Consider the following 72,089-nt stretch of genomic DNA (forward strand, 5'->3'; position numbering starts at 1 on the left):
GCACATTTTTCCCAAAACCTTTTATTTTCTAAGCAAACTATAAAGTCAGTCTTACTTCCCTAGATTTTCCCTGGAAATCTTAAAGTTTGATGAATCCAAGCTTTTAAAAATTTGAAACATAGCCACTGCTTTCCCAGGATTTATTTTATTTCCTAGGAGACTTTAGGTGGAATGAGAAATCACGGAAAGTGAGGCAGTCCAGCTCACCTCCTCTCTAATACAGCTGGAAAACATAGTATTTTTATTCTTCTAACATTTATACTTGAGTTATGCACAGAAAAGCATCATTGGCTTCCTTCATGACTGACTGGTGAGCCTGCTATTTAAAGGGGTTTGGGGTAATTTAAAATACTCCTCATCTTGCTTCCTTCTTTCTTTCAGAGGGCTGAATGTTATGGTTACAGGGTACTAGTTGAGCAAATAGCATTTAGTGGTTCCAGATTTTCTTTGGTAAACTCTTACATGCAAAAAATTAGCAGTGTGACATTCTTTAATGAAGAGGAATGTATTGTTTATTCTCTTTTCAAGTTTGCCTGGAAGATAACATCACTCTCCTGCTTCATAAGGCTGGCTTGTCAGAAGGTTCCCTGTTGCAGGAGATTAAACAGGCAAAGCATATAGACAGTAAGGTGTCTATCAGAAGTTTGTCTCATCCTCCACCCATCATTCCTTCCAATCTCTACCAGTTGATTTGGAATTATTTCTTAACTGCTTCCAGACTACCTTCCAGAATATTCACATTGGCTCCAGGAGATATGGGTTAGACTGTGGGCAAGAACTTTTGAGTTGCAAAGAAGATGCAGTGGAAGATGTAAAACCTAAGCAAATGAGAATTAGACTTACAGGGATCTATTTTTTCCATGAGACAAAATTAGTTTGCATTGCCATAAACAGGAATCATTTGCATTGCTATGGATCTCTAAGGACCCATTTAATCAATTCATCAAATAAAGTATTAAGAGAAAACTGCCTATGGAGTTTTGATAGGCAAAACAAAGCCCTGAAATATTTCCTTCTCTTGTCCCAAAATACTAGAGATTTTATGCATAAAAATACACTTTGGAGTATAGTTATTACCTCCAGAAGTTCCTTGCTACAAACTATCACTGTCAAATAGAAAAAAATATGATACATCAGCATACATAGCTTTATCAGATTTCCTGCTGACAGTGATCAGGTCCTGAAAGAATGCCGCCCAGCCCAGTCTGACTATCCCAAAAACCTCTTCACAGACAGCAAACATTAAAAACCAGCAGATGTAGTGCCGTGGTTGAACACGTGCTTCCCATGTACAAGGTCCTGGGATCAATCCCCTGTACCTCCAAAATAAAAAATAAATTAAGAAGTCTTTTTCCTCTGTATACTCAGAGCTTTAGAATGATTTGACTACCTATACTCAAAAATTTGGAATAACTCAGCCACACCATGGGATGTAACTGGAAGAAGTCTTGGCTATCAAGATTTGAGGCAGTCCACAACAGAGTATAAGCTAAAGAAGATGGTAATTTAATAGGAGCAATGTGTCAAAATCCTTAACCAAACAAAGATAAATACAGGGCTATATCAGCAATATGAGTGGGCATAATTGCTTATGAGTTAGCTAGCATGCTGGCATAGCATTTTTAGTATCATAAAGTAAGAATTATAAGACTTCATAAAGAAAAAAAAATTTCGTGGGTTCTAAGTTACATTTTTCATATGAACATTGATCAACACAGGACAAATCTAATCCTCAAACAATGTAAGAGCAAGTACAGAATGGGGGCTCATATGGTGGTTTCATGTACAGATCCTTGAGATCATTTATCTCCAATATTTGTAAAATAACAGTTCCCACAAAGAATTACCAACACTCTGACTGAAAAGAGATCCACATCTAGTCACCCAAAGAGATGTGTGTAAATTCCCATGGAACAATTTTTTCACTATGAAAAAGACTGAACAAAGTAGTTTGATTGACTGTAAATTTTTATAACATCATGACTCTTAAGTCCATCCTCTGCCCAGTAATTAATGGAAATTTTTCAATTTGTCATATGCAATGAAAAACAGTGTCATTGATTAAAAAATTCATATTATATTACTTAGAATGATTGAGCTTCATAGCAGCCTTCATTCAAAGAAAGAAAATTGCAATTTGTTTGGCTATTTTATATTAAATATAAAAAGAAGAATATCAGAGGAAACAGTTGGCAGTTTCCTCATGGCAGTGACTCAATGGACAAAACTGCAGAAAATGAAGTAAAACAGACATTTCCTTACAATGTCCTTTTCACTTGTAAAATGACTTTGTCCTTTCCATATCAAGTTTCAGTGTATTCTGATTTTGGATGAAATTATGAGTTATGTTTTTGATATTAAGAACCTCATACTTTGAACTTTAGGCTATAGAAGTTCATATTTTATCTAAGCCCCTTAAGTATACTTGAGCCCAAACCATTTACCTGTTTCAATTTAGACATTCATCACAATCCTCTGTAATAACAGGATATTATTCAGATTCTTTAGAGCTGAAATATAAAAGGTTAATGAAAATCACTATTTGTTTCCATAATATTTTGTGGAATTTAATTTTCTTTCATTTTAAGTTTTAGAAGAATAATAAAACCTTAATCCAGTTTTTGTAACTCTTTCCCCCAATTTTTTTTGAGGTACCAGGGAATGAACCCAGGACCTTGTATGTGGGAGCCAGGCACTGAGATACATCTGCTCCCTTCCCCCATTTAAAAAAAAACCTCGTTTTTAGTCTCTTCATCATCAGATTCTTTACTGCATCTATAAATGGAAAATGCAAATTGAATGTTTATGTATGTTCTTATATATATATATATATATATATATATATATCACATAATTCTTAAAATAATGGTCTTAGGCAACTAAAACATGAACTGGCTAGAATCACAGGGCTCAACAGAGGTTCACAATCATGTGGGCAGGCTCCTGCTACTCCAGTGTTTTAAAAGGCACACATCAAGCTCAAGTTGAGAATGTGCAAACTTCTGGTGAAAATACTGGCTCCACCTGTAGGCTCCACATCTTCCCAAGCACGGCAGAAATGAGAGCTCCTCCTGTGGGCCAAAACAAAAGGATTAAAGTTGGCATCCTCTCAATATTGTTTACCTTTTAATCAACACAAAATATCTATTCTACTAAAATCAGAAGGAGAATTCAAGTCCATCCAACATCAGATAAAGTTTCCAAATATCTGAGAGTTTGAGAGAGAATTAAGCAGGCAACAAATTTTGGTGCTGTTTAGTTTCCTCAGGTTTTTCCCTCTGAGACCCTCTTGCCTCAGACTCCAACACTTGCCTCGTTACAAATTAGGTCTTTTTTATTTGGTTTAAAGGTCCATCCTGAATTCCCAGGCATCCAGTTCTGCTGCGATTCACCATAGATACCATTCATCTCTCTCTTTAATGATGATTAAGAAAACCATCGCTTCCCACAAATCGCAATCTAATTTTCAGTTTTCGCCATTCTCTTTCTTGCACACGTGTGTGGACACACGCATTTTCCCTCAAGTGAATCATACTGAGGTAATGAAGACATGTGGCAGGACCGTCTCTCAGGCTCGCCCCATCTGCTACTTCCCGGAGAAGCTCTGGTCAGTCAGAGGGTCAGCAGCTGCTGCCCTGGTGGTCATTACCAGGGCTTGGTGGTTTCCCCCTGCTGTTCTCAGGCAGGCAGAGCTTCAACAGCTGTCTCACTGCAGCAGCTTTTGTCAACATACTGTGTTTCCCATGTGCATCCAGCCTCTTCAGCTGTTTCTTGAGTTGACTCCTGAAGTACCACGTCAACACCACTGTTACTGGACGCTCACAGTGTCACATCTGTTCCAGGGAGAATTACACTGGTGCAAACCTCTTCTGAGAAAGGGTCTGTTTGATGCAATTGATCTTACAGTTCTCTGAGGCCATAACACTTTCCAAAATTTCCACAAAGTTCCCCTCACAGCAGAGGACAGAGGATATGACCTCTGAGGTTTTGAGGCTTAACATGAAGCCGCACAGACTTAGGAAATTTTGCAAGCACAAGTTTCTTTGATATCTCGCAATTCAGCTTAAAAATCCATGTGATTTTTGAAATTTATTTCATAATACACTTACGTTTGTTTTAATGAAAGCTGTTGCTCTCCTCAACCCAATCGTTCAAACTTGAGTAAAATGTACATTCAGAAATGTGTCCCATTTATCCCATTGTCTCGCCTGCCTGGGAAACCTTTGTGTTTCACTCCCAGGAGGATGATAATGTGATGATAACGATGATGATGAAGACAATAACTATAATGATCACAAAAAGAGCTAATTTTTACCGACTGATTACTATATGACAGGAATTGTGCAGAATCTGTGTAACTCTTGCAACTCTTGTAAGGTCAGTACAGTTATTTTCCTCATTTTGTAGATGAGTTAAATGAGACAAAAAGGAATTAAATAACTTGCCACGTGGTACCTTTTAGCTAGAAAGTTGAGGATTTCTAATATGAACCCCCACAGTGGTAGAAATTATTAATTTCTTATTCTTAATTAAGAAGAAGGACTAACAGTTTCCTGCCATGAATCTCAGAGGGCTAGGTAAGAAATTCAGAAGGACTCTTGAACCAATTAACAGAGACCCAACAGTAACTAAGCAACCAGAGTGTTACCAAGAGGGCTACGTAGGGACAAACGTTGAGATGCTAAATGATGCCACCATTAGCTTGTCTCTTAGATTCTTTGTCAACTCTTAGATATTTTGGCCTCTTATCGAATGTGAGATGGAAGTTATTTCATGAATGAATTATTTTACCTGTAGAGCAGATATTCTATAATTGGTTAAAATAAGAGCTATCTACTCCAGAGTGCACATGCCCCAGAAAAGATTATCACCACACTTCTGGACAGCCGCTCTGCTCCTTCTTTATGTCCTAAGGCAGGACTCAGGTCCTAACCTCTCTTAAGTCTCAGGCACAGCCTTTTCACTTACGGTTGTTCCCACCACTTTTATCAGGCCCCCGGAGGCAGAGGATGGGCTTCACTCACTAAGGAACTTGGCTAAAACTGAGGTACGTCTTTATAGTATCTCTTCATGGAGCACTGGGGAACTATGCAAATCAGGTTTCTGGAATATTCCTGGCTACTCTGTGATTCCCCAAGCTATATATACAAACTAGTTCTAATGGGATAACTGGATTATATCCACATTAGGTTAATCATAAAAGGCCTTCCTCTCAAAGCTCTCCTTTCTTCTTTACCTGGTCAAAATTTTCCTTACTGGCTCATTTTATAGATGTACTTTCTGCATCCTAACAGGTCTTTACAAGAAGTAGTCATCTGAGCAGCATGCCAGGTCTTTTGTAAATCTCTAGTTGAAGCCATAAGCCACTACTCAAGACCTTATATGAGGGTCAACCAGGTAATTTAGATTTTAAATTTAGTACCAGAAATATTTCATCTCATAAGAAGAGCTTTGTATACTTCTTCTTTCAGGAAATGGAAGCTATGTAAGAACATGTTTTCCCTTTTTGTTAGTTGTCAGAAACTTTGAGCTCAATTCAATGTCCAAAAGAAGTAATAAGTGTGCCTCAGGTGCTGGTAGCATGTGTTTGAGTACTGCAATTTGCTTCAGCAGTTCTTAAGTATGGCTGCTCATAAATCTCCCATTTAAAATCTTCTGGCCTAGATTTAAAGTGGGACCTAGATACTGGCATATTTCAAATGCTCCCAGACGTGATTCAAATGTGTAGGGAGAATTAAGGATCACTTCAATGGATGCTCTAAATTTGCATTGTTTTGTTTTAATACCAATTGTCTTGTTTGTATTCTAACTGATGCTAACTTTTGAAAGAAAGGAGTCATAGGACATAAATAAATGAACCATCATCAATGTTATAATATTGAATAAGGATACATCTAATCAGTGCTTCTCAATTTTGGCTGCCCAGCAGAATGACCTGAGAAGCTCCTAGAAATCCCAATGCCCAGAGCATTCTCCAGACTAATTAAATCATGATCTCTCAGGAGATTGAACCTACATTTTTGAAAGTTCCTGAGGTGATTCAAATATGCAGCCAAGATCGAAAATTACTGATCCATTCTCATCAACTAGTAAACAAGACAAGTTTATGTTTCCTTTCTTAACTCCACTTTTTGTGGTGCTCTCCTCCACTTTCTCAAGATCTGTATTATGTTTCTGGACACTTGAAACCTGCCCCAAGGGCACTCACTCACCTCACCCAGGATCTCCTACTTTCTCAATAAGTATGTTCCACACCCCCAGAAACTGTTTCTTCTTCAAGTCTTTCAACATTTGACTAGCTTGGTAGAAGAACACTCAGATACAGAGAAATCCTGCTTGTTCTAATAAATATATACCACCATATATTCTAATATTCTATTCTCCTTCTTCAATTTTCTCTTATTCTTTCCTCGTTTAGCTGACTAAGTTTCAATTTGATTGATCAATTTTGCTACTCAATGCATTTGTTGACTTATTTACCAATTGTTTACCCAAACTTTCGGGTAGGTTTTAGCTGGTAACCAAATTATCAATATTGCTTGATACCGAAAAACTAGTATTGACCCAATTATATAAGATTTCTTCAAATTTTCTAAAGTGGTTACAAAACATCTGTCTTGAACAATTTATTGCTCTTCGAATACTATCAGGTATATTTCAGTGGTCTGCCATTGCTCTTACAGAAATGGAGAAGGGATTAGTGGTTGCCAGGGCCTGAGGAGGAACTGGTAACAACAGCGAAAGGGGTATGGCTATAAAAGGACAGCATCAGGGATCTTCATGGGAGTGGAACTGCTTTCAGTCTTGACCATACCAATGTCAATAGCAGATTGTAATGTTGTACCACAATTTTGCAAGATGTTACCATCGAGGGAAACTGGGTAAAGGGCAAAGAGGATATCTATTATTTCTCACAGATGCATATGAATCCACGATTATCTCAAAATCGAAAGTTAAAAAATAATCATTATTACGGCTTAGAGATCCCTGCATGGCCTAGCCCCAGCCTACTCCCTCCCCCCAGTGTCCCTTGGGCTCCTCTCTCCCATCACTCTCTATTCTCTCACCATGTGCCCTCTGCTTCAAGGAACTTGCACATGTTCTCTCTGTCCTCAGTAGTGGTACTAATGTTAACAACACACTCCCCACTCTAATTCTGTGTCGTCCTTCAATCCTCCCTTCCTCAAGGAAGTGAGCCATTTCTCCATACCTAGCTGGGCCAGAAGGATGACCAGCATCAGCCACACATGACCTAGAGTTAGCCCTACTTGAGACAACATGAGACCAGGTTTGGAGGCCAGATCGTCAGTCCAGACTCATGACTTCCTCTTGGTGAGTTTTCCCTCAGAATCCCATGTGTCCATTCCTCACAGCTAGTCTCAATTAAGGTTATCTTTTTCTAGATCCTTTTTAATATAACATTGTTATTGAGATACAGTTCGTATACCATAAAATCCACTCGCTTAAATGTATAACAATGGATTTTAGTGTAGTCACAGAGTTGTGCAGCCATCAGTTTTAAACACTTTTACCTCCAAATAAAGAATTCCTGTACTTTTTAGCAGTCATTCCTAACTTATACGATACTCTCAACCCTAGGCAATCACTAATCTGCTTTTTACTTCTACAGATTTGCCTGTACTGAATATTTCATTAAAATGGAATCATATTATTTATGATCTTTTGTGAGTGGTTACTTTCATTTAGAATGTTTTTGGGGTTCATCCATGCTGTAGCAGTTATGAGTACATCACTTTTTTATGGCCAAGTCCATTATAAGGATTTATCAAATACTTTATCCAATCATCAGTTGGTAGGCATTTTGGTTGTTTCCACCTTTTGCCTATTATGAATAACGTGGCTATGAACATTCTTGCACAAGTTTTTGTATGGGCATATGTTTTTATTTCTCTTTGGCATATTCCTAGGAATGGAGTTGTTGGGTCATATGGTAATTTTGTGCTTAATCATTTGAGGAACTTTCAGACTCTTTTCATGAGAACAGCACCATTTCATAATCTCACCAGCAGGGTATGAAGTTTACAATTTCTCCACATCCTTACCAAAACTTGTTACTACCTGTCTTTTTTATTTCTAGTCATTCTAGTGGGTATGAAGTGGTATGCGTTGTGGTTTTGAATTGCATTTCCCTGATGGTTAATGATGTTGAGCAGCTTTTCATGATCTTATCAGCCTTCTGCATATCATCTTTGAAGAACTGTCTATTGAGATACTTGGTCTATTTTTTTTTCAGTCTTTTCTTTATAGAGTTGCAAAAGTTCTTTATATGTGCTGGAAACAAGTCTCTTATCAGATACATATTTGCAAACATTTTCTCCCATTATATCTTTTTCACTTTCCTAGTAATATACTTTGAAACACAAGACTTTCTGATTTTGATTAATTCCAATTTCTTTTTCTTTTGTTGCTTTTGCATTTGACTTTGTCTAACTAAAGGGCACAAAAACACTCCTATATTTTCTTCTATGAGTTTTATAGGTTTACCTCTTACATTTAGGTCCATGATTCATTTTCAGCTGAATTTTGCCTATGCCATGAGGAGATATTCCATCTTCATTCTTTTGAATGTGGATAACCACTTCTCCCATGGCCATTTGTGGAAATGAGTATGCTCTCTGTTGTATTGTCTTAACACCCATGTAAAAATCAAGTAACCATCATAAATGTAAGAGTTTATTTCTGAACTCTCAATTCTATTCAGTTGATCTTTATGTGTTTCCTTATACCAGTACCACATGGTCCTCATTGATGTAGATTTGTAGTAAGTTTTGAAACAGAGGTTGAATCCTACAATTTTATTCTGCTTTCAAGACTGTTTTAGCTATTCTTGGCCCCTTGAAAATTTCCGTATAAATATTCAGCTTGTCATTTCTGCAAAAAGCCAGCTTGAATTTTGATAAGAATTGCACTGAATTTGTAGATCAACTTGGGTATTATTGTTATCTTAACAATACTAAATCTTCTGATCTATGAGCATGAGGTATTGTCCCAATGTTTGTTTTTTTTAAGGAGGTACCAGGGATTGAACCTGGGACCTCATACATGGGAAGTAGGAGCTCAACCACTGAGTTACATCAGCTCCCTTCCAATTTATTTTATTCTTCTTTAATTTTGTTCAGCAATGCTTTTTGCTTTCACAGTATAAATTTTCCACTTTTTGTTAAACTTATTTGTAAATATTTTATATACCATTCTTTACTACTATGAATTTCTTTTGCATATTTAGATGCATCCCATAAGTTTTGGTAAGTTGTGTTTTCAATTCATCCATTTCAAAATATTTTCTAATTTCTCTTTTGATTTGTGACTCATTTGGTTGTTTAGGTGTGTGTTTTTTACTTTACACATATTTGTGCATTTCCCAAGTTTCTTTCTGTTATTGATTTCTAATGTCATTCTATTGTGGTTGGAGAATGTACTTCACATAATCTCAATTTTTTTAACATTAGCTAAGGCTTCTTTTATGGCCTCGAGTACAGTTTACCCTGAAGAATATTTCATGTGCACTTGAGAACAATGCATATTCTGTTACTGTTGGGTGGAGGTTCTATAGTGCATTTCAAGTTTATTTGATTAATAGTATTGGTTAATTCTTCAATTTCCTTATTGATCTTCTGTCTAGGCATTTTATCCATTACTGAAATGGGATATTGAAGTCACCATTATTTTACAATTGTCTGTTTCTCCCTTCAGTAATGTCAGTTTTTGCTCCATGTTTTTGGAACTCTGATGTTTGATGCATATGTATTTATATCTTCTTCATGGATTGACTCCTTTATCATTATAATCTAATTAATTAGAAAGGTTTTAAAGCTGTGACTCTCAGAAGGAAAAGGTTGAACCTCTTGATCCTTTTCTTTCCATGAGCTTTCTTAGGTTTGTATTCAAATTTGTCCCTCCTCTTCCTCAGTAATCTTCATGCCATGTACCAAGAGTATGAGGAAAAGTGGTCTTTAGCAAGCCAAAAAAAATTTATATTTTTACCTTTCCCACCGAGCAATGAGTATCTACTCTCATTATGCCTACTTAACCAAAAAGTTACATTCTCCTCAGAACAAAGAAATTTAAGGAGTAACTTGAGATTTCCACCACTAGCCATAGAACTGACAGGCCATAATTAAAGTGTGGAATTTTTTCATGTCCAATAACCTCAGTCTAAACCAAATAATACTAGTTGAATAAACAGATATTGATAGCAATAATTGATTTTGACACATTAATACACTTGAATATTTTGGGAGAATATTGACAATCCTTTTAGTGAATATTTAATTTGAAAGGAGCTTAAAGATGAGCCATTTCAAGAATGAATGGAATCCACAATATCTTTCAGGATATACTGACCTGAAGAAAGAAGACGTTATACCTCTATTCCCACACTGTCTGCTCCCTCCATTCCTCCTTACTCTTCTAGGTAAAATCAGACCACAACTAATATCAAGGTTAGTCTTGAAAAGGAAAAAAAAATGTTCCATAACTAATACCTGAGAAGAAAATGGAACTCTCATCCATTTCTCTTGCAGGTAGTATGGGACTTACAGATTAATCATGTATTTAATATACTCAATTATTTTTAAAGCTTCTTCTTGCTGGATCAATTCCTTTCCATCATTACTTTCCCTTCTGGAGTCACATCTTAGGATTCCATACCTTGGACTGAGCTGAAGCTCCAGAACAAGATGGTTACAAGATGTGCTACACCTGAGTTCTGCGTGGGGATCATCTCCAGAACCACTTATTTCAGTTTTTATTTAAAGTTATTGCTTTGGGAAAGAAAAGAATAGTTCTATTCAGAGGGGAACTGACATGCAAGATTATCAGCACTAAATCTGTGTTTCACAACCATTGTACCTAACCTTCTGAGAATGTAATATGGACCTTTGTTTAGGAATTGTTTCACTACTTTCTCAATGCTGAGACACAGTGCAAATTCCCAGAAAGCTTATAGTATGCATCAGCAGCAATATACTTCATCCCCAGGATTATTGTTATATGGTTATGTTTCTTAGCATCTGGAAAAGAGGAATTGGAAACCATAAAAGAAAGCAATGTATCTTAAAATATTAAACAAGCGACATAATAGGTAGTATATATTTTTATTATTTAAATTCATTCACCACTAAAAATGTCAATTTTCCCCAATTAAAAAAAAGTAAGAAAGTAAAGTTCTCAGTTTTTATGCAACCACTTAAAATCATCGATAAAGAATGAAACTTCCAAGTTAAATTGTTAAAAGGGAAAGAGAGACTGAGAACACAAGCCAGAGACACCTGCTGTGTAATTCCTGTTGTGATGCTCAGAATTTGGCTAAAATTATTCCAATGGTAACTCCTTTCCAAAGGATCGTGAGTCTTGTTATACTTCTCTGAGATAGTAAGTATTGCTTTGATTTCTATTCTTATGCCAAAGTTTTCTACCTGATCCTAAAATTGTTAGATATTATAATAATTTCAGTCAAATTCAATGATGGGCATATCCAAAAACAAAAGACTTGTGAAAATTCTGATTATAAATATACAGAAACAGTAATAATGTCATCAGTAAGTGTTGTCTCCTAATAAAAAAGCAAAAGAAATCATGAACTTAAAAATATGCAAATAATTTTACTATCTATAAAGAGGCTTGCTGTGAGGAAGGTACTGAAAAAAGTAACATCTCTTTTGGAAGCATTGCAAACTACAGACAAACTACAAATTACTTCCAAGGGAAATAGCTAGCAAAACAGTTCAGTCTATCTAAAAAATTTCTCCAATTAGTGTTTTTAGGATTATTCTGGCATTTGATAGGTTGTAGTTTTTACTGCTTCCATTTCTTTCAGCACTAAAATACTATACCATATATCCTAAATTGCCTCTCCCAATAAGTTTTGATTATTTATATTTTGAGACAATCAACAAGTGACAAAAAAGTAAATGTTACTGAAAATTAAATTACAAAAAGCTGCTGTGGAGGACCTAAATTATCTGCCACTCACGTATCTGCAACTAGGAGGAACTAATTTATTGTCTACATTAACAATAATGACTTTACAAATTGACTGTCTACTTTAACAGTACTTTATATTCCAGTAAACCCTTGCTCAGGAAGATGAAGTTGGTAATAACTTAATTGTTTCTTCAAGAAATTTTCCAGAAATCCATTTATCTCAATAACAGACTACTCATCTAGCTCTCTTCAGAATAAATACCCCTTTTCAGAACATTGGACTAGTCAACTCAGCTCATCAACAGACTAATTATTCTTCAAGACTTGCTTTGAAATCCCCACCTCACTGTGTCTACCAAACTATTTTATTATAAACTTTGTTCAACGCAATCAATCCACCATACCCCACATTGAAAGGTGGGCCTTAAGGCAGAACCCTGAAATCTCAATAACATCTCACCCTCCCTCTTTCAAGGAATTACAAGGCTATCAAGACAGAGGTCATCATTTCTAAGGTAATAAATAAACTGGGCTTTGCTTTATCAGTAGGTTATTTTGGTAGTCTCTTCAGGTATTCATGGAATCAGTAGTTGACAACATAAACTTTCAAATAACCTTACTTTATATTATAAAATGAATGTCATTATGTGTACCCATTATTCTCATTTATGCACTACATTTATAATGATAATAACTCCCTAAAAAACTTTTATTGGACTGAGTAGACAAATCTAACATAGAAGCTTAAAAAATAAATACTACATAAAAAAGGTAATCTTTATAGGACATAAATTATGCCATAAAACTGTTGTACTTTCCGCATGGTTTCAGTCTTGGGTTGTTTCATCTAGTCTTCTAGCTTCTATTATAACTATATTACGATATCCACCAAATGGTTTTAAGAAATCTGCTGTGAGGTTTTCCTTCTAAGTTTCATTTTATAATTTGCCTAACATTATTCACTTACTAGAGTGAGCAAAAGTCCTTGTCCTCATAGAAAGTGCACAGAGGTCTAGAAAGAAATAAAACAAAATAGAGTTACTTTGGCTAAGAGAGTTAAAATGGAGTCATGAGGCCATTAAGAAGGTTACTCTCAAGTAGGCCTTAGTCAGATATCACAAAAAGCTAAAGTATGCAAAGCCTCAAGCAACGGTGTTCCCCAAAACCCTAAGGACATTTGGATACCATAAACAAACCACAAGATAAAGAAATCAGTCATCTAACCTGAACTACATTTGGAGAACTCCTAATATCTACCAACCACAAGCAATTTATATAATCTTCTTTAAAGGGGTTCTTTAAAAACCCTTGCCCAGGGAAGCGGCCTTGGCCCAATGGATAGAGTGTCCACCCACCACATGGGAGGTCCCTGGTTCAAAGCCCAGGCCTCCTTGACCCGTGTGGAGCTGGCCCATGCGCACTGCTGATGTGCGCAAGGAGTGCCCTGCCATGCAGGGGTGTCCCCGATGTAGGGGAGCCCCATGCGCAAGGACAGTGCCCCATAAAGGAGAGCTGCCCAGTGTGAAAGAAAGTGCAGCCTGCCCAAGAATTGCACCACACACATGGAGAGCTGACACAACAAGATGATGCAACGAAAAAAAACACAGATTCCCAGTGATGCTGATAAGGATAGAAGCAGTCACAGAAAAACACACAGTGAATGGACACAGAGAACAGACAACTGGGGGAGGGAGGAGGGAGGGAGGAGGGAGGGGGGAGGGGAGAAAAATAAATAAAAAATAAATCTTTAAAAAAAAAACAAAAAAAACCTTGCCTGGAAGTGCCAGGATAGAACATAATTTGGGTTGCTACCTGAATCTGTGCTCCACAAATTGCAATTCTAAGATCCCAAATAAACACATTTGTTACCTTATGCTTTGTTTGTTATTTATCAGTTGGCATTATATGGTGTCAGAAATGGTATCTGAAGCAACCACTGACCTTACTCTGGAGCTACCATTGAACTTAAGCATGGTATGGGCAAGAGCCCCTCTCATTCTGTCACATTACCTATGGTTCCAGGTGAGTCTGCTCGTTCCAAATTTCTCTCTTTTTAAATATTTAAAAAATAATCACTTTTTTTTATTTTTGAAGAAGCTTTAGATTACATAAATTTTACTTAAAAAAATATAAGGGATTCCCATATCCCCCCTCTGTCCCCTCCCACACTTTCCCACATTAATAACATCCTTGATTAGTTGGTATATTTGTTACAGTTGATGAATCTATATTGCAACATTGCTACTAACCATGGGCTACAGCTTACATTATGGTTTACATTTTGTCCTGCACAATTTTGTAAGTTATGAAATACACAATGGCCTGTATCCTCCACTGGTCATGCAGGACAAATCCAATGTCTCAAAAATGCCCTGATATTATACCTATTCTTCCCAAAATTCCCTCTTTTTGGTTGGGGTTCTGGTTGTCCCCTGAGTATCTTCTGGTAAAGGACATTTGAGCTTTGGTTCTTTGGTTTGGGCAGTTGGTAGCAGTCCTTTTTCATTTGCCCTTTTTGGTATACAAGAAAAATTTCCTTGACTGGTGAGTACTTGAATGGGACTTTAAAAAGTTCCAACTTCGGTTTTGAATTCTTTTTTAGAGGAGAGATATCTCCCTAACAATCAATTTGACATAAATATATTTTCTGACTGTGAGTAATCAGTTATGTTGATGGGCATGGGATGGGCACTTAAATGCTATTAGAGCAACCACCACCTTTTTATGAGAAGCTTTGTCTTCTGAAGAACAAGAGTCATATGAAAAGGTAAGGTGACGTGGATGGGCTAGATTAAGACAATGTCACCCACCACACTTAAGACAATTTCTGTGCAAACTAGGGATACCTTTTTTAAACTCCTTATTCTCACCCTTACCCTCCTTTTCTTGTTCTTTGCTATTTATCATCCTTTTTCTTAGCCATACAAAAAGCTGTTTGACCTAAAAAATCTATCAATTTGTTGGGTCTGTGCTAATTCAAACTCCAAAGAAGAGCCCAATTTATTAGCTGCACCCATAGGCACTTTATTTAGGTGGTTAAATCTTAGATCTTGGGGAGACTGGATAGTCACTATGTCTCTTCCATTGTTTCATCTCCCGAAAAACATCTGCAACTATCTCCCAGGTCACACTAATGCGCCCAACCCTTGATCTTGGAGCTTACACTTATCAAACTTATTTCTGAAATAGCCAAGCTAAGCCTAATTATAATTAATGCCTGAGTCACCCCCTGCAAACCTTCTTGTTTTTCCAATGTGACCCCTCCCTAGGTCAAACTTAGCAAATAAATTCACTACCGTCCCCCCCCCCCCCGGGTGTGGGACATGACTCCCAGGGATGATCCTCTTTGGTGGTGAGGGATTAATATTAAATGTTGATCAACGATGCTTTTGGAGAAAGATCTTCATCAAAAGGGGGAAATGTTTCCCCCAGCATGGGACATGACTCCTGGGGATGAGCCTCCCTGGTTCCGAGGGACTACAACCAAGTACCAACTGATGATGTAACTAGAAAATGACCTTGAATAAAAGGGTCAACTCAGACCAGCAGAATATCTCAATCTACATATAATACCAGGAGTTAAAAATGCTTTTTGACCTGAATAAAAGGGGGAAATGGAAAGGACAAATGAGTTTATATGGCTATGAGTCTCCAAAAAGAGCCAGGAGGTTATCAGAAGGGTTGCCCTTATGCACACCTCAGCAGAGTCCCAGAGACAGATAAAGTAGATACAACCCCGGGTACTGGTTCTCCTGAGGGCTACAGAGACCCACAAGTTCTATGGTCATGGCAGATGGAGTTCAGTGCCATGTCAGTTGGCCCTACTTTGGAGTTTGTGTTTCTGTGTGATGGAGTTGGACTCAGATGTGATCTTTGTTCACAAACCTCTCCTGTTACCTTTACTGGAACTGTAGTTGGTGCTGGGGTTTAATATATATCCAGGGGACCTGAATCTCTGGACTGACGATGTGATAGCCAGGCCCTGAGCCTCAACAGACTTCAGCTCCTACACTCTGGTTTATTGGACTTACCCCACTCAGCTAACATGAGTTGAAGAAGGTCAACCACCACACCAGGAAGCCAAGAGTGCCTACAACTGAAAGTAGGAGGATTGCATCCAGCATCCATGTGGAATCTAAGCCCCCTCTTGATATAGATGTGGAGTGGACACAACCATTCCAAGGTCCACAGGATGGAGGAATAGAGTATGGATTAGAGTGGATTTACTGATATTCTATTCATGAACTATTGTGATTAGTAATCAAAGAAAATGTGGCGTTGGTGTGGAGAAAGTGGCCATGGTGGCTGCGGGGGGTTGGGAATGGGAGGAAGAGATGAGATGTGGGGCATTTTCGGGACTTGGAGTTGTCCTGGTTTGTGCTGCAGGGACAGTTACCAGACATTGTATGTCCTCCCATGGCCCACTGGGTGGAAAGTGGGAGAGTGTGGGCTATGATCTGGACCATGAGGTGCAGCGATGCTCAGAGATGTGTTCACCAAATGCAATGAATGTCTCATGATGATGGAGGAGATTGTTGTTATGGGGGAAGGAGTGGGGTGAGGGGGTGGGGGTATATGGGGACCTCATATTTTTTAAACGTAATATTAAAAAATAAAGACAAAAAAAGGGGGGGAATGTAAAAAGAAATAAAACAAAATAGAGTTACTATTGCTAAAGAAATTGAAAATGGAGTCAAGCGGTCATTCTCGAGGTTACCCTTATGCAGGACTCAGTCAGATATCACAAAATGCCAAAGTATACAAAGCCTCAAGCAACAATGTTCTTAAAAACCATAAGGACATCAGAATACCATAACAAACTACAAGATAAAGAAATCAGTAAGCTATGGAAACCAAAGGACATTTGGAGCACCCCAAATATGTACCAACCACAAACAACACATAATCTTCTTTTTCTTTAACAACCCTTGCCTGGAGGTGTCAAGAGGGGACACAATTTGGGTTGCTACCTGAATATGTGCTCCCTGAACTGCAACCTAACACCCTAAATAAACCTTTGTTGCCTTGCAACTTAGACTATTTCTTGGTTGACAAAGACATTGCACTTACCCCATAACATAATTCATAGCTCAGTAAAAATTTTAGAGATTTTCTGATGTAACATAATAGCATGCAAATTGCAATTTATGTATTCATGTATGGAAGACTGATGGAGCAGGTCTATTCTTGGCTCTAGAATTTGAGGGACTAATAAATAACTCCCCTTTTTTCACCCAAGTTCTAAACTATTTCAGAAATAGATGAAGACAAAGGAATTTAAAAATAACAACTTTACTACTGATAAAGCTCTTGGAGGATGGGGCTTTAAGTCTATTAGCTCAGGAAACTTTACTGGCAATAGAGATAAATGATGCACCTCTCATTTTCAGGGCCTAGCCCTATAAACTTTCTAAGATGGGAGCAGCTGATCCTAAAAAGCATGAGGAGAAAGGGATTGAGTGATGTTCCTTCTGAATTTTATGAAGTTTTTTCTCCCAATCTTGCCAATCAGATGAGTTACTTTACCTCCCCTAGTAAGGCCTAAGTGAGGAGGTAGAGAAGACTGCAGGGTTTATTGCCAATAGACAAACTCCCTGTGCAGTCATAAAGCCAAGAGAAAAGAGACTGTCCCCAAACAAACATACATATAGGATGATTTGAGGAGTGACAATAGGCAACTACTTCTTGCTGTTTTTCTACAAATTATCTCTCCTGCTGTTTGAAGAAGATACCTCAAATCCCTGTCCTCATACATAGATTAAAAATAAGTTAGGGAAGCAAACTTGGCCCAGTGGTTAGGGCGTCCGTCTACCACATGGGAAGTCTGCGGTTCAAACCCCAGGCCTCCTTGACCCATGTGGAGCTGGCCCACACGCAGCGCTGATGCACGCAAGTAGTGCCCTGCCATGCAGGGGTGCCCCCTGCATAGGAGAGCCCCACACGCAAGGAGTGAGCCCTGTAAGGAGAGCCACCCAGCGCAAAAGAAAGTTCAACCTGCCCAGGAATGGTGCCGCACACACAGAGAGCTGACGCAGCAAGATGATGCAACAAAAAGAGACACAGATTCCCATGCCGCTCACAACAACAGAAGTGGACAAAAAAGAAGACACAGCAAATAGACACAGAGAACAGACAACCGGGGTGGGGGTAGGGGGTGAAGGGGAGAGAAATAAATAAATAAATCTTTTTAAAAAAAGTTAATATGCTCTGGAAATTTTCTGTTCACAAGAAAATATGTATTAAAAGCTAATTTCGTGAAGGCTGAAATCTTATACAAATGTAAAAAAAAAGAATTTATTTCAGTCATTAATTATTGAGAGAACCAGTAAGATGTTATAACTGGTTCAAATGAGAAGTCAAACCATCCAAGCATTTATATAGGCAATCAGGAATGCTGAAATGAATTTACAAATAGAGGCAAAATTGGTCAACATCCACTAAGTAATAATAAATTGCATCTCCACTGATAAAATTCATTTGCATCTCTACAGGCAAAAGTTATTTTCATTAATATCCATTTTCTGTTGCTTAGAGCTGTAAATCAGCTTAAAGACACTGACAGGCATAGATAATCCAGAAGGATAAACAGTATATCCAGTAATTTTCCTGTATATTTCAAAGCCTTTCACAATATTCTTTGACATATCCCATTTCTGAGAAAAAATAGTGAAGAGATATCTCTTAATCTATAGTCATATTAGCATATACTATTTCACAGTCCAAAAAAGGAGATGTGGGGCAGGGGGGAAGTACTTTCATTATTTTTCATAAACTACCATAATCCCTCTCTAGCTCCCATTTAGCCTAGTAAGAGCAGTAATTTTAGGATTAGATACAAACCATTTAGGATTGTGCCTGTCTTCTCACTCTGTCAGTGTTGAAATTCCAGGCAGAATTTACTGGGCATAAATTCTGTCAGTGAAGAGCATCTCAGGGCCTTTGGTCTTTGTCCTCCATTCATGCTATATTCACATTCCTATGGATTCAGAAATGACTATCCATTCCTACTGGTATCATCTGAGGTAAATTACCTGGCCTGGGGGCAGTAGGAGACTTCTCACTCTCTTCTCCCAATGGCAATCCTAGGAGAAGTTATATGACTCCTCCTCTGGTGTCCTTCAAAGTTATTGCTGATCCCATTAACTTTGTTCCCCGATTCCTCCAGGGTTTTGCTCTTGTAACCCAAAATCAAACATTTTGGACTTAAAAACATGTATCTATCTAAAAGCCCACTTATTGCCAGTCAAAAGGCTTGGCATTCAATATACTTTTCTTGCTTTATTTTCCAATTACTACTTTTTTGTTTTGTTTAGCCTTTTATTTTTCTTGTTATTTCCAATTACTACTTAAAAACTCAAGTGAGAAGCCCTGACTACAACACTTGAAAAGCTGCCCAATGTAATGGATACTTCTGTCATAAAAGAAGGTTTATGTACAAGGAAGTACATGACCTTATCATATGTACAAGTTTGCATCCAAATTATATATCCCATTTCCAAATCTTCAAATATTACTCATTTTTTATTCTTCATAGAATCTGACCTCAAAATATTTAGAACATGACCAATAAATGTATCAGATATTGAAAAAATTATAGAGGGAATAAATACTATGCTAATTTTTCAAAAACTTGCAGTAAAAGCCTATGCCCTTGTTAACTCTTGCAACGAGTATAATGGAGACAAATTAGGTCTGCAAACATGAAAGGGGAATTTTATCAATTCTGATTAAAAATCAGCTGTATTATTCTACATTATCCTCAGAAAAGAAAATAATTTTATTCCTATGTCAAAAATATTATTTCTAAGCTAGATTCATTTTTTTAGTAGTTTATGTTTGGAAACTTACCTGACTGCGGTCACCCCTCGGGCTGAAGCGTGGTTTGCTGGCCTGGCAGGGGAGCGGCCGCGGTAGGCCAAGCTGCTGCCCCCATAATAGGGTGGCTGGTCGGACTCACCGCCACCCCTGAAGGGAACTCGGCATGGGCGCAGAGTGCCCTCGTGTCTCCCCTTCTCGGCAGCCATGCTTCCGCGGCCGCCCCTCCTCCCGGATGGCGCCACACGATGCCTTGTGGGGCGGCACCCTTCTTCTTCTTTCTCCCTGCGCAGGCGCAGGGCGGAGAAATCCAGTCTGCCCTTTTCCCCTCCCCCGACAGCAGCAACAGCCAGGCGTGGGCGGAGAAATCCAGTCTGCCCTTTTCCCCTCCCCCGACAGCAGCAACAGCCAGGCGTGGGCGGAAAAATCCAGTCTGCCCTTTTCCCTCCCCGGACAGCAGCAACAGCCAGGCGTGGGCGGGAAACTCAAGTCTGCCCTCCACCCCAGCAACAGCAGCCACCAATCCCTAAACCCTGCCCCTTCCCCCAGCAACAGCGACAGCCAATCCCTAACCACCACCCCTTCCCCGTCCAGTACCGCCCACTGACCTTTTGCCAGCAACCAATCAGAACAGGGCGTGGCTTCGACCAATCAGCCTTCCCCAGCCCCTATAAAACTGTTGCCTCTCTCTCAATAAAGTGGACTTGCGTGTTTACCTTGTCTCCGCGGTAGTTCTTCTGCCGTGCGCCCTCCAGTCCTGAGAGCCCCCGACAAGGCCCTGGCCTCCCTTGTCCCCAGTTCGTCGCCTGCTTCTCCGGGCGACCCCTTCGTCGCCGGCTTCGTAGGGCGACCCCGTCAGCCGAACCGCGCAACCCCTGTGAGACCGACCCCTCGTCTGCTGCCGGACCAACCCCTCATCCCAAGTGGGACCGACCCTTCGTCCCAAGCGGGACCGACCCCTCGTCCAGAGCTGGACCGACCCCTCGTCCGCAGCCAGACCCCACCTCTACCGACCGAGCAAGCCGCCGCACCTGACTTAACTATGTTGATGTTAGTAGACCAAGCTTTGATTCTTAATATTAACTAGCAGCTATTTCTGACAATGGTAACCTCTATGAAGTATAAAAACTTCTCAGATTTCGAATAGCCATTATGTCTAAGGCAGTTTGGGTAAAACAGTTAAGGTAAAACAGGATGATGAAGTTTACAGTTTAAGGGAAGCAACAGCTGTTGGATATCTTGGGAAGGGAACTGAGTACAAAATACAAACTTCTGTTGACCATGCACGCAATCATAAGAGATAAATGACTCACTGAGAGGACTCACTTCATTTTCAAGTAAACTCTAGCTGTGGCTCCCCTACTACTGTGTTAAATATTTAAACTTACCTTTAAATATAGCTTAAGACTGGACATCAAAATTTAAGTTCTTGAAACCTCCTGGAGAGAAGACATTAAATGCTAATTTCCAAAAATAACTTTGTTAATTGCTTCAGTAAGACACAGATCTGGCAGCCCTTGAAAACAAATACTGCATGGATCACATCATCTAATTACTTTACACAAGCCATGGATGTGTTTTAATGGATCAAAACTGTAAAATTGTTAGAGGCACTACATAGTTTTGGGGGTATAAAGTTGCTTTGCTTATTATTTTTTGCTATTAATAATATTTTTATAACTCAGATAAGACTTGGAACTATACACAATATTATCATCAGGGAACTCTCAATTTTAAATTAAAAAGAAAAATAATGCAGTTATGATTAAACACTTTCAAAATATTTTCATTTTTCTATTTTTGTATTAGCTTTCTTCATTCTTAATTCATCCTTGAAAGCCTCCAGTCAAGAGAAAGAAAGACAACAGAATAGCAACAGAAGAAGAAATAAGGCCAACAGAGGAAGAAAAAAGGAAAGGAAATAAAATAGGAAGGAAGTAGATAAGTGGTTGATCCACTGGGATCACTGAATACGAGCAACAGTAACTGACTCCAGCAACTTTAGTAAAAAAATGAATTTGTTGGAAGCTAATGAGTAGTTCTCAGAATGATGGGTAAGGCTCAGAATCCAAAATTTGCAAAGGACATGAATGAGGGTAGAAACTAATGGGTACATTCTTCTAGATAGGATAGATCAGTTCCAATTAGTTCCCATCTTTCCATCACTATGCCCAGAATTCAAATATCAGAGATAGTTTGACTAAATTAGTTTGTGTTAATGCCCACCCTTGCCTAAGGAATAGACAGGTAGATTGCCCCCATCCGGTTCTGGACTTTACCCATCAGGGAAATGGAGGAAAGGTTGTCTTATTTCCTGACTACTCTGGCAAATACAGTGGGTTGGCTTAAACAACAGGAATTTTTTGTCTCACAGTTTCTGAGACTGGAAGGCTTGTTTCCTTCCAGGGTTAGTAGCGTTCCAGCTGATGAGCAATCCTTGGGTTCCTTGGTCTTCCTGCCACATGTTATGTCCTACCCTTTCTTTTCTAGGTTCCATTGACTTCCAGCTTCTGGCTCCTCCCCATGGCTTTTTCTCATTAAAAGTTGTCTAGTAATAGGATTGACCTATCCTGATTCAGTTGGTCACACCTTTACTAAAAATAGCATCCTACTTACTATGGGTTCACGCCCACTGGAATGAATTAAGATTAAGAACATTTTTTTTCCTGGGGAACATAACTCATTCTCCCATAGGAGTACCGCAGTCAGGAAAAAAAGGAAGTAAAAGACAATAGAATGAAGAAGTGGGAGTGAGGAGTAAGTAAGGAAGAACAATAAACCTGCGCAGGAGAGGTAGGGAGGGGGTTGATAATAACCAAAGAATAGGTAGAGACTGATGTCTCTTAGGAAACAGACATTTCTTTAGAGGTTTCTGAATACTAAGCTAGATAAATGACATGTCTTCTCATTTCAAAGTCCATCTTGAAACTGATTTATATGTGATGATTAATCCAGAGTATTGTATAAAGAAAATCCATCTGGTGTATCCAAGATGGCAGAGTAGGGAATGGCAGGCTGTACTCTTTCTCTAGAAACATGGGAATGTAGGCAGGCTTGACAGGCATAAGGGAAAACAGGGTGTCAGAGGGGTGATAAGAAAGGATAGCTGAAGAGGAAGTGGTTCAACTTGGCACTGGGTAAAAGGGAAACCAACCAGCCAGCCCTGGATAAGAAGGGAGCATATTATGTGGTCCAGGAGGAGAGGAAAACCACCTACTTGGCCTGGGGAAGGGAGAACCACACAACAAGTTATTGGAGTGATGGGAACTGCTGAGGAGCAATCCCACAGGTGGGCCTATACCTAGCCTGCTTAGGGTAGAGGGGAGCTAGGCAGCCCGCAGGGAGAACTGAGGGAAATTAGCTGGAGAGTTGTGGTTTATTTTCCTATTTCCTTTGTTTTTTTTTTCCTTCATCTGGGTACTGGCTGTGGGATGATTGATTGGCAGGTACCAGCAGCTAGAGAGCAGCATACCAGTGAGTCCAAGATGGCCTGAGAGGAAGACTTGTTTCTGCTTTTTTTTTTCAGCAGAGTGACTGATTGTCCAAAACTGGCAGCCTGACAGGAGGAGCCTAGCTCATACTGGTGGTCTGAGAGGGCGACCCAGATTTTTGTTGCTTTTTGTTTTGCTTTGTTTTGTTTTGTTTGTTTGTTTTTTCTTCTCCTCTTCTTTATTTTCAGTCCTTTTGTTTTTCTTTTCTTTCTTCTCTTCTCATTTCTCATCTTTCATTTTCCCCTTTTGTCTTTTTCTCTTTTCTTCCCTTATCTTTTATTTATTATTATTTTACCCTTTTTCTCTTTCCTTCCACTTTTCTGTTTTTCTTTTTTCTTTTCTTTTCTCTCTTCATTTCTTCCTTCCTTTCTGACTTAACTGTTTTGTCTTTCTTCTCTTCTCATTTATCTGGCATTTTATTTTTTTTCCTGATTTTAATCACCTTCTAAAATTTTTATTCCTGTTTACCATTTTTCCCTCTTATTATATGATTTTCTTTCCTTTTTGTTCTTTTTCCTTCCTTATTTTTATTTTTTAATTTTCTTTTTTCTCTTCTTTCTTCCCTTTTTTGGGGAGCTAATACTTTTTTCCATTGAGCACAGGCACTTACAAGGATATAGAATAAGTAGAAACAAGTGATTAAGAGATCTTCTAACACAAAACCAAACAAAAATAAAAGCCTAATTGAAAAGGAAACTAACCAACTGTATAAGCCCATCAAGATAAACAGATGCCTAGACATCAGCAAAAAAATTACAAGCCATATTAAGAAAGAGGATGTCATGGCCCAGTCTAGTGAATAAACTAAAATGCAGGAGGAGATGCACAACATGGAACAACTAATCAAGGACATCCAAACAAATATCCTTAGTCAACTCAATGAAATGAATGAAGCTATAAAGGATATTAAGAAGACAATGGGGGAACTAACAGAAGAAATTATAAACATATAAAAAGATAATAGATCTTACAGTGATGAAAGACACAATTCAAGAAATTAAAAATAAACTAGAAGGGCATGGCAGATTTGAACATGCCAAGGAAATAATCAGTGACATAGAAGACAGGACATCCAAAATTGCACAGATAGACAAAAAAAGGGGGAAAAAAGGAAAACATTCAGCATGGACTCAGGGAATTGAATGACAACATGAAACACACAAACATACACATTCTGGGCATCACAGAGGGAGAAGAGAAAGGAAAGGCAGCAGTAGGAGTATTTGAGGAAATAATGGTTAAAACATGGATATGCATGTCCAGAAAACACACTGTATTCAAAGCACAATAATTCCTAGCAGAACTATCCTGACCCATATTTATCAGATTGTCAAAAGCTCAAGCAAAGACAGAATCCTTAAAGCAGCAAGAGAAAAGAGATCCATCACATATAAGGGAAGCTTGATAAGATTAAATGCTGATTTCTCATCTGAAACCATGGAAATAAGAAAGCTGTGGTATAACATAGTTTACGTGCTGAAAGAAAAATAAAAACTTCCAGCCAAGAATTCTGTATCTAGCAAAATTGCCTTACAAAAGTGAGGAAATGAGGGAGAGTTCAAAATATTCACAGACAGACAGAAATTGAGAGAATTTGTCAAAGAGTCCTATCTTTCAAGAGATAATAAAGGGAGTACTGCCGGTAGAGGAAAGAGAGAAATGGAGGAGAGTGCAGAAAAGAAACTTATTGGTATCAATAACTAAAAGGATAAACAGATAAAAATAAAATATGACATATATAAAACTAAAGAAAAAATGGCTAAAGTAAGTACTGCCTTTAAAGCAATAATATTGAATGTTGATGAATTAAACTCTACAATCAAAAGACTCAGATTGGCATAATAGATAAGGAAATATGACCCATATATATATATATTGTCTACAAGAAACTCACCTTAGACCAAGGGACACAAGCAAATTGCAAGTGAAATGTTGGGGGAAAATTTTACATGCAAAGGTAACCAAAAAAAGGCAGGAGTAGCTATAATAATACTGGGCAAAATAGACTTTAAATGCAAAACTGTTTTAAGAGACAAAAAAAAAAGGCAGTATATATTAACAAATGGGGTACTTCACAAAGAAGAAAGAACAATCATAAATATTTATGCACCTAACCAGGAAGCCTCAAAATACATAGGTAAATATTGTCAAAATTAAGGGGAGAAATAGATACTTCTACAATTATAGTGGAGCACTTCAATATGCCATTATCACCATTATACAAAACATCTTGACAGAGGCTCAATAAAGAAACAGAGACTTTGAATAATACATTAGAAGAATTAGACTTAATGGCCATATACAGAACATTGAACACAAAAGCAGCAGATACATCCTTTTCGAGTGCTCATGGATCATTCTCTAAGATAGATCACATACTACAACATAGAGCAAGTCTCAAAGAATTTAGAAAGTTGAAATTATGCAGAGCACTTTCTCTAACCACAATGGAATGAAGCCAAAAATCAGTAAAGGATGGAGAACTAGAATAGGTACAAATATATGGAAATTAAACAACGTACTCTTAAACAACCATTGAAGCAAGGAGGAAATTGCCAGAGAAATCAGTAAGTATTGTGAAATGAATGAAACTGAAAACACAATGTATCTAAATTTATGGGCTGCAGCTAAATTGAGAGGGAAATATGTAGCCACAAATGCCTACATTAAAAAAGAAGAAAGAGATTAAACCAAAGACCTAACTGCACAACTGGAGGAACTAGAAAAAGAAAAACTAATCCCAAAGCAAGCAGAATGAAGAAAATAACAAAAATTAGAGCAGAACTAAATGAAATTGAGAATTTAAAAAAATATTAGAATTAACGAAACCAAAAGCTGGTTTTTGAGAAGATTAAGAAAACTGGCAAACCCTTAGCTAGAATTAAAAAGATAACAAGAGAGAAGATGCAAACAAATAAAATCAGAAATGAGAAAGGGGATATCACCACTGACCCCACAAAAATAGAGTATCATAAGAACTTACCTTGAAAACTTGTATGCCAACCAGGACAATTTAGGTGAAATTGGTGAATTTCTAGAAACACACAAGTGAACTACATTGCTGAAAGAAGAAATAAAAGAATGCAGCAAACCAATCACAGTAGTGAGATTGAACAAATCATCAAAAACCTCCCAACCAAGAAAAGCCCAGGACCAGATAGCTTCACAGATGAATTCTACCAGTCATTACTGAAAGAACCAACTGATTCTGCTCAAACTCTTCCAAAAAATTGAAGAGGAGAGAACATTATCAAACTCATTCTATGTTGCCAACGTCATGCTAGTTCCAGAGTCACATAAAGACACCACAAGAAAAGAAGACTATAGACCAATCCCTCTAATGAGTTTAGATGCTAAAATTCTCAACAAAATACTTGCTAATCAAATTGAACAACCCATAAATCAAATTATACACCATTATTAAGTGGGTTTCATCGCGAGTATGCAAGGGTGGTTCAACATAAGAAATCACTAAGCAAAAGAAAAAAAATCACATGGTCATCTCTGTCAACACAGAAAAGGCATTCAGTAAAATATAGCACCCTTTCTTGATAAAAACACTTCAAAAGATAGGATTAGAAGGAAACTTCCCCAACATGATACAGAGCATATACGAAAAATCCACAGCTAACATCAAACTCGCTAGTGAAAGACTAAACACTTTCCTTTTATTATCTGACACAAGACAAGGATGCCCACTATCACCACTCTTATTTAACATTGTATTAGAAGTACTTGCTTGAACTCTTTGGCAAGAAAAAGAAATAAAATTCATCCAAATTGGAAAGGAAGAAGTAAAACTTTCATTATTTTCAGATGACATGATCTTATATATAGAAAGTCACAAAAAAAGCTACAACAACTTCTAGAGCTGATAAATGATCAGTAAAGTGGTGAGATATAAGATCAACGTACAAAAATCAGTAGTGTTTCTGTACACTAATAATGAGCAATCTGATGAGGAAATCAGGAAAAAAAACAATTCACTTACAATAGCAACTAAAAGAATTAAATATCTAGGCATAAACCAAATTAAGGTTGAAAAGGAATTGTACCCAGGAAAAACAACACAGCATTGCTGAAGGAAATCAAATAAGACCTAAATAAATAGAAGAATATTCCATGTTCATGGATTGAAAGACAAAATATCAAGATGTCTATCCTACTCAAATTGATTTACAAATTCAATGCAATCCCAATAAAAGTTCCAATAGCATTTTTTGCCAAACTGGAAAAACCAATTATCAAATTTATTTGAAAATGTAAGGGGCTCCAAATAGCCAAAAATATCTTGAAAGGAAACGAAAAATTGGAGGAATCACATTATCTAATATTAAAGCATACTACAACCTTTAATACCCCTTTTTTTTAACTTTATTTCAGTTTTTCTAAATTATTATGTATTTTATTTCTAGTGTTTAAACCTATCATTACTATTTCATTTTCCTATTAATTGAATTTGGCAATATATTAGGCTTCATTTTTTAAGAAGTTTTGGATCACAGACGGGTTCAACTATGGCAGGGGAGGAGCATTGGTGTGGGTGTCATTGATGGGGGATGCATGAGAAGGAGTTCACCTGGGCATGCATATAGGATATATAAATATGTTTGCATGTTCATTGGGTATTGACACAGCAGGTAGAGATTCACACAATAACTGACAGAGTGCTGGGTTCCCATCCTGGAGCACTCTGCTGCATTCCCCAGTGGAACAGCAACAATCCCCCAAGTGCAAGGGCAATGAACAGTGAAAAAGGGTGGTCCAATAAGCATATTGATGACTATGCTTATGAGTCTGTTGCACTTGGAATTTCAACTTGGCCTACTGTTGCATGGTGCCTAAGAGTTACCTCCTGAGAGCTTCCATGTTACTCAAGTGTGGCCACTCTCTAAGGCAAACTCAGCATATAAATGCATTACCTTCCCCCCCAGCATGGGACATGACTCCCAGGAATGAGCCTCTCTGGCACTAAGTGATTACTTCCAAGCACCAGCTGGTGATACAACTAGAAGAAGACCTTGAATAAAAGGGGGAAATGGTAAAGACAGATGAGTTTATATGGCTAAGAGACTTCAAAATGAGTCAAGAGGTCATCAGAGAGGTTGCACTTATGCATATCTCAGCAGGATCTCAGAGACAGCCAAAGTAGATACAAAGCCAGGTAGTGGTGCTCCTGAGGGTTATGGAGACACCTAGGTCCTGTGGTCATGGCAGATGACTCCAGAGTTCATTGCCTTGTCAATTGACCCTACTTTGGTATTTGTGCCCCTGAGTGTGATAGAGTTGGACTCAGATGTGACTTCTCTCTACATTCCTCTTCTGTCGCTTTTATTGACCCTGTGGATGATGCTGAGGTTGGTGTATGCCCAGGAGACTTGAATCTCTGGGCTGTCCATGTCCCAGCTGGGTCCTGAGCCTCAGCAGTGTTGCAGCACCTACTCTCTAGTTTGTTGGACTTACCCAGGTCAGCTGACAAGGAGGTGAGGATGGACAACCACTAAACCAAGGAACCGAGAGAGTCTGTAGTTGCGGGTATGAGAGTCCCATCCATCAGCCATGTGGGATCAAAGGCCCCTCTCAGTTGAGAGGTGGAGTGGGCACCACTCCTGTGCCCTCAGGATGGAGGAATAAAATACCAAGTAGTGTGGACTTACTTGTATTCTACTATAGAATTATTGTGACTCTAGCAATGGAAGAAATCATACCATAGACATGGAAACAGTGGCCAAAGGAGTTGCTGAGGGCAGGGAGAAGGTAAAGGAGGTGTGATATGGGGGCATTTTGGGGACTTGGACTTGTCTTGAATGATATTGCAGAGACAGATGCAGGGCATTCTATATCCTGCCATAACCCACTGAATGGACTGGGAGAGAGTATAAACTACAATGCAAACTATAATCTGTGCTGTGTAGCAGTGCTCCAAAATATATTAATCAATTGCAATGAATGTACCACAGTAATGAAAGAAGTTGCTGATATGGGAAAAGTGGGGAGGTGTGAGGTGTGGAATGTGTCATATGGGAGCCTCTTGTATTTTTTAATATAATATTTTGTGTGATCTATGTATCTTTTAAACATAAATAAAAAATATATTTTTAAAAAAGCATACTACAAAGCTACAGTGGTCAAAAATGCATGGTATTGGCACAAAGATAAACACACTGATCAATGGAACCAGACTGAGAGTTCAGATACAGACCCATGCATATTCAGCCAACTGATATTTGACAAGGCCACTAAGCCCATTCATCTGGGAAAGGAAAAAAAATACATGTGAAAAAGATGCTCAACATCATGAGCCATTAGGAAATACAAATGAAAACCACAGGGGGATACCATATCATACCCACTAGAACGATCACTAATTTTTTTAAAAAATGGAAAATAACAAGTATTGGAGAGTATATGGAGGCATAGGACAGTCATGCATTATTCATAGGAATTTAAAATGGTGCAGACACAGTAGAAAAGAGTTTGGCAATGCCTTAGAAAGTTAAGTATAGAATTATCATGTTACTTGGCAGTTCCACTTCTAGGTATATAGCCAAAAAAAAAAAAAAAATTGAAAGCAGGGACATGAACAGATTTATGCACACCCACATTCATCATGGCATTATTCGCAATTGCCAAAAGGTGGGAGAAGCACCATCAATGGACAAATGGATAAACAAAATGTGGTTTATACATATGATGGAATATTAGTCAACTGTAAGAAGGAATGAAGTATTGACACATGGGACAACATGGATGAATCTCAAAGACCTTATGTTTAGTGAAGCCAGTCATTGCATGATCTCACTGATATGAAATTAAGGATATCAAGCAGACTCAGAGAGAGAGAGTCTGAAAGATAGGTTACTAGGAGATAGAAAGGGAGTAGAAAGTGGTGAGCTGTTACTCAATCTCAGAAGAATCTATGATTAGGTGGATGGGGAGAGTTGGCAGTGGACAGGCGTAATGGTGGTGTGGCAATGTGAATGGGGTCAATGATGATGGAGTGTGAGTGTGAGTGGGGTTGTGGGGTGGATTGCGTTATCCATAGAGCTGGGGGGAGGACTGGAGGAAGGAACAGATGAACTCTGGGGAAGTTGAAGTCTGTGATTGAGAATACAACTGTGGGAGTGTTCTTTTGGCAAATATGGAGGGAAGGGTCAATGTTGCACAGTATTGGTCAATGGAGGGGTTGTTTGGGGAAGTGTACATCTGGGTCATGCCTCTATGGAATGTGAATGTGTTCAAGTGATCATAACACTCTACCTCAATGGGGGGAAACCCATGCAATAACCAAAAAATATATAAAATTCCCATCCTAATGAGTCCTGTTATGTTTTCTAATAGAGTGGCATGAATCTCTAGAGTACATAGACAGTGCATAATAGAAGAAAACATACCAATATGCCAGGCCCTTGATATTAATGCTTGCACTTATGAGCCTTATTCTTGCAAAATTGCAACTTAGGGAAGCGGCTGTGGCTCAACCTGTTAAGCTCCCATCTACCATATAGGAGGCCCTGGATTCATGTTCTGGGACCTCCTTATGAAGGCAGACTTGTCTGCATGCTGCTGAGAGCCTCCCAGCCCACAAGCACTGCAGAGTGCCACCCAGCCAGCAAGCACCACAGAAAGCTGACTCAGCAAGGTGATGCAACAAAAAGGGAGATGAGCAAAAAACTCAGAAGAGTGCAGTGATGGACATAGAAAGCAGACAGCAAGTGAGGCACAAGAGGGGGTGGGGAAATAAAATAAATACAGACACAGAAGAATGCATGGCAAATGGACATAGAATAGACATAGACAGCATGCAAAAAGCTGCAAGGGGTGATTAAAAAATAAATTTAAAAATTTAAAAAATTTTTAAAAATTGAAACTTAACCTAATAATATCTATTGCCTAAGAGTTACCTCCTGAACACCTCCTTGTTACGCAAATGTGGCCTCTCTCCAAACCAAACTCAGCAAATAAACTTACTACCTTCAGCCTGGCATGGAATGTGACTCCCAGGGATGAACCTCCCTGGCACTGAGGAATTATTACCAAGCACAAATCAGCAATGCATTTGGAAAAAGACCTTGACCAAAAGGGGGAAAAATAAATACAAAATAGTTTGCATGGCCAAGAGATTTCAAAGTGAGTCAGGAGGTCATTCCAGAGATTACACTTATGAACATCTCAGGCAGATCTCATTGGCTGCCACAGTAAGCAGAGGCTCAAACAAGGGTGTTCCCAAGGGCTCTACAGACATGTGGACACTATTGGCAAGGCACATAACCCCTTTAAATCAATACCCCATCTTTGGGCCTTTCTTGACAATATATGATAAACTATTTCCTCAATGTAGCAGAGTTAGACTCATAATTTCCCTACACATCATTCTTCTACCACTTTTATTTGAACTTATAATTAACACTATACCCATTAAATATAGATCCTAGAGACTTAAATCTCCAGTCTGTTCTTTTACCAGTTGAACCCTAAATCTCAGCAGAGTTGCAGCCAACACCTACTCTCCAGGAAAATTAACAAAATGATGATGATAGACAACTCTCATCCCCAAAAGCAGAGTGTCTACAACTGCAATCAATAGTTTGTTCCATCTGCCCTATAAGATCTAGGCGTCCTCTGAATCTGAGGCAAAGTAGGCATCACTATCACAAAATACTCAAGACTGAGGAATGAACAAGCATAAGAAGGGGATGCAAAAATGGACCAAACTAGATTTATTGTTATTGTAGTTATGGAAGAACTTTTAACCTTGATATAAAGATAGTGAATACCAGAGGTTCTGAGAGGAGAGGGAAGGAAGAATAGGTGGACTATAGAACACTTCTGGGGCACTGGAATTGTTCTGCATGATATTGCAATGACAGATACAGGCCATAATACATTTCGTCAAAACCTATAAAATTGTACAATGCAAAGTGTAAACCTAATGTAAACTGTGCTTACATAGTCCATGGTTAGTAGCAATGCTTCAATTTTTTTCATCAATTGTAATAAATGTACCACGCTAATGTAAGATATTGTTAATAAGGGAAAATGTGAGAAGGGGAGGAGATGGGAGATATACAGGAATTCTGTATTTTCAATGTAATTTTTCTGCAATCTAAAACTTCATTAAAAATAAAGTTAATAAATAAAAATACAAACATCAGAAAGAACATCTATCTAAATTTTGTTATGTTTTAAACAAATGCACTTCTGTTTTGTTCATTTAAATACAATAATTGAACTAAATGCAAACAAATTCAGAGCTTCTAGATCTCTGCCAGAAAGAATTTTATTAATAGCTCTCTGATGGTTAGGCTAATGTGTCAACTCAACCAGGTAATGGTGCCCAGTTGTTTGGTCAAGCAAGCACTAGGCTCATTGTAATATAAGGGCATTTCAAGGACTTTAATCTTCACTGAATTCATTGCATATATGGCTGATTATATCTACAATCAACTGAGATTGTGATCAGCAATGGGCAATGCCTCATCCAATTAGTTGACAGCCTTAAAAGGGAAAGTGATTTCAACATATTGAGAGAGAATTCCCATCTCTACTTCAGACAGCCAGTGTCTCCTGGGGAACTCATCAAGGATCTCATTGGAGGCCTTGGTTTGAAGCCTGCCCTATGGAATTTGGACTTGTGCATCCCTACAGTTATGTGAGACAGTTTTATAAATTCTGATACTATTTACTTTTATCTCCTCTTGGTTCAGTTTCCCTAGAAAACCCTGACTATTATAAAGTCATTTAATAATTTGCCAATAAATTGTTTTAGGAGAATAATTTAATGTATTAAAAACAATTCTACTAGCACTCTTCTTTGTATTTTTTATTCATTTTTAAAATGATCATGCTAAGGTAAATTCCAACTCAACCTGAATGCAATTTTCATGCAGTTAGAATTAGTAAGGTCCAAATATAAAAGGTTTTATGTTATCTTATTATGTTACTAACTCTACTAAAATTATATTAAAACTCTTATTTTAACATAGCTTTTAATATTTCCAGAGACAATCCCAAATATTCGACTCTTTTTAAAAGTTTAGCTTCAAAAATATGAATCTTGGAAAAGAAAATTTCATAACACAGGACCAGAATAATAAGACATGAGAAGGAAATTTCGTTTGAAGCAATTCATATAATTAATGTCATTCATTGTAGTTTCCTCATTGCTAAAGCAAATACCATGCAATAGTTTGGCTTAAACAATGGAAATCTATTGGCTCATGGTTTTGAGCCTGGAAAGAGTCCAAAATTAAGTTATCATCAAGGTGATGCTTTCCTGTAGAAAACTGTAGCATTCTGGGGCTAGCTGCTGGCAATCCTTGGTCCTTGGCATTTCTGTCACATGGCAAAGCACATGGTAGACTATTCTGGCTTCTCCCTTCTCTTCTGGGTTCCATTGACTTCCCTATAAAGCCTTCAGGAAAACTATTAAGACACATCTTGAGTCAGTTGGGCCACACTCTAACTGCTTGACCTCAACAAAATGGCCTATTTACAATGGGGTCACACCCATAGAAATGGATTAAATTTAAGAAGAAGTTTTCTGGGGTACATAGCTCCACTACATCATTCAAAGAAGATCTACTTCAACAAAGGATATATGGGTATTCTAGAAAGCTAAAGTAACAGAGGCTACAAGTGACCATCTGGTTATGAACCTGCCACTTCTACTTCCCAATTATGTGACCTTATTAAGTTACTTAATCTCTCTATGCCTCCGTTTGCTTGCCTATAAAATAGGAATAATATCTCTTTCCTCATAGGTTTATTACATAATAAGTCATCATTAGTTATTAACATTAGTGTTGTTTTGCATAAATAATGGTACATTATCTGAACAAAATAATGGAAAAATGACATCACTCCAGATATGAGGTAAAGATGTTCTGAACTATAGAATTTCATTTCTTAAACCTAGTCAATTAATATTTATTACTGAGGTCATTATATAAAATGAAGTCTAAGCACACCAAAGTATCAGGGTAAACTTCCCATCCAGTTCTTCTAATCTTGAATCTAGCAGATGGTGCTAAAATAAACAATGATGGCAGTGACAGGCCTTCCTCTGTATAGCCTGTTTCCATTTAGTCATCCAAATGTGGTTATATGATTTGCTTCCTGGTGGGAACTGAAAACACTCGGGACGGCCTTCCTATTCATTCTATCCATGCTCAGCGATTGTGCTGAATATTTCTGACAACGCAGTCCGTCTCTATTCTCATTCCTAACTGCTATCTCTTTGAAAACTTCCAATTTCAAGGCACTGCAGTGAGATGGCACACACTAAATACTCTACTCAAAAGCAACAACCACACATGAGTGATCCTTCTTGGTGGGCAGCTATTTGTTGAGCCCTATTTCACTATCCCATTAGGCATTCTGGGTCAAGAGCTTACAAAAATGTTTGAGATCTGAAAAAAAATTTATGTATTCCAAAACTTGAGATGAAAAGCCAAAGTTGAAGTAATAAACACTTAAATAAATGTCCATACAACTTATTAAATTTTATAATTGTTCAAGTTTTACACATAACGATTTCATTACATTTGCAAAAACTTGCAGAGTAGGTTTTCATACTTCACGTAACTTTCTGGCTATGCACAACAACTGCCAAGAAATAATAGCCAATCATAAATTAAATGTGTTATTTAGAGCCAAATAATTTAAACTCTGAAAGTTTTTACAACAAAAATAATTATTTTAGCATGGGATGTGGGTGCATTAAATTATGTTTGCTCAGACATTACAAGGGAACTCTAAAAGTAAAATGTTTATGAACCACTAAGGTCTGTTTGTTCAGGCCTGTAGGCTTTGGGAATACAAGATGAACAAGATATTTCCTGTCCACCAAGTGACCACCAAGTCTAACAAAAGCAACTCAAAGAAACAGTGAAGGCTTCTACAACAGGTAAATACAGGGCCTGTGACTGTACATGAGAATCAACCTCACACACACATGCACACACACACATACACATTCGTGGGTGGTGGACAGCATTATCCTCAACTGACACCTACATTGAGCTACAATCTCATTTTTTAAAAACTAACTTTTTGAAAGTTGAATGTAGTTTGGGGATATTGAATTGATATTAATATGAATATGAGTCAAATACACAAAATCATAAAGTTTACAGGCTAGAGTAGCAGTTCTCCATAATTCTCTGTCATTCCAAAACACATAAATGGGGAGCATCATGTATTTTATTCTTTCATCAACTAATATATTGCATTCCTACTATGTGAAACAAGTCTGTTCTAGGTACAATGAATACCTATTTGATACTCTTCCACGATTTTGAGGGTGTTTCTGCGAAATTTAGAGAATAAAGCTAATAGATCTGCAGACATCTTTTTTAAAGATGATATTCACAAAGTCATGTTAAGGGTACGTATGAAAATTAACCATGAATTAGTTACTTGCTTTCCAAAGTCTGTAAGCATAGGTAAAATCAGCTGTAAATCGTATTCAAGTTCTAAAACTTTCTCTTCATTCAATAAAACAAGAAAAAACTATGAGTGATAGAACATTAAGTTTTTTAATTATAAATAAGTTCCAAACATCTATATTAAACTCTTAGCAACACATCATTCGAGACACAAGAGCACTTTTTCTCCTGCTCTGAACCCCAAGAATGATAACTATCAGGTTAGAGCCTAATGTTGACAGGTTATCAGAATAAGAGGTAGGAGGATGCAGATCTATCTAGTCCCACAGGTCTGTAGCTACTTGAGCCTGAAGCGTCCCTAAGCTCTAAGCAATACTTACCACTCAGGAACACTGGGGAAGGGAAGGTTCCATCTACAAGGAAGGAAGGGGAGTAAGAAAACTACAGCAAAAGAAAAGGGAAAAATTGGAGAAAGAAGAAAGGAAAAGGAAAGAAGCCGAGGGAGAAGAAGAAAAGAGACAGAAAAAAGTAAGAGATGTGGGCATTAGAGAATTTTTGGAAACTCGGTGGTTCTGCAGTTTATACAGCCTGCCCACCCCCACCCCCCCTCTTCCCTCCACTGCTAATAACACAATTGGGAACCATGGGCAAAGAAGTAATAAATATTATCTTGACTGTCCAAAATTGTGTAGATGTTGTGAGAATAAACAAGGTAATAATTTTATAAATGCACTGAGTTCCTGGTCAGTAGTAAACCTGAAACCATTTTCCTCACCATTCTTTATTAATTTATTTAACAGAGTGATAAAAGTATTATCTTTGGGAGTGGTGCTGTTTGATATAGCGAGTCACATCTTCCAGCCCAGCAATCATCACGGATTGCAGGTTTAGTGTAGTTTTCTACATGCAATACTTGGCAGTCAAGAAAGCAAATGCATTAAGTCAAAACAATAGGTTCATTAATCCCCTGAATAAATGAATATTAGACTCAGTATTCTAGATGGACAGGACTTCACAGAATATTTGCTATATTTGGCTTGGAAAGAAGTGACTGGAAATGAATCTTCAACTGGCAAGAGAGAGGGAGATTCCGTTTTCTTTGCCAATGTTCCATTGTCATTTTGAGATGGTAAAAAGACACACTGGGACTTCATTAGCTTTCCAAAAGAAGTTCAAGAATAACCAGAAGGGATATTTATTTAGAATTAAACATTAATAATATATTCTGCAAGGAAACAGATGCAAAATAAGCTAATAAGTCCAATCAAAACTAATTATTTAGTAGGCAAAACCTCAAAACCACTTTGCAAGATATATCCACACATCAGCAGGCATTTGTCCCGGAACCACTGGAGCCCCTAAGGATCATCCCATGTTTCTGTTGGCAGATCGTCCAAAGAACTGACTATGTTGTGTCTTATCATCTTCAGGCTTCTTTCTGTTAAATAATTTTAAATGTTTGACAAGAGCATTCATTATAAAACTATCCTTCCACGGATTAGATTCTTGAAACAGACCATTAACGCTGGCCTTTGTCAGTGATTCAGCCCACATTAACGAAAGAAAGCTTTTTACTGACAGACTCTGTACTTAAGGGTCTTCTAAAGGGAACACTAAGCGCTTTGTTATTGCTCCTTCATACGTTATTAACAGAGGTTTTACTGAGGGAAAGGGGGTCGTTTCTTTCCCCTAGCAATTTCTCTCTCTCTCTCTCTTTCTCCCTCCTCTTTTTTTTTCACACTATTTTCTATCTTTATCATGCTAAGACAGTAGTCCAGTAAAATTGCCAGGAGATTAATGACTTGATTCTTAATTAGATGGAAAGAAGTCATCTAACAAAATGGTTTCTTTTTCAAGTTTAATTGGACCATGGCACACCTACCAAAAACTTCTGGCCAAATTACTGCCAGAAAAAGAACACTCTAAGCCACAGAAAGTGAGAATTTGGCCCTACATTAATTTTTCCTTACATATTAGATCAAACCTAAGAGACCGGATTCTTGGGCCAACTCTACTATTTACTGAGCATTTATTACCATAGTGAAGTGTGACCCTTGGTTTGCAATTTGCTTTCAGGAACTTTTGTTTCTAATTAAAAATAACCTTATCTCTTATCATCTGTTGCTCAGAGTTCTCTAACTTATTTCATTCTCCACCTCAGTTTCCAAACAACATAAACTGCACAAAGAAATTTTAATAGCTCTTCATGGTCCTCAGAAAATCTTCCCTCTTTCACAGGATTCTACTGTGCCTAAGCTGAAATTTGGTTATGTATTGTAACTCATTTTCCCTTACATTCAAATATAGAAGCAGAGTAAGAGTGAAGTTTACTTTCTCTGAATCAAATGCTTTATTATTGAACCTCTTTCCACCTTGAAGAGATATTATATAGCCAATATGATACAGACATAAAATAATTAATGGCCCCAATGAAACAAGTGAAATTTATAAATGGTTGTTAAATGAAAAAGTCATTTAAAGTAGGACATATATGTGAGTGTAAACACAAATACAGACACACCTTTTATTTTATTTAATAATGTTGTACAACTGTTTTCCAGTTTTTTGACATACAACTAAGGTCTTTTGAATTTGAATTTGCTAATTGCACCTATTCATTGCACAATTTTCATAAGGAAATCAGGATTTGTAAAATAAAGTCTTTTTAGTGAAACTAGAATGTACAAAGCCTGGCAAAGTAAACTTGAATGAAGATTTAAAATTTTTCCCAATATTTTACAAATATTTCACCCACCTCTTACCCAATATCATTTTTAAAATTACTCTCTTTGTGGCATCTTTCCAATGAACAAAGATTTTTCACAGAAAATCTTTCTTTTCACAATTCACCAGTTTAACATTTTAATTAAGTTATCCAATTACAATAACAAAGTATATCTGGAATAAACAACTTGAGGAATTTACGGAACTGACTCTTGGATTGGAACAGAAGTGGGTGGGTGTAAGAAGCCGAGAGTACCCTGCTGGCTGTGAGAGCTTAATACACCATGAGCAATGATCAGCATTTACCAAGGTATTAAAGAGTGGCAGCTGAACCAGAAAGTTATTTAAGCGGAAGTCGATTAAGCAGTAAAGACATTTGGAATGCATTGCAAAAATACAAGTGTAGTGTTTAAAAAACAACTATTTTCAGTTGAGTCTGCAATTAGAAAGAAAGTCCTTGTTTTCAGAGAAGAATGTTGAAAACACCCTCTCTACTCCAACAGCATGCAGACGACACCTCACAAAGGAAACAGGTAAAGAAAAGACACAGTGCTCGCTTCGGCAGCACATATACTAAAATTGGAACAATATAGAGAAGATTAGCATGGCCCCTGTGCAAGGATGATACACAAATTCGTGAAGTGTCCCATATTTTTGGAGTTGTCCTGGATGGTGCTGTGGGGACAGTTACCAGACATTGCAGGTCCTCCCATGGCCCATTGGGTGGACTGTGGGAGAGTGTGGGCTATGGTGTGGACCATTGACCATGAGGTGCAGTGGTGCTCAGAGATGTATTCACCAAGTGCAATGAATGTCTCATGATGATAGAGGAGGTTGTTGTTATGGGGGGAGGAGTGGAGTAAGGGGGGTGGGGTTATAAGGGGGGACCTCATATTTTTTTTAGTGTAACATTAAAAAAATAAATAAAGACAAAAAAAGGGTAAATCTTAAAAAAAAAAAAAAAAGCTGTTCAAAAACCAAAATAAAAAAATAAAAAAAGAAAGATAGGAAAAGACACAGGCACAGGGCCAAGACATCCAGTCTGAGAGATGGACAGGAAACTACGGTAGTGAGCAATCATTCCTGGTACCCAAAAAAAATTCCAACTAGAGAAATTTAGAATATATTAGAAAGAAGTAACCATCCATGGGAATCAACTATTAAATATTCTACCTGCTTTAGGGGATTTTGCACGTTCAAGATATCAAAGAATCAGAATAATCAGCAACACATAAAAAGAACTGTGCAAGATGACCAAGTGGGACTTATCCTAGGTTGCAAAGAAGGTTAAATTTGAAAGTCAATTCATGCAACATAACATATTAATTGAATAAAGGAAAAATCATATTATCCTCTCAAAAGAAATAAGGAACATCTGACAAATTCCAATGCTAATTTATGATAAAAATTTGTAACAAAGTAGAATGGAAAGAAGCCTTCTCATCTTGATAAAGGGCATCTGCAAAAAGCCTACATGTAACACCAAATTTACTGGTAATAGAGAAATGCTTTCCCTCTAAGATGCAAAACAAGGCAAGTTTTTCTGCTCTCACCATTTCTATTCAACATTGCCCTCTAGCCACAGCAGGTAGGCAAGACAAATAAATTGAATATATATAGATATATCTTATATATCTATATATATTATGTATATATATGTATATATATGAAAGGAAAAAGTAAAATGATCTTAGGGTGCAGGGCAATGACACCATCCTTACGTAGAAAACTGAAAGGAATCTCACACACACACAGAAAAATCTTTAGAGATAATAAATGAGTTTTGGAAGGTCACAAGATACAATATCAATATGCAAAACTCAATAGCATTTTTATACACTGGGAGCAAACAATCAAAAAGTGAAATTAAGAAAGTTTCTTGACAGTAACATTAAAAAGAATAAAATGCTTAGGAATAAATTTAATAAAATAAATATAAGTGCTATGCATGAAATGACAAAACATTACTGAGATGAACTGAATATCTAAATAAATAATACGACTTTATGTGCATGGATTGAAAGACTAAATATAGTTAAAATGCCAATTCTCCCCAAACTAAACTAATTTATATATTCAATGTAATCTTGATCCAGGTCCCTGAAGGAATTTCTGTATAAATTAAGCTGAGCTTAATATGTATGTGTGTGTGTATATATATATATACACCAAGGATATATACCAAGGATCTAGAATAACTAAAACAATTTTGTAAAGGAAGAACAAAGTTGGGGAAAATTGTATTTATCCAATTTCAAAATTTCCTAGGGAAATAAAATGGTGTTGTATTGGTTAAGGATAGGCATATAGATTAAAATGGTACAGAATTGAAAGGCCAGAAGTAAAATGTTATATTCATGGTCAACTTACTTTCAACAAAGATGTCAAGAAAATTCAGTAGGGGAAAGGACAGTGTTTACAACAAATGATATTAAACATGTTTAAAATAAAAAAGAATTTAGACCCTTACCTTACATCATACACAAAATTTAACTCAAAATAGACCAAAGATCTAAATGTAAGAACTAAAATCTGTAAAGCTTCCAGAAAAAGAGAAACTTTTTAGAAGATATCTTTATGACCTAGTGTTAGACAAAGATTTCTTACATATAACACCAAAAGCATGGTCAATTTTTTTAAAAAATGGATAAATTGCACTTCATCTAAGTTAAAATCTTTTTCACCTCAAAAGGCATCATTAACCCTCTCAGTTTATAGGTGGAGTGGGCATCATGTTCCCAGGATCATCAGGATGGAGAAATAAAATATGGATTAGAGTGAACTTACTGATATTCTACTATAGAATTGTTGTGACTGTAGCTTTGGAAGAAATTATATCACTGATGTGGAGACAGTAGCCACAGGAGTTGCTGAAGGCAGGGAGAGGGAAAAGAGGTGTGATATGGGGACATTTTGGGGACTAGGAGTTGTCCTGAATGATATTGCAGGGACACATGCAGGACATTCTATATCCTGCCATAACCCACTGAATGAACTGGGAGAGAGTGTAAACTACAATGTAAACTATAATCCATGCTGTGTAACAGTGCTTCAAAATGTATTAATCAATTGCAATGAATGTACCACACTAATGAAAACTGTTGATGTGGGAAAAGCGGGGAGTGTGAGATATAGGGTATATGGGAACCTCTTATATTTTTTATTTTTTTTCTAACGAATTTTTCTTTAAAGATTTATTTATTTATTTCTCTCCCCTCCCCCACCCCCACCCCGGTTGTCTGTTCTCTGTGTCTATTTGCTGCGTCTTCTTTGTCCGCTTCTGTTGTTGTCAACGGCTCGGGAATCTGTGTTTCTTTTTTTGTGTCTTCTTGTTGTGTCAGCTCTCCGCGTGTGGCACCATTCCTGGGCAGGCTGCACTTTCTCTCAGCTGGGCAGCTCTCCTAATGGGGTGCGCTCCTTGCGCATGGGGCTTCCCTATGTGGGAGACACGCCTGCGTGGCAGGGCACTCCTTGCACGCATCAGCACTGCACATAGGCCAGCTCCACACGGGTCAAGGAGGCCCAAGGTTTGAACTGTGGACCTCCCATGTGGTAGATGGATGCCCTAACCACTGGGCCAAGTCCGCCGCCCTCTCTTATATTTTTTAATGTAACATTTTGTGTGATCTATGTATCTTTAAAAAAAAGGTAACAATTAGGTCCATTTTTTTAAAGGCCTCATTAAGAAAATCAAAATATAAGACATGGACTGGGAGATAATATTTGCAAATAATATATCTCATGAAGGACTTCCATCCAGAATATATAAAGAACCCTTATAACTCAATAATAAAAGAAGAACAACCTAATTTTTTTAAAAAATGGATAGCATTTTTGAATGGGTATTTAACCAAAAAGGACATACAAAAGGCTTATCAGTACATAAAAAGAGGATTAATATCACTGATCTTTAGGGAATGTAAATTAAGATCACAATGAGGTACCATCTCACAAATACTGTACTGTGTAATGAAAAAAGACAGATGATAAGTGGTAGAAAGAATGTAGAGTAATTGAAAGCCTCATACATTTTGGTGGGAACATAAAATGGTGTGGGTACCTTGGAAAATAACTTGGCAATTTCTTTAAAAGTTAAACATAAATATACCATTCATCCTTGTAATTCTAGTCCTAGGTAACTATCCAAGAAAAAATTAACACATATATCCATTTAAATACTCATACACAATCATTCATAGTAGCATTATTCATAATATCCCTGTGGTATATTGAATCTTGTCACCCACAAAAACTTGTTTAAGTCTTAACCCCTGGTCCTGTGGGTGTGAACTTATTTGTAAAAAGGACCTCCAAATTCTTTGTTTGGATGAGGTCAAATTGAATCATCACAGGCCTTACTCCAATATGGCTGAGACTTTATAAACAAAGGAAATTCAGATGCAGTCAATTATAGAAGCCAGAAGTAGAAGACAGAGAAGGAGAGAGACTGCCCTCTGACAGAGGCAGAGATGTATCTACAAACTAAGGAACCCTAAGGAATAGCAGCAAGCCAATACCAGAATGCCACAGACTCTGGCATGACTTTCCAATATCTTGATGTTGGACTTCTAGCCTCCAAACTGTGAGCCAATAAATTTCTGTTGTTTAAGCCAACCAGTGTATGGTATTTATCATCACAGTCCTGACCAACTAAGACAATTCCCAAAATGGAAAGAATCCAATACTCATCAACTGATAAATGGATTAAAAATGTAGTATATCATACAATGGAGTAATAAGGAACAACCTATGGATACATGCTATAACTTGCTACAAGCATAGTTGAACTTCAAAAATATTAAGCTAAGTAACAGAAACCAGACACAAAGAACAACATATTGTATGATTTAATTTATATAAATTCTTGAGAATACTGCAAAAGTATAGAGACAGAAAGCAGATCAGTTTCCCTGAGGCTGGGGTTGAAGGCAAGAATTGACTAACGTTCTAATTCTAGATTGTGGTTACTGTGGCAGTTTGAAGACTTTGTGGACCCAAGAAAATCCTGTTCTTGAAGTTAATCCATTCCTTTGCATGTAAACTATTGTAGATGGGACCTTTTGATTAGATTACATTAAGGGACCTTCCTTTTAGTTAGATCATTTCAGTATGGCATGGACCAGGGTGGGTCCTAATCCTCTAATGGAATCCTTTATAATGGAGGAATATAAAGCTGCAGACACAAAAAATGGTGGTGGAGACAGAGAAAAACCAGAAGGTTAAAGATAAGGCCAGGGAGCAAGAGGCTAGAGTTAACAGAGCAGAGAAGCTGAGAGGAAGCCACTTTAGCCAGAAGCTGAAAGCAACAAGGGCCAGAGGAGAGGGGAGAGATGAGCTGAGGCCATCATTGTGCCCTGCCACATGCCTGATCTCCCACAGCTGCATCTCAGAGAGAAGGCATATCTGATGATACCTTGATTTGCACACTTTCATGGCCTCAGAACTATAAGCTTTTAATCTAATAAATTCCCATTGTGAAAGTCAATTATTTCTGGCATATTGTTCCCAGAAGCTTTTAGCAAACCAAAAGTTGAACAATTGTATAAATTTATGAAAAATCATTAATTGTACCCTTACAATGGATAGATTTTGTGGTGTGTAAATTATACCTCAATAAAGCTGTATTAGAAACACTAATTTATTGAGACTTTATTAAGAGTCAAGCACTGTATTAACCACTTTGCATACATTGTCTTACTTAATCTTCTCCCAAACACTATGAATGAATGAAACCTACTAATATTCTCATTTTCTGCATAAAGAAACTCATTCAGATAGTAGTTAACTATTAGCAAATGGTAAATAGCTAGTGGAGCCAATATCCAGGCAACCTGACTTCATATATCATCTCCCAATAATATAGCCTGATTACTCATCCAAATTGTTTAAATCAATGAGAAAATGTAGTGCATTTTCTAAATCTTCCTACATTCTCAATAATATAAAATTTCCAACACTTTATATATTAAAGTTTAATTACATGATATTACTGATATTAGTAATATCAATAATTGCCTAAAAATTGGCAATTTCATATGATTCAATCTAATATAACTGTTAAAAAAGAATTCCTGGAGCCAGAGCCCACATGAGGTGAATGCTATTTCAGATTCTAAAGCTCTTCTATAGGCAGATTCATGCTTTCCTTTCCTTTTAGTACCAATTCATAAAGTCACTAGACTTTTATCCCAAGACTGCACTATGGTTCAATCTACGCAAATACATTACCCTCAGATATCGCTGCCTAGAAGCCCTGGTTTATTTTTATTTCGTGGCAGTTTTCTCTCCTTCATATTTCTGAAGACATCTGTTTTCCCATCTTTCACCCTTTTCTACAGAATCTGATGGGTGATGTCTAGAGGCAATAAAGCCCATGCCATTACCAGTCTTCATTTTCCATGACTTTTTATTTGATCACCATTGTTTCTTGAAAACATTAGCTTTTACTTTATAAGCACAAACTATACGTTATTCTCTTATTTCTGGATCTGGTTTTGTGAACTTCTACATCTGTTGTAAGTTAAAAAAACAGAAAAAACCATGTACTATTCTGCTATGCGCTTCCACAATACATAGAGAAGCATTGTCCTGTGTTCTATTATTGATAGACAGCTCAAAATCCTTTCCTAAATAAACAAAAAGAAGGTACATTTTCATTCAATACCCTCACAATTTTGTAACAAGCGACTCAAGCTTTTCATTTTATAGTCCCATGACACTTCCCAAAACACCTAAATTCTACACAAAATTTTAAAAATCCACTTTAAAAATGATGAGTTTGTTTTTCTGTAGTTGTATTTATCTATATTCCTTTACACCAAAATTATACTACATGTAGGAAGATTAAATATTGTTGCCTAAACAGGACTAATAACCTTGTTAGGACCACTTCTCACTCCCACCCCAAAATGCAGGCTCTTTAAGAAAGAGGGACTAGTTTCACATTTCCTCTGTTCAGGGGATCTCTCTATTTATGCCACCGAACAGCTGCTTCCATCTTGTAGCTTTGTCCCTTTGCCTTGCCTGTCTTCCTTCCAAGATTGGATGTTTGCTCTGGACCTGCTCTGACCAGTAGTGTACCACTAGCCAAGTGTGGCTATTGAGAAACTGAAATGTGGCTTGTCCAGATTGAGATGCTCTGAAAAAGTAAACCACACACCCACTTTTGAAGACTTGGTATGAAAAAAAGAAAGTAAATTACCCCATTAATAATCTTTCTATTGATAACATTGAAATGATATTATTTGTGATAGATTGAGTTAAATAAAGTGTATTATTAAAAATTAACTTCACCTGTTTCTTTTTCCTTTTTTATTGTTGCTAGTGGAAAGTTCACAATTACATATGTGGTTCATATATTTATAATGGACAGTGCTGCTGTATACTATCTTTCAATACACAAGCCTCTCTTCTCTGTTTTCTAGGTTGAGGGAAGCTTCTCCAGTGCCTCTGCCCAGTCCCAATGCCCAGTAATCCAACCTTAGCCAGCCCCGCTTTCATCATCCAGAAGAAAGCTTCTGACAATATTTTGTTAAAAAAAATTTGTTGAAAAAAATTACAGAAATTCACAAAATGATTTTGGGGTTCATCTGAGTGGCAGATGTAGGAATAAGTAAGGACAATTTTTAAAAGAATAGTAGTGAAGAGGAACTTCCTAGACACTCAGAAGTTTTTGACTTAACAATTATGATAAATATAAATAATGTGTGCAATGCCTGGAGCATAGTAAGCACTCAATATATATTAGCAATTAATATAAGTATTGTTACATTGACAAAATACCTTCACAGTAACAATCAGGCCAAGTGATTGCTTGACCAAATAACCAGACACTGTAAGTTGGCCAGGTTACACAGGAACTTCACTATCACACCATTCGAAACCAGCTCTGTAAGACAAGTCTAAATGGCTTCAGGTGTCAAATCCTAGGGCAAATTTTTAATCCAGCATGTACAAATTGGTTTAATCTCATATATAAAAATTAGAGTAAAAATAGCTACCTGAATATGTTGATTCTTACAGGATTATTATTATGATGATTTCATTTCTACTTGGTTAAAAACCTGCCTTGTGGCTTTCACTTTGTCACTGTCCCTTCATTAACTGATGGTCAGGCAGAGTCTGATATTCCTTTTCGTTGTATCTCCGCACAGTAGGTGTTTACTAAATATTCATTGAGCAAATAAATAAAACTCAGTTGAGATCTCAAACACATACTGAGAAATTTTCAGGTGCTAGAAACATACTTGGCACTGGTAATGCCACAATAAGACAGCACCTGCCCTATGTTTTAAATTATTATCAGATGTAAGCATTTATTGCAAACTAATGTGGTAAATGCAATAACAGGGTGCTACGGGAGCATAGAGTTGGCCTCTAGCTTGGGGCATGTAAAGGTCAGAAAGAGGTTCCTGCAAAAGTTGAGGAATTAGCTGAGTCTTAAAGGAAGTGTCAGTTAAAAAAGCAGTACGAGGCTGGTGATGGCAGCATGTGTGTGTATGTGTGTGTGTGTATGTGTGACCAGGATTCACGTCTCTCAACACGGCAGCAACCAAGATTTAATATAAATTCATTTAGAAGATAGTGCATATTTTACCTGCCAATGCCTGGAGTCCATCCCATTCCCCCCTTGGCTATTCTAACTCCTTACCCTACCACAACACTCACAGGGAGATTTCAGTAAAATAAAGAAATGGCAGAAGTTGATGAGATTTAGTATGAACGTTAGACTCAGAGGATACAAGCAAGGCCACTGGCCTGGAAGAGGCCTTTCTTTTATGTGTACGCCTACATCTGCTATAGAAGACAGAATTCCGTTGGATCAAAGAATCAAAGAATCCTGGAGCAACTGAAAAAAAGAGTTTCTTTTGTTTTTGTTCAAAACAGTCCTGGTACACCAGCCCCAGGCTGCAAATCTCCAAGTCGTAAATAATTGCTGTGCTGTGCAGGGAAGTGCTAGTGCTTGGGGCAGTTACTAACGTCAGAGCAAGGGGAAGACCTAAGTCTGCAAAAGTGCAGTGATGAACTTGTCTGAGGATCCAAAAAATTTGTTGTGGATGTCATATTGGAAGACGAGGATGAGCCTCGTGAAAAGGGTAAGGCTTTTGGGGTCAGACTAAGGTGGGTGGATTCCTGCCTCTCCGGAAAATTATCATATGGTTTTGAGCAAATCTCAACTGCCTCGAACGTCAGGGTCTCACCTGCAAAATGGGAATGATAAAACCTTCCTTGCAGAGTTTCCTGACATTTAGTGATGGTATGTTTTAAGCCTCTAATTCAGTGTCTACCACAAAGCAGGTGCTAGACAATTGGTAGCTGTTACTGTCACTGCTTCACCACCCTATAATAACACTGTAGCATTACCTTAGGAATTCTAGTTGTTTAACATATGCAGCACTAGAGAAGAAGTAGCAGCCCAGAAGCTTCCCCAATCACCTTAACACACTTAGGCTCACTGTTCTAGGTTAGACTCATGCCCCTTTTAAATAGTAATATAATGACTAGTAAAGCATCTAGCTAGATTTTACAGGATAATCTCTCACATTCTTGCATAATCCCTCCTCTCTTCTCAGAGGCAGCACTGACAATACTCACCCTGCTTGTTTGATTAGGCAGGGTTAGACAGTATGACCACACTGCCACATCACAGAGCAATGCTTCAGCCATCAGATCTCCTTACATGACTAATAGCAACTCAGGTTATTAGAAGCACAAAAATTGTTTTTAAAAATTTTGAATAGAAAAATACAACGGTAAGCAAAAGTTGGTGTTTATAAAGTATTTTGTTTGGCATTGTGTTTTCTCTTTTGTTTCACTGAATATAGAATTAATAGTCAAAGAAGGTTCAAGAAAAAAATTGCATTAACAAGGAGACTGGGCACACTTTGGAATGTATATTAAAACAGGACTCAAATCCTTTTAAGGAAAAGTGGCTTCAATATTTACTTCAATCTATCTTTTGCCCATTAAATATTTCTGTGTTTCTAAAGTACTAGGTGCTAAGGAATATATATTTATCTTTGGGTGATATTTTCTGTAATTTGATACATCACACAGAATCTCTTTCCATATCACTGACTATGACCATGAACAGATCTCAAAACTGTAAAATAAATGCTTGGGTTTTTCTCCTACTTTATTACATATCCAGGAAAAGAACCAAGTTTTTTCCCTCCTCAAATCGTTTAGAAATAATGTAGGGAGGAAGAAAGAGTGCAACTCATATTGTATTTACATAAGATAAAAAAGAAGAGTTTATTTTATTTACCTATTTCAGGCTGTAGCAAACCAAAGTATATCATTCAGATTAAAAATCCACATCAAGTGTATATGAATCAGTTGTCTACACCAGTGAAATTCAGCAGATAGTTGTCAAATCTTTCTACCACTTTGTACATTGAAAGCAAATTAAAGACTATGTTTCTTAATTCAAATTTTCATAATAATAATAAGAAGCATGCCTTGTTCATCAGGACAAAACATTGCATCAAGGGTTTATTTTGCAAACTGAAGGGTATTTATGTTGACTTGAACATTTTTTTTGTCCTTAGGAGCGGTACACAATATTATGGATTGTGGTGGAAAGGGTTACCTGTTCTTCACGGTTTCACACTCTCCTTCCTCAGTGTAATGTTGCTGGGAAGTAGCCGCTTTCCCAGAGTCTGTATTTCCTAATTCCCGCTCCTTTCATCTAGAGATGGTCGTGTGATTGACTGACCTCAGTTGAATGTGAGCAGCAGTGATATGTGTCACTTCCCTGCTGGGATGGTTAAGAAGTGGGTGGGCCTTTTCTACCCTGGCTCTTTCTGTGTTAGATGTCAACTCCCAGAGTGATCTGGGAAGCCCTGTGTTAAAGATGGTAGACCCTCCATCCCCCTGGATCCCTGCATGATTGCATGGGACAGAGCACACCATCCCCACCAGGAACATCTGCACTGGACTCTCACAGGAGCAAGAAGAAATCATTTATCCTGCTAAACTACTAAAAGTTTGGGATTTGCCTTGCAGCAATTAGCATTAACATAACATACACATGTAGATATGCTGTAATTATTAAAAGAGAGGTGCTGATATAGAAAACAAATTAATTATACAATGCACTAACTAGTATAAGTCAGTGCAGATAGAGAATTATTGCATTTTAGTTCTCTAAATGGTATTACTACTAGAAATCAATATGAACTGTTAAAGCTAAAGAACAATGTCACAAGTGGAGGTCAGCTGGGACCTCAGGCACTGTTTCTTATCATATGGTTTCTTAGTGGACTCATCATACAGGTTCTGGCCCTCTGTGTTGTAGCTCAAAGTTGACTTTGCTCTGGGGACTTAACTCACATTAATCAAACTTGTAGGAGATGAATTTATAAACCTGAATACCAATCGGTTCATTTACTAGACAAATATACCTACCATGATGTACTCAAAATACTCAGGAAAAATAGTCTTAAAGATATATTCATTAATCTTAGGTTTTGAGTTCTTTTTTTCCTAAATTTTATGCAGACTACACTTGTTATGTTAACATAACAATTATATTCAATACTCAAGTTACAGCACAAATGAGTAGATAAGTGTCATATTATCTACCTGAAAATATGCCAGACTCACTTCGTAGAGACTTGGAAGCAACTTATTTTCAAATCTTTTCTTAAGGTAGAATACTTCAAACATGACTAAATCAAAGGTCTTTGTGTGGATATTTACAAATATCACTCTCATAGATTGACTTTTCCCCCTTTATGGGGGACACTTTAACTGTGTTGAAAAGAGATACATGTGACCTGAGGTCATAGAAGAAAATAAGTGGGAATGAAAAAAGAGGGTTAAACAATTAGGTAGTAAGAGAAGATGAGCTCTGAGGAAAGATGCATACTTGAACTTAGCGGGATATTTTCCAAGACGTCAGCATCTAGATCACTGGCCAAGAAAACTAAGCTCATTAGATTATTTACAGATCACTATGCTTATGTTTTTGGTCCATAAACATATTGCTACATCATCCTGCATGTCTAAATTAAACGAACCTCTCGAAATTATTTACAAAACACCTGCTCCTTATAATATGCCTTCCACAGAGTCAAAATTCAGATGAAAAAAATCTAAATCCATCAAAAAAAATTTTATTGGGCTAGGGGATTAGAAGTCCTGTTTTAGTTCGAGAGGATTTGCAGGATATATGAGTAAGGGAAACTTGAAAGTGAAGAGAAATTTATTTTAATAATAAATCTGGATGATTCCCAGAAAAAAAGAGCTATTGAAAGTTCTGAATGTGCTGGACTCCAATACAGCATGCATGTGCACCGCAACATAAGAAATATCCTACCATAAATCAGAGGTTGTGGATGGTGGAATATGTTTTAAATTCTGAATTTTTAGCAAAATTTTGGTGCACCATGCCACAAAATGGCTTCTCTGTAATTGTCCTCATTGTGCTTACCTGATCGACCTGATAAAACATATGTTCCCCAAGGCAGGGACTTCATGTTATTTTTCTTTAACCCATGATAGTCCAAAGTCTCCAGAATGGGCTGTGCATGGGGAGGCGAACAAAACAATCTACTGGAATGTGGTTAACTTAGTTAACCCAATTCTCCTACTCCTTAAATATATTTTATAATACAATATATTTTTAAATGTATTTATATTAGGAGTACATGAACAAAACTTCATAATTAATAGAAACAAAGCTATCTTAAAATGATTAAATGCATGACTCAAAAATGTCCAGAGTTCACTTGTTTATGGTAACTGGCATAAGAAAAACAAGAAAAAAAATTATAAAATAATGTGCTGACTGGGCCGTTGTCATGCCAATGGTGTAGCTGCAGAGAAAATGAAATGGAGCCCTGGAGAGTCTATTCATTCTTTCATTCAGCAATTATGCATTGGGCACCTACCATATGCCAGAGGCTGTGCTAGGTAGCAGTCACCAGAGAAGTGGTTGGGTTGTTAAAAATAGAATGAAGTGACAGTAAATTCATGACCAGTTTTCCCACCTGGGATTGTCCTCTTTCCTGAAAAGTGCTCTGATCCCATATCTTAGGGTAAGGACATCCCTGGAGGAACCCCATCATCCCTGTATTTCTGAGATACTATATTCTACTCCGTGGTCACTCAGTGTTTGTTTTCTGTTTGTTTGTTTTTTGCTTTCCAAGTGTTGGATAACCAGCCTTGAAAAAAAGAAAAAATAAATTAATTAATTCAAATGATTCCAGGATTGCTCAGGATTGCCAAGTGCATGTATTTTCAATTATATGGGCCAGGATCCCGAGAGATTAATGCACATCCATATTACAGTTGCTGTGAGTGGCAAAGAATAATAATTTCTCACTATATACTAACAATTGCCCTAACAGACACCTAGGGAACCCTGTACAGTACATTCACATGTAAGCAAATAATTAAAAAAGATATAGACAAATAGAGCAAGGTGATCCAAGACTAAGATTACAATGATATTTGAGTTTAATGTACACATGCTGTGGTGGAGAGGCCAACATAATGCACAAATTACAAACATAAGGGACCCATATGATTTGGAACAACATGATGCTAAAAGGAAATATCTGACCCATGTTTAGTTTTTCTTTTTTTTTTTTTTTTTTTTCCTTTAAGGACATTCACATGGCTTTCTTAGTCATGTGATTTTCTGTCCTGCAGACATCTAGCTGAATACGTCATAATGTTTTAATGCATGCTTTGTCTCTCAAAACAATGCTTCACCAAAATTCAATCCCTGTTTAAACAAAAATGACCATTGGTCTCCATATTAAAAATAGGATCCAAAGTATAGTTAGGAGTGTTATGATGGTTACCAGCATCACCCACAACTCTAAGAAAGGAACATTAGCAAGATTTGACCCTTTCTCTAAAGACCCACAGATTGTACAGGGAAGACTATTTCCACGTAGACTACAATAACAATCTATATAGAAATAGTCTTCCCTTAACAGTTTGGTTGGTTTGATTGTCTTACTAGTAGAGGAGAAGGCATCAGTCAACCAGAATGAGCTCTATTCCTCTCACTCCAGGCACACAATGAATAAGGATTCACAACATAAAATTATTGCCTTTCCTTGACTCAGAAACTCTGCCAGAGACAGTTCCTGCTGTGAAGCACCATTAAAAAAGACAGAATCTTAACTGTCACTTGCTTTCCGCCATCATACTTATTCAGCATATCTGATAGTAATTTTTGATAAATTCCACATTGCTCAATACTCTTCTTCTATTTGATCTATAGAAATAGGATCACATCTGATTTAAATTTCTCTGTTATTATAGAAATATACCATAAGAATTAAGTTATCTAAAGAAAGGGGATACATTTGTAAAAACATAAATCCATTTTCCAAAAAGTATATAAACATAAAATTTCAACATGCCCCAAAGTGTGTGTATGTGCAAAATATTAAATGTGTGTGATAAAAATAATATGATAGAGGGGAGCAGCTGTTGCTCAGGCAGTTGGACACCCACCTCCCACATGGGAGGTTCTGGGTTCGGTTCCCAGCGCCATCTAAAGAAAAAGCAGACAACGAGCAAAAAAATACTAAAAACATTGGATTGTACACTTAAAATGTGTGAATATAAGGTTTGTGAACTACAAGTCAATAAAACTATTTTTAAAAATAATCTGATAGCATATGCCTAGAGTTATTTAGTCTTAAACTCTGAGAGTCACACAAAAGGTCTAGTAGTATAAAAACGTAGTCATGAGAAAAGAAAAGTAGAAGCAAGCCAACTTAGAAACTGATTAAGTATTCAGCAGAGAATTTTCTGTGGCTCAGTCTAAAAGCTCTGTCTGTGCATTTAACTAGCTGGACAAAAGGTTGTTGAAATTGCACAAAGGATTTTCCCAATTCAAAAGCTGGAGATGAAATGATATTCACATAGAAGCTCACCAGATCTTCAAAGCTTAATAAAGGCCATGTCTATTCATTTTATGACTTTAACTTGCAAGCAGAGTAGAAAACTGATATAAAACGACCATAAAGAAATCTCTCAAGGAATAACATTCTTATTTTTACTTTACACATTTACTTCAAGGCACACATTCAGGAATAGGGCAAGTGGTAGGTCAGACACAAAGAAGAGATGTGAGCAGATTGCTTTGCCCCAGTGTGAGAATAGCATAATTTGTATTAGGCCTAAAAAGCCTCATTATGTGAAAAGTGGGCAAGCACTTTTGTGTTAAAACATTTGTAAAGAGAGATCGGCAGCTTAGCAGAACAGCCTGAAAACTTACATTCAAAGCAGTCACATATTCAAATTTGGATAAGGCCTAAGAAGTAAACAAAGCGACTCCATGTATTTAGTGCCTCTTTGATAAGCATTATTTACTTTCGTGGGTCAGTGGGTGCAACGGCTTCAGTCAGTATTAATTCAACAATAGAGAAGACTAAGGAACAGGTCGGCTCACCTCCTCCTGGTGGGTGTGAATTCTATTTTTTTCCAGCTCTGATTCTGCGCTCAGCCTTAGTAGAATCATGGAAGGTTCTACTAAAAAGGGACTTAATTATACCTAAAAGAAAGGTTTCAAACTGTGTTCTACAGATTCTTCGGTTCCACAGGGACTGCAGAGGATGGGTGATATGAGAAGGAAGCCAGAGGCACAGCTTTCCAGGCTGGCCTCGGGGAGATCCAAACAATTTGTTTTTAATGGGATTAAATATGGAGGCTCCATGTCATAAGCCATTTTTAAAAAAGGAGGGGTGGGAGATTGTTCTGCTAATTAAAAAAGAAAAAGAAAATTCCCTCATTTCATAGAAGAGAAAATGGAAACTCTGGGAAATCACTTTCTCAAAGTCATGAAGCTAACTGAAGGAAGAAACAAAACCTAGACATAGGTCTTTTGTCCAAACTCTACCCAGTGAAGCTCCTGTATGATAAGGAGGCCATTTCCATTTAAAGGCCTTGAGATTTAGAAACTCACGAGAATTAAAACTTAGAAGAGTCCATCTAATCAAGTCTCCCAGCTAGCACAGACATTCTTTCAACAGTACTCGTGGCAGATAAGCCCCCACTTTGGTATCTTCAGCTATAGGAAGACAACTTCACATGAAATAACATATTTTAGAGCAGTCACCTCTCATCCAACAGTCTCTTCAGATGTTGGAAAAACCTCCCCTACTTGGAACTTTTCTCTTTTAGCCTGAAACCTGGTTATGGGTCAAGCAAAAAGATAGGCAATGTAAAACCATGTCAAATGTAATTTTTCAATATTTGTATTTAGCACATTTTAAAAAAACATGTCTCTTCTGCATTCCCATAAGTGTCAATATATCAGTTAGGAATGCTTCAGCTGCTAGTCATAGAAAATTTGACTAACAATGGTGTGAACTGTAAATAAAATTTTTTATTGTCTGGTCAAGAAGTCTGAAGGTAGATTCAGTAGCTCTGTGATGTCACTAGAAGTCCAGGACCCTGGCTCCTTTGCTGTTTCATTTTCAGGGTGTCTGCAATGTCTTTCCTCATAGTCACCATTTGGTTGCTACAGCTCCAGGTTTTTCATCTTTATGCAAAAGAAACCAAAGGAATATCAAAATAAAAAATGAGACAGAAAAATAAGTAAACAAGCAATTAATATTTCCTTTTTCATGGTCTGTTCTCTTATCAAAGAAGAAACCTTTTCCATAAACGTCAGTAAATTTCACTTATGAGTCAATGACTAGAACTAGGTCCCACGTTCACATGTATACCAATAAGGGACAAAGGAGAATGGGATTATTATGATTGGTTCAGACAAAATATAAATCCTCTCTTGCGACTGGGCAGGTTGCTGGCAAACAAAATTGGGATTCTGTTATTGTAGAAGAAGGAGGGAATAGATGTGGTGTTGGAAACTATCAGAGTCTGCAACATATAACCCCAACCTTGGTCAACCCAGTCTACATGTGTCCCATAGATTGCAGAAGTTGCCTGTGCTCTGCCCGCCTCTCCTCTGCACTCACTGTTCCCATGCACACTGAATTCTAACTGCAAGCACTGCCGTGCTGTGCTTAAGGTTTCTTCTACCATAGAAATACACTCATTCTGCTTAGGGCAGGCCAGCAATGCCAGAGAGGTAATGTCCTCTGGAGAAACCTCTCATTTTGGATGGGACAATGATGATTCATCTTCTTCATCATGTTCCAAGGCTTTCCAGTGGGACTGAGCCCATTCCCCACAATAACCTGATCAGTATTACACTTTGTATTAATTTCTTTCCCTTCCTTCTCTCACTTTACCATTCTCTGATTATACTTCCTGGAATCAACTCTCAAATAAACAACTTGCATTCAAATTCTGGTGTCATGGTCTTCTCCTGGGGGAACTTAATTTGAGACATCATACACACAATTTACATCAACTACATCTCAAAATAGATAACCCCAAAGCCCCACACACAGATCTAAACCTAGGATCTCTGCACACTGTGCATTCTTCTCTACCAGGTCCATTTATGGTCCTTGCATTCAGGTAAATGGTAATTTTTAAAAGATATCTGCTTCCAATATATCCAATATGCTGCAAGGAAGAACAAGCACGATGGCATCAGTCAGAATTCTTATTTGGGAAATGGGAGAATGGGAAACGCTCAGGAATTTCTGTCCCTCAGTGCAAAAATTGCTGGACAGGAATAGCAAGGACTCTCTGCCTAAGGACCCTTTGTCTTAGAACAGGAAACAGTTCCTTGGTCAGCCAATCTGGCCCTTCTTCTTTTTCCCCTTGGTGCATCTTCTTTGCTCATTATTCTCTGTGGTCATACCTGAGACAGTATTTCTTAATTACGCCCTTGATGAAAATTCACCGCTTTAAGCCTAAACTTCCTTTTGGTCCAAGGTTGGAGGTCCAGGACCTCAGTCACAAACTGAAGGTTTCTTTGACAAATAGTCAATTAGTTATTGTCGATTTCATGCCTAATAAGTATTTTTGAGTAAACTGTTCAGATATTGTTTCTAAGTTGGAGAATTCCTGTTTCCTACTTACAAGTCTTTTGTGTCCTGCCAGTTCCACTTCTCCTGATCTTACAGATACTGCTCTGAGATAATTCAAAATAATAGCTGCAAGGGAAAGGCTGTACTTTTAACCCTGTCTTCTCCATAGACTCCCCACTTCTGAACAATCGTGCTAAAAGGTGGTGTTCCAGAAAGCCCTAGGGCCCCAATTCAATCACCTTATTCCCTTAAGATCTTGTCTTCCTCTTTCTAATGGCACTAACATCAACTTGGGGAATTTTCTATCCAAAATCTGGGGGCTCCCAATCAATTTTGATTATAGATTACAGAAAAGAGTGTTCTCTTCTTTCAAGTGGACCATGGCAAGCCTGGATTCTTCTCTCTGTGTTATGACCTAGTGGAACCCTTTAAGGGCTATTCAAGACAAATAAGCTTTCTGAATTTTAACTACCATTTTCTTTTGATATATTAATGGCTTGCACCTCATGGTACAACAGTCTAATTGAATTCCTAGCTATCTTCTCCTGTCAGCCAAACTCACAATTTAGCCCTCTCTATTACCAGATCTCATGAACAGTGGCTTAATGTATAGGACACTTTTGTTATAATTAACAAGAAGCCAAAATAAGGCAATCAAAGAGTTGGTTCAAAGGCTCAGTATATAATCAAGAATGCAAGCACTTTGATCTTTTTCTCTGCTCCCTTGATTTCTTAGTGATATCCATACTTAGGACCACAAGCTAGTTGCCAGGTCTCATATCTTCAGACAACATACAAAGCAGGAAGCAACAGAGGAGATTGGAGGCTGAAAAAAGACTTTTCTGTGTGTTTTTCTATCATGTTAGAAAATCCTTCCAAAAGGCCTTAGGAGAATTTATATTTTGTCTCATTTGCTAAAACTGAGTCACATGCTAAACCATAGATTAATGATTTGAAATAGGACAGAAACAGTCTGGGGCTTGAGATTGCCAACCAAATAAAATTAAGTTTATGTTGCTGAAAAGTGGGAGAGAGGAATGTCTTAAGGGTTGACAACAAATTGAGTTTATAACTCTATTTTATTACTTATATTATTCTACTGAAATTATAAATCCAGGAGATTATGTCCTCCACTAGTCTAAGACCTCCCTGAGTGAATAAATTGTTGCTGAACTGAACTGGGCTCTAACTGCATTCCCTGAGAAAATGTGACATGGAAAGCATGCACTCCATCCCCCAGTCCACTCTATTTTGTTCAGTCATGGATGGAAAGTTTTTGAGCTCTTAAGTTTTTGAGCTTATAAGTAGAGATTTCAAGAGTCTTGGGACCAGATATGCTTACGCTATGGCTTAGGAATTGGGAGACCAAAGGTCCTGGAATTTAAGAATAGGTGACAGAGCCAATGGGTGTCATTAATGTAGAAACTTCTCAGATGTGTTCCTTTTTGTATTTTTATTTTATTTTTTAATTTCTTTTTTTAAAGTTAATAGATCACACAAAACATTACATTAAAAAACATAAGAGAGAAGTGGACTTGGCCCAGTGGTTAGGGCATCTGTCTACCACATGGGAGGTCCGCGGTTCAAACCCCGGGCCTCCTTGACCCATGTGGAGCTGGCCCATGCGCAGTGCTGATGAGCGCAAAGAGTGCCCTGCCACACAGGGAGTCCCCACGTAGGGGAGCCCCACGCACAAGGAATGCATGATGTAAGGAGAGCCGCCCAGCACAAGAGAAAGTGCAGCCTGCCCAGGAATGGCGCTGCACACATGGAGACTGACACAACAAGATGGTGCAACAAAAAGAAACACAGATTCCCGTGCTGCTGACAACAACAGAAGCGGACAAAGAAGAACATGCAGCAAATAGCCACAGAGACCAGACAACGGGGTGGGGGGGATGGGGAGAAAAAAAAAACATAAGAGGTTCCCATATACCTAACTCCTTAACCCCCATGCCCATCATTCTTTTTAAATTGTATTTTTTTAAGATACATAGACCACAAAAAAGGTTACATTAAAAAAATAAGATGTTCCCATATACCCCACTACCTCCACCCCACTCCTCCCACATCAACAACCTCTTTCATCATTGAAGCACATTCATTGCATTTGGTGAAAACATTTTGGAGCACTGCTGCACCACATGGATAATAGTTTACATTGCAGTTTACACTCTCCCCCAGTACATTCAGATGTGTTCTTTTTTTTTTTACAAAGATTTATTTTTTATTTATTTCTCTCCCCTCCCCTCTCCCCAGTTGTCTATTCCTTATGTCCATGTGATGTGTGTTCTTCTATGACCGCTGCTATCCTTATCAGCAGCACCAGGAATCTGTTTCTTTTTGTTGTGTCATCTTGTTGTGTCAGCTCTCCGTGTGTGCAGCATCATTCTTGGGCAAGTTGCACTTTCTTTCGTGCTGGGCGGCTTTCCTTACGGTGAGCACTCCTTGCGCATGGGATTCCCCTATGCAGGGGACATCCTGTGTGGCAGGGCACTCCTTGCACACATCAGCACTGCACATGGGCCAGCTCCACACGGGTCAAGGAGGCCCAGGGTTTGAACTGGGGACCTCCCATGTGGTAGGCAGACACACTATCCATTGGGCCAAGTCTGCTTCCCCACATGTGTTCTTGATGGTAAGTATTCCTCACTCTGGCCTTGTAGAATCCAGGGCATCTTGCATTTACTCAAGATATATCTAGACATTCTTTTAAGTTGTATCAAAAAAATCAATTTATTTTAATTTTGATAATGGTATGGGTGTCACTCAGAGCTGATGTAAGACAGCTTCATAGCAGAGGCATATCATAATTGAGCAGCAGTGGGGTGTAAAGATTAAGAGCACTGGAACCAGAGATCCTGATCAAATCCTTGAGCCCCCATTTACTGGATGTGAGAACTTGGACAAGTACATGACCTTTTCTTTGCCTCATTTACTTCATGTGCCTCTCTTGCCTACAAGAGAATCCTAATGCCAACCCCACTGGGTTTTTTGAAGACTGAGTTGCATGCAATTGCTTGGAAGAATGCCTGGCACAAAGTAATAGTCAGAAAATAATCTTAGCTATTGTGATCATATTCCTATTAATCTTCAATGTTATAGTAGCTTCAAAAATAGATCCTGATAATGCCTTTCTTGTAGGGGATATAATCAGAGGTTTAATGAAATAAAACCAATAAAAGGCTGAAGCAAATACTACAATTTTGGGAAGTGCTCAACATACCTTTTCTGTAGTTCTCATGGTGTTCTATCGTAACGATTTGTTTGCACAGTATCACATTTGGCTGTACCCTAGACTATGAGCTTCTTGAGAAAAGGTATGTACTTTTTTTTTAATCACTGTGCATAGAAAGGTGCTTAGGAATTCGTTAATGTTGATGGATAAATGAACAAAATGACTGTCATAGTAAGTATACTGGATACTTTATAAATGTTGAATGTTCACAGTATGTATTAAATTAGAAATAATCACAAAATCTTTTTGATGGTATCTGTTTGTCCATAATATATTACTGAATCACTCATGTTTGGACGCATACAACAGAACAATTTGAGGGAGAAAGTAAATACTTATATTCCATTATTAAGTTGCTTTTATGGTATATATGAACATCCTCTAAATTTAGTTAGTTGTAAGCCAGACAAAATTGACCTCGAAATGAGGCAACTTTTGGTTTGGTGTCTGTCTAAGCTGGTACCCCAGGCAAGGAACAATTCTTGCATTTTCTGCTTCAGCCATGAGCATCTTAAATGACAGCTCGGGACTGGAAATTATGAACATCAGCCAAGACCTTCAACAAGTGCTTCATTGTTCTGGGGTCTTCACAAAGAATAACATCAACCAGGTCCTTGTCTTCAAGCAGTTATGCTCTGAGCAGTCAACAAAGATACACCATAAAAGTCAGAGAGAGTAAAATAAATCAAAGATACATGGAGTCAAGCAAAAACAATGGAAATCCAGATAGACTATTTTTCTTCTCCCATTCAAGTATTATTTTGTCTTCTGAAGTAGCAGAATATGGAGTAAGAGTCTACTGTCATTCTTCATCCTGTTACTGACTGTGACTACAAAAAAACTCTTCTGAAAATCCCTGAAAACAATCGGTATGGCTGGACCATATGGGAGTTATTACAAGTATGACATAGCACAAATATTTTTTCCTAAGCTAAAGAACTTTACTGAACATCATTTCCAGGTTAAAATAACATACAGTTTGATTGAAGCTGAAAAGAGCATATTTTGTTTGCAACCAGACTGGTGGGAAGCAAATGCAGACTGCCCATCATTGGGAAGAATGTGAGGGAAAAAGCTTCATTCAGAATGGGCTATTGCTGTAAATAGTTACCAACCAGGAAATAGAGTGCATGTTCATAATCTATTAGGTGAAATGGAATTTTTCATGCCCAAATAAGATGCATAGTGGAAAAACAGGAAACATAGTAATTACTAGGAATAAAAATTACTTATACAATGAAGGCAAAGTTAATTCAAAAATGATGATTTTATAGCATGAATCTATTATTCTAATATTTAAAATATTTATCAGGCTTGTTTATATCTGAAAATGCTTTTTCTCCATAAATGGAATAGTAACACATGGCTTTCAAAAAGGAGTGGGAAAAAAAAGCAAAACAAAATGAAATAAAAATAAATAAATAAAGAGACCATATTGCCTTTCCCCCAATAGGCCATAATTGCATCATCATCATCAACTTTTGCATTTCTATGTCATTTTATGCTTTTCAAAGAATTTTTCCATATATTATCTCATATTCTGTGTTCCTGCTTTTCAAAGTTTCTAGCCAGCCATGAGTATGCAATAAACATATGCTATTGAATTTAAAAAAAAAAAGAATGGAAAAATTCGTACAGGATCCAAGCCTTATGAAATAGCATTATGATTAAGATAATGCTTTACAACAAGAATTTTTAGTATTCATGTACTTTCTTTTTTTAAAAATGTGAACAATTCAAGTACTTCTAATCTCTTCTTTTTGTAATGCTAACAGGTTAGATCTGCTTGACTTCATTTCCTGAAAATTTGCTAACCAAGTATTCTGAGTATGAAGATATCATTGGCCCAGTCCATTTGTTCCTACTGAATTCATTATCCATGAAAACATACTATGATGAGCAGCTTAAGATCATTTTTCTTTCTGGTTTAGCACACTTCCCAAGCCACTCCTTGGGGAGCTGTCAATAATATACATAGAGCATATACTGTGAAATGTGTCCCAAAAGGACACTGTTGAGATACTGGCACAGTACTAAACTCATGTGTAGAAAGTGCAGGTGCTAGATAGTTTCTAGACCTGAGATTTGAGCTCTGTTTCTAAATGCCACCTTCATCACCGGCAGCTGAACTGGTCAGCTGGTGGGTTCCTCAGGGTCAAGATTAGAGCAGGGAGTTACTTACCTAAGAACTTGAAGTTTACAAAACATTGTAGAATGTGAGCCAAAAAGTCAAACACAGAGGAGGGTGTTAATGTCCAAAAAACCTAAAGAGGTTGTCAAATTGTAGAATCCAGAAATAAATGTCAAATTAAATCTTCAACCTGTTGCCCAAGGCCCTGGCTGATCTGGCCAGATTCACCACTCCAGTCAAATCTTATGTCTCTCCATCCCTCACACCAGAGCTTCATATGGGGAACTCTTGGCTTTGCCAGGGGAACTGTGCATGTGCTACCATTCTCCTTTTGGAATATGCTTTCCCACTTCCCTTCCCATCATCACCCACTTTGCCTAATTAATTTCAAAAATCCTTCAGATATCAATTCAGATGCCAGTTTCTCAAAGAAGCCTTCATGACTCCCCTGGCTAAGCCTGATCCACCATTTCCTTGTGCTCATTACATTACTCCCTGCCCTTGTAACAGGGGATGATGTATATCTGCCAGTCCCCCTAAACAGTATGCTCCATGTGGCCTTAGACTTCATCTGATTTACTCAACATTATATACCATTCCTCTAACTTAGCACATGGTGGTTAGTAAATGTTAGTAGATATTTATTGAATGAATGAAAACTGTGAGGACTAAGTGAATTAATGTGAGTGCTTTGTATCAAACTTGGCATATGAAGCTCTCTCAATAACTTGTTGGTATTTTTATTATTAACTATTATGACATAGTACTAGGATGAGCGCTATGCAGCAGGCCTGGAAAACAATCTGTCTAGATTGTAGCAGAGGAGTGAGAATCTCCAGGAGGAATCTATTCAGAAACAACTTCAAATGTTCAACTATTCGATAGTTATGACCTTGTGCAAAATTGAATTGAGAGGCATTTAACAGAGCTGTAGCAGGATTTAGAAGACAGAGTCTTAGATTCAGAAAACTTGTCATGTTTTTGTGTTTTTTTAAAAAAAGCAAGATTGAACTCCAGGAAAAGCAGAAAGATAGAAAATGAAGAAAATTTATTTCTTGCATTTATATGGCTTATCAATAAATATAATCACATTTAATGAAAACACAAAATAAAAATGTTGGTTTGATATTATATAGAGATAATCTCATAGAATCTACAAAAAACTACTAGAGCTAACAAATGAGTTCAGTTAAGTTGCAGAGTATAAAATCAACACACAAAAATCAGTTATGTTTCTATATACCAGCAATGAACAATCCAAAAAGAAAACAAAGACAATAATTAAATTTAGAACTTTTATTCAAAAGAATAGAATAGCCAGGAATAATTTTAACCAAGGAGGTGAAAGACATGTGCACTGAAAACTATAGAGAATGTCACTGGAAAAAATTAAAGACCTCAATAATGGAAAGACATCTCTTTTTCATGAGTTTGAAAACTAAATATCGTTATGATATCAATATTACCCAAAGCAATCTACAGAATCTCAAAATTCTAATGCCCTTTTCTTACAGAAATGAAAGAACTAATCCTAAAATTCATATAGAACTACAAACAATTTTTGTCCTTTTGTGCCTTGCTTATTTCACTGAGCATAATGTTTTCAAGGTTCAATTTCCTGGCACCCTCTCCAACACTTGTTATTTCCTTGATTTAATAATAGTCATACTTGTGAGTATGAAGTGGTACCTCACTGAGTTTTTGATTTACACATCCCTAATGACTAATGATGTTGAACATCTTTTCATATATATTTCTTGCCAATTGATTTTTGACAAAAGTGTCAAAACCACTCAATGAGAAAAAAATATGTAGTCTCTTCAACAAACAGTGCTGAGACAACTGGATTTCCACAAGCAGAACCATGAAGTTAGACCCCCTACCTCATACTATATACAAAATTAATTCAAAATGCATCAAAGATCTAAATATACCAAAAAAGAGTAGGGAGGTCATCAGGGGGTGATGCTTTTGCATGTCTCAGCAGGGTACCAGAGACAGCCAAGGTAGATGGAAACCCAGGTGCTGGTTCTCCTGAGGGCTGCAGCGACCCATACATTCTATGGTCATAGCAGATGGCTCTAGAGTTCAGGGCCTTGTCAACTGACCCTACTTTGGAGTTTGTTTCCTGAGTGTGATGGAGTTGGACTCAGATATAACCTTTCAACACATGCCTCTTCTGTCACTTTTACTGGACCTGTGGTTGGCGTTTGGGTTGGTGTATACTCAGGAGCCCTAAATCTCTTAACTGTTCATGTGATGGCCAGGCCCTGAGCCTCAGCAGACTTGCAGCTCTTACCTTCTGGTTTCTTGGACTTACCCTGACCGGCTGACAGGGAGGTGAAGAGGGTCAACCACCTCACCAGGGAGCCAAGAGTACCTACAGCTGTAAGCAGGAGAATTGCATCCATCATCCAGGTGGAATCTAAACCCCTTCTTGATGTAGAGGGGGACTGGACCTAGCCATCCCATGTCCACAAGATGGAGGAATAGAGTATTGATTAGAGAGGACTTACTGGTGTTCTGCTGGGGAACTATTGTGATTAGTAAGGGAAGAAACTGTAGTAGTGATGTGGAGAGGGTGGCCATGGTGGCTGCTGATGGTCAGGAGAGGGAAGAAGAGATATGGTTTGGGGGCATTTTCAGGATTTGGAGTTGTCCTAGGTGGTGCTCCAGGGATAGATGCTGGACATTGTGTGTCCTGTCATGGCCTACTGGGTGGACTGAGGGAGAGTGTGGACTACAATGTGGACCACTGTCCATGTGCTACAGTGGTTCTTCAGAATATATTTGCTGGGTGCAGTGGATGTGCCACAATGATGGAAGATTTTGTTTATGTGGAAGGGGTGGCGTGGGTGGGGTGGGGGGTATATGGAGACCTCATATTTTTTTAATGTAACATTTAAAAGAAAATAAAGAAGCAGAAAAAAAAAGAAAAAAGACCTACCAATTCCATTCCTAGGTATATACTGAAAATAATTTAATAAGGCCTGCAAACAAACACTTGTACATAAAAGTTTATAGCAGCACTATTCACAGTAGCCACACATTAGAAGAAATAAAGAATAATAAATAAACAAAATGTGTTATATCCATATTGTGGGGAAGTCATTGAGCCATAAAAAGAAAAAAAGTTCCGATACATGCTACAACATGGATGAAACTATAAAACATTATGCTAAATGAAAGAAGCCAGACATAAAAGGTCACTTTTTATGTGATTCTATTTATATGAAATATCCAGAAAAGGCCATAGAGAGAGGAAGCAGATTGGAGGTTGCCAGGGTCTGGGAAGAGGAAGGGTAGGGAGTCCTAAATGCGTATGGGTTTTCTTTTGGGATGATGAAATTTTTTGGAACTAGATAGAAGTTGTGATTGCACAACAATGTCAATATACTAAGTGCCACTGAATTGAACATTTAAAAATGGTGGATTTTATGTTCTGTGAGTTTCAGCCCAATAAAAACAAAGAGAAGAAAAAAGTTAAGAAAAAACTGTGATATAACTAACTTATAAGAATTGAATGGGATTAGGGAAAGGAGACTAATAGACTAATTCATCATATTGGAAATCAATGGATAGAGCATGCCTAAAACAAAAGAACTAAGAAAGATCAGTATATGTATATTGTTTTGAAAATTAATATAAACACTAGAATAAACTGCTAAAAGTTGAGCAGAACAGTGGTGTTATAATTTTGTGTTATGAAGTTTTTTGCTCTTTTGTATTATAAGATTTTTAGTCCTGATAATGAGTATGCATTATTTTGACAAAAATAAAAACTAATTTAAGCTTAAAATAAGATTAAAAAATCATAACATATATTATGCTTTAAAATATACAATAGGAATCAAGACTTAAAGAAATAATCCAATAAATTAGAATTTGTATTTCATTCATTAATTCTTTTTTTTAAAATTTCTCTCGCTTTTCCCCCAATCATTGTCTGCTCTCTCTGTCCATTTGCTGTGTGTTCTTCTGCATCTGTCTACATTTTTGTCAGCAGCACCAGGAATCGGTGTCTCTTTTTGTTGCGTCATCTTGCTGCATCAGCTCTCTGTGTATGCGGTGCCACTCCTGGGCAGGCTGCACTTTTTTCATGCGGGGTGGCTCTCCTTGAGGGGTGCACTCCTTTTCCGTGGGGCTGCATGGCACGGCACTCCTTGCACACATCAGCACTGCGCGTGGGCCAGCTCACCACACGGTCCAGGAGGCCCTGGGTTTGAACCCTGGACCTCCTATGTGGTAGGCGGACACTGTCAGTTGAGTCAAACCCACTTTCCTGATTCATTAATTCTTGATCCATTTTAGGCATGATTGGATCTAAACAGAGCTCTGGATGGCTGACAGAAATTTAAGTTTCACCAGGTTAATGTCAGGCCAAAAGCCATGATATTTTTTTAATGATTATACATTTCTAATCAGCTTCTCTTAAAAGAAAAAAATACTTTTGAAGATGAATTTTGTTCATCTTCATACTTTTGAAGATGAATTTTGACATCTGTGGTTGTCCAGTGTTCTGAACACCTTACTATGTTGGGGAATTTCCCACATTATAAGCCCTTCCATTCCCACATTATGAGGTAATCACTCTCCTTGACTTCTATAGCTGAGATACAAGCAGGTGCCCTGGGCTTAACCAGACCTCTCAAGATGCTCATTCAAGAAACAGTGCCTGGCATGAGCAGGCACTGCAGGTGGCCTGTTTCTGGAAAGGTGGTAGTGAGGGAGGTGAGGTCTGGCTTCTAGTTCCCAGGACCAGCTGCCATTTGGGTGCCTTTACCCAATGGTGGGCAAAGTGATGTCTTGGCAGGATCACGCTGAGATGTGGTGTGGATGCTGTCCTTGACTGCATAGCCTCTAAGATCTTGTCCTTCTGGAGCCTTTCCTAATCTTTTATAAGTGCCTGATCTACTTAAACCAGTCAGGGTGAGTCTGTTGTTTGCAAATAACAATCTGGATTGATACAGTCTTTATTCACTACTTCTTTTCTTTTCTTTTTTTATAATCAGGATTTTTGATGTACAAAATATTATAATGAAACCACATGCCTCTCTCTCAGCCTCCAAAACCATCAACCCATGGCCAAATCTGCCCCACCCATATTTCCAGCTGTTCCTTCTGTATAATCATATCATATCAGATCTTACATAAATACTTTCACTTTTTATTATAACCACAATACTATTAGCACACTTAAAAACTTAATAATCATGTCTTATTATAATGGAATAACCCAGTCAGAGTTCAAATGTATCAGGATTTTTATAGGGATCTTGTTTATTTTCTTTTTCAAACAGGATCCAAATGGAATGCATCCATTGCACCTGGTTAATAAGTTTCATAAGTCTCTTTTGATCTATCAGACCATCCTCTGTCTTTTTTTATTTTCTTGCAATTTAGGTTAAGAAGCTGTTTTGTCAAGTTGAGTTTCTCACAGTCTAGATTTTGTGATTGTGTCCCTGTGGTGTAGTTTATTGTGTTCCTCTGTCTTCTCCAATTCCTATAAATATGTAGAGGGTTAGAAGAACAATCGTTTCATGCTTAAAGTTTTTATGGCATAACTGTTTTATGGATGGCATTGTGATCTTCCATCAGGAGGCCCATAATTTCTGATTGTCTCTCTTTTTGTGATATCAGCAGCTTTTGATAATTAATGCCTAGATCCTACAGTTCCTCAGTGATTACAAAATGGTGATATTCTAATTCTATAGTATCTTTGTTCCTTTGTTTATTTGTTGGAATTCTTCTATAAAGAGAAACTGCCCCTCATATGCTATTTGGTTACAATTCACATAAGAAAGGCAGAATAAATGCTTGGTTATTGCCCTTTATTTTCTAGTTGGTCAGTTTTAAAGCAATGAGTTGATTTCCTAGTAACTTTCAATAGAGACCAATTAGGATTTTAAAAATTTTAGCATTTCTATGAGCTCATGGATTTAAACATATTGGATGCGTTTCAATACATTGTATTGATTACTTTAATTAATGCTCAAATTTTCCCACCTTTGGCCATTGGGAGCTTATTCAAGTTGGCAGTTCAGCCCTAATGACATGGATTTTGTTTTTATAAATGATGGCTATTTCTGCCTGTAGAAGTCTTTCCATTATAGTCATGCCGCCCACAGATTGGAGGTGATTGGACCTCTTTCATTCACCTTAATTACTTTTACTTTTTAAACTTGTGGCTAGTACCACTAAAAAGACATTAAATAATAAATAATGGGCACCCTGGTCTTATTCCTGACTTCAGTGGGAAAGTCTTCAATGTTTTCTCATTAGGGAACATGCAGGCTTTTGGACTAAGGTACATATATTTTACCATTTTAAGGAAACAGATACCCTTTCCTATTTTACTGAATGTTTTCAACACTAAATGGTAATGGATTTCACCAAATTTGGCAGCTTCTTTTCAGTCACTGATGTTTGTAGTGAGAATTCCAAATTGTCTATTTCAGCTTTATTAGAGATATGTCATTGGTCTGCCTTTTTCGCATGCTTAATTAATTCTGAGTTTAAAACACATCCTTTGTCTCTACCTTACCTGATGCACTGTATAAAATGTCTAAGTGTCTGATATCACCTCTTTATTAGGAAACACCAGGATCATCTTTCATTGACCATCAGTTACCAGCCAGGCAGCTTCTATGATGCCAATGCTGTGCCATCATCGGGTGTCGAGGTGCCAACTGATTTTTGTACTTACAAGCAATGCTCACACATAGAAGCAAACACCTCTCTTCTTTGGTATGTAATGGTTCTTGAAGAAACATATTCAACTTACCAGAAATAAATGTTAATATATCTGAACAAATATTATAATAGAAAGGGGTTTTTAACTGATTATTACATATACACACTGAAAAATGAGAAAATTACAGAAAGGAATTGCTTTTGGAAGAAGATCTTAAAAAGAAGAAATTGAGAACTAGAAGTCAAGGAAAACTATGTATGGAGAATGAAAAAAATACAGTAACACTTCAGTGAGATTCATCTGGATAGAAAATAATCTCATGTGTTTAAAATATGATCACCACACAATAATAGTTATTGTGCCTAAAGGAAATTGCCCGTTGTAAATTAGACCAGGAAGAAAAGTGTCATAATTTCACCAGTGAATCTTCTGTTAGGATAGTATCCTGCACATACCTAGGACTGTGGCTGTGTAGAAATTGCTAGTCCATTTCTTTTCAGAATTAATATTCAGCAAATATTGACAGACTGATTTGGCTCTCCGAGTTTTACCTTCTTTACCTACCTCACAGAAAATATTAATGTAGATCCACTCCCATAAATTCAAACTTCTCATAATTAAAAATGAAAAAAAAAATGTTTCCAGATAATTGTGGAACAACGGTTTTCTTTGACTCACACACAAAATGGTCATAAAGCACTGATCTATATTTCTAAAAACAGCATTTCCTGCCAGTAGGCACATTTAATCAAAATGTTGAGTGGTTTGAACAAAGCTAGAGCCAGAGGCTCCTCTCTAGTTTAGAAAATTTACACTTGATTATGCATGTTCATTTGTCCATCTTTACCTGGAATTCATTTACATGCTTGATTTATCTCTACCCATGTCCCTGAAGCAATGCAAGTTAGCTAGGTGATTTTTTAATTTAAATAAAAGAGAATGAGTTTACCACACATCTTCTCTTGTTTTCATTTGTGAGGTGTGCTTACTTAATAAAGTCAAAATGATAGGAGGGATGACAAGTTCAAACTGTGTAACAATTTGGCCAAACATGAACTGCCTAGAGAAGGTGTGACAAGGTGGATGAATGAATAAACTAGATGGGCAATTTGGGGTGAGTGCTTTGGGGAGACCATCTGCTAAACACTGAAACCCACAGGAACATTGGTCATGTGGAGAATGAAGAAGGGTAACCGTGGAGAAGAATTAAGAATTGTAGATGAGACCACTGGATAGAGACAGTTAACACAGGGAATACACTGAAGTTACCAAAGTGAGGACAACTGTCTTGTTAGCACTTAATTAGGATGATAGGTATATCCCTGGTACCCTATCAGGCCTCTTTCTTACTTTTAAATTGTAAGAGTTGGGTTATTAGGCATGGTCTCTTTAATTACCTTTATATTCACTTGTCCAATAAAACTGATAACAGTCATAGTGTCCTTCAGACTCAAAACATTAACTCTACCAGCTGTGCAAATGAGTAAGAGGGAGAGGACCCCATTCACCTCTAATAGGGCTTTTCAACCAGCCCTCTCATCAACTCTATAGCCTGCTTATTGCTGGGAGCCCTGAAGATCTTTACATGAATACTAGGAAGGGAGACTTTACCTTTTGCCTCTTGTTTCCATTAGAAAGCCCAATCTCATCCAATATAACACATATAAACTATTCTAGAGACTTCTGGGAAAAGAATGACTGGATTTAGCATCCAAGTTCAGTTAGGAAAGTCTACTTCATCATACTTAAATACTCAGTATATAATAATTAAATTCATAAATTAGAGTCATCAATTTTTTTGGTGGTCAGCATTAAGGGACTTCACTCATAGTCACATGTTTCTGAAATCCTAGAACCAGAAAGAATATTACTGGATAATCTAATTTAACTCTCAACCCAAAGAAAGACTAGCCTCCTCAATCACCTAATGTGGAAGATGACTTATGCTCAAAATAAAGGGTGGGGGCGGGAGAGACAGGATTCCATTTATTTCTGTCAGCATTAGTGTCTATAGTTTAACCTTGACTCAATTGCAAGTCACTTATGAAAAACACAAGTACCAAACACCCTGTGGGGAATTAATGTAAAGACATAATTTCTAACCTCAAGAAATTTACTGTGGAATGTTAGAGGCAGAGCAAATATAAGAAGTTAGGCACAACCAGCTGAAAAAAGAACTGGGTAACCTCCTGCTACCCCTCCCACACTCCCTAATAAGGTACCCTAGTGTCTATCCTGTTGCCTGGTTACTAGATTTGGTTTCTCTGCCAGCCCCTATTCACTGATGTCTCAGATTATCTGTCACATTTGTTTCCTCAGAGTAAGACCTCCCCCACCCCCTTGCAGTCATGGCTGACCCAGGAGAGTTGTTGAGACAGAGAGAAAAGATGTTGCCTTAGAGATAAGAAATTCCAGCCAAGGGATGGGAGAGGAGTGCTGATGTGTTTATTAAATGATACTTAAATTTTTTCTTTTTAATGCTATTCTAATTCCTAGTTTAAGGAGTCCTGGAAAGTCATCCTACTTCCAACATTTTAGTCATTTTTATATATTTCTTTAAACTTAAGTTTACTCTACAACTCTAAGTGTGGAACAAAAAATTTTTCAAAGCAGAAAAATAAAATCCTAGGTCTTGTGTGACCTAATTATAATTCTAGATTGATTGACTCATTGAATTAGATCATGTTTTCGTAACACTTCAAAAGAAGGGCCAGTCTGGAAATTAAGGATATAGTACATTCATCAATTACACTGTTGGGGTGGTATGACTATCATTTTATTAGACTAAATAAAATAAATTCCTTATTTACAATAAGCATTATGGAAAGGCATTGATTAAGCCTGTGCCCGGTGGGAAACCTAAGACTTTAGTTCAGAGTGCTAGCATATCATGAATAGTAAATATACTAATTTTTCCATGTCCAGGTCACTATAAAACATGTCAGTGAAAAGATCTTTCAGATCCTTAATCAGCCTATCTGATGTCTATAGAGTGCCTAGACCATCTATTAAAATTTTATCCTATTATAAGTATAAATAATATAATTAACATTTATCTTGAAAAATAATGGAATACTTGGTGTTACTTTTACCCTACAAGTAGGAAATATTAAATATAATAGTGAATGTAGGTACTAAATTCTCAAATTTTGGCATCCTTGGTGGCAGCAAATGGTCTTAGTTCATATCCCAGGCTCCTATAAGTGACATCTCACTTGGAACTAAGAGAATATTAAGACTACTGTTCTTCATCGCCTTCATTAGTCAGGGTCCCAGCAAGAAACAAAAGTCAGTTCTTCTATAATGTGACATATAATCTATAAAAATTGCTGCACTGTGCAAAATCATGCAATGAAAAGTTTATGGGGAAAATGGGGTTATGTGTACAACATTCTAAACCTATGTCAAGGACACATAAAAACAAGATAGGAACCTAATTAAAATAGTAGCACAGTTTTACACACATTAAATGTTTAAGAAATACATAAATATTACAATAAATATGGCATGTTACCTTGAAAGACACCCCAAGTTTTCTTACGGAGGTGCATGTCTGGAAGGCTTGCTGTTTGTGTGCTACAGTATGTGGTGGAAAGACGGTAATCTGAATTCAGAGGGAAAATTGAAACAGCAGAGGTGGATGAGTGGGGGTCATAACCCATGTGGTGAATTGAGATGGCTGGTTGATGTGTGAGGTATGGGATAAAGGGGCATTTTGTCTATTCCCATGCGCCTAGGTTTGG

At 37.5% G+C, this 72,089-nt stretch overlaps 1 long non-coding RNA gene and 1 other non-coding gene across 2 annotated transcripts; one reads left to right on the forward strand and one right to left on the reverse strand.

The window, feature by feature from the left end:
- Positions 1-2,874: 2,874 nt before the first annotated feature.
- On the reverse strand, positions 2,875-19,943 carry LOC111759359 (uncharacterized). Its single transcript, XR_002793368.3, has 3 exons — positions 19,795-19,943; positions 12,914-12,958; positions 2,875-3,071 (listed from the first exon to the last, which is right to left on the reverse strand). It is a non-coding gene; the product is annotated as an uncharacterized lncRNA (long non-coding RNA).
- Positions 19,944-38,914: 18,971 nt separating this feature from the next.
- Positions 38,915-39,021, forward strand: LOC111759362 (U6 spliceosomal RNA). Its single transcript, XR_002793371.2, has one exon. It is a non-coding gene; the product is annotated as a U6 spliceosomal RNA (small nuclear RNA).
- The last annotated feature ends 33,068 nt before the right edge of the window (positions 39,022-72,089 follow it).

This window comes from Dasypus novemcinctus, chromosome 15 (genome assembly GCF_030445035.2).
Source record: "Dasypus novemcinctus isolate mDasNov1 chromosome 15, mDasNov1.1.hap2, whole genome shotgun sequence".
NCBI lineage: Eukaryota > Metazoa > Chordata > Mammalia > Cingulata > Dasypodidae > Dasypus > Dasypus novemcinctus.